The 68,774-nt window shown below is 45.5% G+C and overlaps 8 protein-coding genes, 1 long non-coding RNA gene and 2 pseudogenes across 13 annotated transcripts in view; 5 read left to right on the top strand and 6 right to left on the bottom strand.

Annotated features, from left to right (window-relative positions):
- Window positions 1-1,114, top strand: part of LOC136932922 (metal transporter CNNM4) — a 16,883-nt gene extending 15,769 nt beyond the window's left edge. For both annotated transcript variants that reach the window (XM_067228236.1, XM_067228235.1), the window contains one exon: window positions 1-1,114. This exon is cut by the window's left edge and continues 386 nt beyond it. The gene's annotated coding sequence lies outside the window, so the exon portion shown is untranslated.
- Window positions 1,115-4,760: 3,646 nt separating this feature from the next.
- Window positions 4,761-6,901, top strand: LOC136932557 (interleukin-1 beta-like). The gene is made up of 6 exons (XM_067227693.1): window positions 4,761-4,874; window positions 5,051-5,102; window positions 5,224-5,422; window positions 5,733-5,954; window positions 6,236-6,372; window positions 6,545-6,901. Exons 2-6 carry the CDS (start codon window positions 5,070-5,072, stop codon window positions 6,761-6,763), a joined length of 810 nt encoding a protein of 269 aa, XP_067083794.1. The 5' UTR covers window positions 4,761-4,874; window positions 5,051-5,069; the 3' UTR covers window positions 6,764-6,901.
- A 1,266-nt stretch (window positions 6,902-8,167) lies between these two features.
- ckap2l (cytoskeleton associated protein 2-like) lies at window positions 8,168-16,557 on the top strand. Of its 4 annotated transcripts, none has more exons than XR_010874760.1 (9): window positions 8,168-8,318; window positions 8,881-8,947; window positions 9,269-9,329; window positions 9,639-11,218; window positions 11,964-12,159; window positions 13,684-13,842; window positions 14,453-14,594; window positions 14,771-15,074; window positions 15,360-15,476. XR_010874760.1 is itself a non-coding variant. In XM_067227938.1 (9 exons), exons 1-9 carry the CDS (start codon window positions 8,279-8,281, stop codon window positions 15,991-15,993), a joined length of 2,646 nt encoding a protein of 881 aa, XP_067084039.1. In that variant the 5' UTR covers window positions 8,168-8,278; the 3' UTR covers window positions 15,994-16,557. The 4 variants fall into 4 exon arrangements, 2 of the variants coding, with proteins under 2 accessions (XP_067084039.1, XP_067084040.1); XM_067227938.1 differs by lacking the exon at window positions 14,771-15,074 and adding an exon at window positions 15,681-16,557 and having other exon boundaries at window positions 14,453-14,513; window positions 15,360-15,528; XR_010874761.1 differs by lacking the exons at window positions 14,453-14,594; window positions 14,771-15,074 and adding an exon at window positions 15,681-15,819 and having other exon boundaries at window positions 15,360-15,528.
- Window positions 16,558-26,018: 9,461 nt separating this feature from the next.
- Window positions 26,019-29,092, bottom strand: purba (purine-rich element binding protein Ba). The gene has a single exon (XM_067228221.1). The coding sequence runs from the start codon at window positions 29,072-29,074 to the stop codon at window positions 28,127-28,129; it is 948 nt and encodes a 315-aa protein (XP_067084322.1). The 5' UTR covers window positions 29,075-29,092; the 3' UTR covers window positions 26,019-28,126.
- A 588-nt stretch (window positions 29,093-29,680) lies between these two features.
- h2az2a (H2A.Z variant histone 2a) lies at window positions 29,681-32,128 on the top strand. Its single transcript, XM_067227848.1, has 5 exons — window positions 29,681-29,816; window positions 30,953-31,030; window positions 31,117-31,230; window positions 31,384-31,513; window positions 31,705-32,128. The coding sequence occupies exons 1-5, from the start codon at window positions 29,814-29,816 to the stop codon at window positions 31,764-31,766; spliced, it is 387 nt and encodes a 128-aa protein (XP_067083949.1). The 5' UTR covers window positions 29,681-29,813; the 3' UTR covers window positions 31,767-32,128.
- An 822-nt stretch (window positions 32,129-32,950) lies between these two features.
- On the bottom strand, window positions 32,951-34,480 carry LOC136932938 (uncharacterized). The gene is made up of 3 exons (XR_010874785.1): window positions 34,095-34,480; window positions 33,755-33,897; window positions 32,951-33,568 (listed from the first exon to the last, which is right to left on the bottom strand). It is a non-coding gene; the product is annotated as an uncharacterized lncRNA (long non-coding RNA).
- Window positions 34,339-34,517, bottom strand: LOC136933153 (U2 spliceosomal RNA; annotated as a pseudogene).
- A 611-nt stretch (window positions 34,518-35,128) lies between these two features.
- LOC136933155 (U2 spliceosomal RNA) lies at window positions 35,129-35,264 on the bottom strand (annotated as a pseudogene).
- A 3,456-nt stretch (window positions 35,265-38,720) lies between these two features.
- On the bottom strand, window positions 38,721-41,169 carry LOC136933092 (mucin-5AC-like; the record flags this gene model as incomplete). The annotated part of the gene is made up of 9 exons (XM_067228473.1): window positions 38,721-38,844; window positions 39,132-39,300; window positions 39,422-39,540; window positions 39,771-39,939; window positions 40,249-40,275; window positions 40,370-40,675; window positions 40,828-40,848; window positions 41,006-41,045; window positions 41,143-41,169. Coding segments are annotated over 9 exons (1,002 nt in total), but the record flags the coding sequence as incomplete, so codon positions are not given.
- A 1,055-nt stretch (window positions 41,170-42,224) lies between these two features.
- Window positions 42,225-45,655, top strand: LOC136933091 (mucin-5AC-like). The gene is made up of 6 exons (XM_067228472.1): window positions 42,225-42,237; window positions 44,278-44,304; window positions 44,413-44,581; window positions 44,812-44,930; window positions 45,052-45,220; window positions 45,500-45,655. The coding sequence occupies exons 1-6, from the start codon at window positions 42,225-42,227 to the stop codon at window positions 45,597-45,599; spliced, it is 597 nt and encodes a 198-aa protein (XP_067084573.1). The 3' UTR covers window positions 45,600-45,655.
- A 2,903-nt stretch (window positions 45,656-48,558) lies between these two features.
- Window positions 48,559-49,787, bottom strand: hs3st1l2 (heparan sulfate (glucosamine) 3-O-sulfotransferase 1-like 2). The gene is made up of 2 exons (XM_067228277.1): window positions 49,482-49,787; window positions 48,559-49,230 (listed from the first exon to the last, which is right to left on the bottom strand). The coding sequence occupies exons 1-2, from the start codon at window positions 49,785-49,787 to the stop codon at window positions 48,559-48,561; spliced, it is 978 nt and encodes a 325-aa protein (XP_067084378.1).
- Between the last annotated feature and the right edge of the window lie 18,987 nt (window positions 49,788-68,774).

Here is a 68,774-nt window from a genome sequence, read left to right as displayed (position 1 = left end):
TATATGTGCAAGATGAACGCAAATACACACACTCGTGCCATTGGCCACCCTTAACAAAACAATCAAACAGACAATTTAGCCTTACATGACACAGAGACTTGTGGAATCTCCTTCTACATCCATCAAGAGGTGTGTGTGTGTGCGCGCGTGAGCTATACAAAGGCTTTCCCTGAGGGAGAAGGGGTGTGTGTGATGGTGGTAGCGGTGGGACGGGAGGTAGACTTGCATTTTACATGATTTAGATGGTGTTTATTTTGTCATTTTTATATTAAAAGGGGCCTTGATACGTTTGTAAGATGCCTGCACACACCTCCCAAGATCTGTCGCTTGTTCAGCTCATCACTCGGGACAAACCTGGTGTGTTCTATGGGCTGTGTGTATGCATCCATACCTGTGTGTGTGTGTGTGTTTGCGCTACACCCTCTTTGCTGTCAGCCTCCTGCCTTGTCCCTTTCGTTAGGCCACCAACTCTTTCCTTCCAATTGGCCTTCAGTAGAAGGAGCACCTGAGCGAAAGGACTGGTGTCTGCTGGGTAATGTAGTATCCATCCTTCTGCGCGTGTGGCCCGGCCCAGCCCCATCTCCTCATCCGACCGTAACCCCCTCAGACGAGTACCAACATGAGACAGAATGACACCATGTGAGATTGTATTTTAGTCATATTTTAATATATATATGGATTCTGAGGGGGGGTGAAACCTTATTTATTCGTTCCGCGTGTGCTGGAAAACGACGCTCGCTCTCGAGTCCCTCTTGTTGGTTTTGCGCGTCACTTTCGTCCCGTCAGCGCGTTAGAGAGGGAGCCGTACCGACGTCCCTCAGATTCCTGTTCTGAATCCCTATTGGATGCAGCCGGTCATGGAGCGTTTCCTGTTTTCCCAGGAAGTTGAGGAGGATTCAATCGAGATGGACGAGCGGTCAGTCGTTATTAAGACAATCGACATGATGTGTTGGGTGCTTTGACTATGACCAGGTTCCAGTAGTCTCATATATATCTGCCTCTCCTTGCCATCTGTTCTCCTTCCTCTCAGAAGCCCCTACCTGACCTCCTAGGAGTGAAGAAAAGAGGGGCGTGTTTGAGAGGGTTGGAACCAGGCCTTAGGGGGACTGGATTAGCCCTGTAGAGGGGGGGGGGGGTGATGGTGAGAGGTTGGGGGAAAGGTTGAGGGTCAAGTGGGAGTCGGGGAGGGGGGAACAGAAGGGGTGAGTGTAATCTGGGTTCTGACGGTACCCGAACACGGAAACAGAAACCAAAAGATAAAGAGACCTCCACTAAAGAGAATCTATTCTCTTATATGATTGATTGCATTTATTTTGCATATAACTGAAGTTGTGTATATTCCCCTTTACAAAAAAGGAAGTAGATCTTTTATTGGAGCTGTTATAAAGTTTGGTAACAGAAACGGTGGGAGCGGGCAGTCTAGGACAGACTCACGGATCTCCAAGATGATCACACAGGCAGTCCTTTTCATATCGCTATGGTAACAAAGCATCATTCAACCCCCTGATTTGGGTTTTCTCTGTGCTGTTGTGCCTGACAGCTTTCACATATCTGCTGCAAGTGTTTATATAGATATGGAAACGGATCCGGACTTGTGCTTGTTGGAGAAGGAACAAGGTTTTTAATAGTGGGATAATAGAGGCACAGTTATGAGTCCAAAGAATGGGAAATATGTTTGTGTGTATGTATGTGGGGGAGGGTAAATTAAATTCGCTGGAAACAAATCTATGGAAAATGTTTACTGTGCAGGTTTGGAGTCATGCAGGCAAATTAAGGTAATGGATTGTAAAGGATTTTTTAATCAAATTCAGAATTTATTATATGATGCTGTTCAATATGTTAACTAGGACATTACAGGTTGACATTGTAAGATGATTTGGAATAAGCCAAAAGATAATGTTTATATAGGTTTTCAGATGTTGTATTTCTTGTGTTTAATTCAAAAAACGGCAAATGGTCTTGCAGTGAATCGAATGCTACTCAGTTATCAGAGATAATCTAGAAAACAACAGGAAGTCTTATGCTACCGAACCAAATATAGTCACAGAGGCAGTTTACACAGTCATTATCTTAGTACTACTAGAAGGGACCCGGCCCAAGGGTTTAAGCGGCCTTAAGGCACAGCTATTGTATTCCCTCACCTGGCCCTCTGACACCCCATTGTTATTGTGGTGAGACCAATACTTATTATTAATTGCTTAGGGTTTACCCAGGAGAAACCAGAAAGGGTGTGTTCATCTCTTTCCGTTCTGGATGGATCCCAATTGGTTACTCATCTTTACCTCACAGCGGAGCGTCCATTGTCGAGCTTTCTTCACTTCCTGTTCCTATGAGCATGGTAGGCTTTGTGTTACAACTTTTGGCCTCAACCCAACACAGCCAAACCGTACCACAGAAGCAATCGGTACTGGTCTTGTAGAATGCTGGGGTCCTCTCATCTCCATGGTGTGGACATCACTTTGTACTCTACTAACTCTGCTGGTCAGCAATACCTTGTAGTAGCACTCCTGGTCCCTCAATACTCCATTGTAGCCCTCCCTGAAACAGGTTAGGATTTGCCTGGGTTTTATTTGATTGGATAGTTTCTTGCTGGTTTCGTAGATGTGGATGTATGTTTTGAGTCCAGAAGTCTGTGTTTCCTGGTCGGTACCAAGTCATGACCCCTCCATCCCCTCCGCCCATACACACCCTTAAAGGGTACATGGTTTTCATCCAGTTTCTTGCTCTGTGTTTTTTTATTTTTTTACCTCAGAACACTGTCAGTAATTGTGATGAACAATTATTATTATTATTTTTTATTGCTTTTATTTACTTTGTTTTGTGAGAGTAGGAGTTTATTCTGACTGGGTGAAAAGAAATCAGTTTTTGTTCTCTGGCATGCATTAACTTAAAATTGAAATGTGTACATACCGTTTTATAATTACTATCGGAATATGTTTTGAAGATGAAGAAAATTCTTAATAAACTGGAGATATTATTCTCTACTACTCTGTAAATGTTTCATATTGTTTCTGTGAGGTTTGGGCTTGCTTGTTCATTTGTGTCTGGACTGAACTAGTTGAAACTAGCTCTGCATACTTAAGGAAATCGTTCTGAGTTTTAATGCATGAATGGTATTTTAACACTAAAACGATATGCACTTTGTATATGCACTGTGTATGTTGCTTTGGATAAAAGCGTCTGCTAAATTAATAAAATATGTAGGAATGCACTTTAATAACATTTCTGTTTTTGAATGTAATGCCAAGGAATGTGAAAACGGTAACGGTATGTTCCATATTTATGAGGAATGTTCCCAAAAGTAGACAAATGAAGCCTGCGTGAGTATCACCGCTGAAATCTGGGCCATATCGGTTTCTGATTGGGAGATTCGCCAGAGGACATGGGTGAACCAACGCTTTAACAGGGAAGTGAAATTTGAAGCAGAGGAAGGCAGCGGTGTGTCAAAGTTTGTCTTGAGTAATACTAAACTGCTTTTTAACAACACTGATTACGTCTGTGGGAATTTCTCCATCCAGTCCAACCCTGCCTAATCAACACGGGGAAACGTCAGGAAATTCTCAAATTCCCGTCCTAGATTAACAGATCAAAAGGGTTGGCCACAACATTTTCCAACATTGGTATAATAACTATACATTAAAGATATGCATGTGGATTAAAAAAATATTTTTATTGAAATAATTATGAGGAAAGTCAACAAGGAATAACAGTTCAACTAGATCAGCTAGTTTGTGCAACACCAACACCTCATGGCGGTCAATATATTGACTGCTTTCCATATTAATATGACTGATCTAAAAGAAAGTGGAACTGTTCACAAACAACCACATTTCAACAATCATTTGACATGACAAAAACATGTCATTAAAACTGTCCAATACCAGGACTGCTGGCAGAAGGATGTTTTATCACTAACATCTCAAACTAAACAGCGATGCATTCATGTAACATGCTCCTTGAAAAAAATTCCACTGGTTTGTAGCAGTCACAACTGGACCCAACCAATTGTAACTTTACAGACTTTAAACCTCCGTGACACCTAGAGAGCACAGGACGTGATGCGGTGTGAGATGATGAGCCATTGGAATTTTTTTTATCTTAAAACCCGCAACATTTTGAGATGGCCTGAATTAGTACATTTGTCAAGTGTATGAATGCGTAGAACACACATACTTGAGTCATTTTGGTAAACTGTTCAGCTTTGATATAATAATCTTCTGGAATTTATACAATACATATATACGTTTGTGTTTAAAGATTAGTATGAAAGCTGATCATAAAAACAAGTTGTAGTTTTGTTTTATGAATTTTTGATTATAATAAAATACATTTTCTATACATAATATGTATATCTTTTTATTCATTTAGTCATTTAGCAGACGCTCTTATCCAGAGCGACCTATTATTCAGATGAACAATCTGACTTGTCCAATGATTTTGAGTTTTTGTAGACCAAGAAGAGAAGCATTTAATGATCACACAGTGTTCCACATTATACTGTGATTCAACAGCACAGGAAAAGTGTCATACAGTTTAACACTTGTTAAACTGGTTTACCTTCTTAGCCAACTCCATAATAACCACAAAAACCAATGTGCGTGTTACAACAAAAAGTTGATCTAAACAGAAGCTTCCACTCTTGTGTGTCCGGTGTGTCATCACCCATACCACAAACCGTGTCTGGTGTGGCTGTGATGGTGAGAGAGATCCATCCCACTTCCTCTGCAGGGAAATCCCAGACAAGCAGACAGTGGGTATATAAACCTGCATGTCCGCACCTGTACTCATCAACCAACTGCTTCAAGGACAACTTGGAAGAGAACACAGCAAAGAAAACCTATTGACTACCATTTATAGAGTATAATCTCTCACAGGTAAATATCCTTTCTGTATATTTTTCAATTACTGCTACATTAATGTAGTATGTCTTTTAGAGAATGGGGTTTTGACAGTTAATCTTGAATTATTGTTGAGTTATATCCAGATTATGTGAATGGTGTTACAGAAATGAGTTAGATAACATTTTAAATTCAATGTTTATCTGTTGCAGATCTAACTTTAAACACAACATGGAGTTTCTAATGAATCAGTGTCCAACAATGGTGAGTACCGTAGCAGGCCAACCACAACCACAAAGCCACAGATGTACAAAACAAGTGAAACAAATAGTGTCATTAAAAACATCAAGTAAAAAAAAGGTTCTCCTCCAAACCTTGTTCACAGACAACATCTGAGAGTCACACCTGGAGCTCCAAGATGCCCCATGGCGTGGGCCTGGAGATCTCCCATCATCCCCTCTCCATGAGGCGGGTGGCGAACCTCATCATCGCTCTGGAGCGTCTGAGGGACCACCAGAGGACCATGAGCCCCGGGTTCAGAGATGAAGACCTGCTCAGCTTGATGCTGGAGAGCGTGGTGGAAGGTAAGCCAATCAGGATGCATCAGACTAGCGTCGAAAGAGCCATATTAGGCTTTTTCTTGTGTTAGTATATTGAACCATGAGTATTTTAAAACGTGTTGGGATTGGTCGGAAAAGTATCTTGGGATTTCCAACAGTATGCTGCGGTTTGTAGTGCCATGTCATAGGCATCTCCTCTTGGCTGTTAGTGATCGAACAAAGTCGTTTACAATAGATAACCCTTAAGCAACACCTTGACTGAATCTTTCCCAAGCAAGATGGAACCGAGAAACGCTCACAGATCACTAAACGTAGTTGCTCTTAACCCTTGTAGAAAAAATGGTGCATCATACGGAGGAGGCCGACCAGTGTGAGGAAGGCGCCAGAATAAGTGGTTTCAGAAATCTGGGTGAGGAGGAAAGCGCCCGGATAAGTGGTTTCGAAAAAGGCCAGGGGGTGGAGTGCAGTGTGGTGGACTGTGACAAGAAGCACTGGGTCCTGATGGCCATGGAGCTGCAAGCTGTGAGGCTGCAGAATGGCAATGACCACCGCAAAGGTGAGAATCTCAACCAATTATATCAATCAATCAATGTATTATTTATAGAGCACTATTAAAAACAACAGTCTTTGACCAATTTGCTGTACAAAAACATGGGATGTCATCCAGTACAGACAGGCACAAAACAAACATGAAACAAACATGAAACAAAGACAGACAATAGACATGTCCTCATCAACATCAAATCACAGTTCAATGGCATGGTCAATGCTAAATGTATGTTGAGGTTTGGTGGGTGATACATGTAAAAACTAATTTCCCCCTGGTTTTCTCCACAGTGCGTCTGAACCTGTCTACCTACAGGCCTCCCTCATCTAGTCTGGCGGGAGCCAGACCTGTGACCCTAGCCATCAAGGGCACTCAACTCTACCTGTCCTGCTCCAAAAACTTAGGAAAACCCACCCTGGGGTTGGAGGTATAAGCAACATTTTAACTGAACACAATTTAAGAGCAACATTTTATAATGGTGAGGTCGGCATTCTCATCATTGACATTGTTCGTCACAATTAAGATGAAATTCACTCAGAGGTGAATGAAAAGTGTGACTTGACATTTAGTGAAATTGACCTCTACCCTTGTTCCCTTAGGAGGTGAAGGGCGACTTAACGAGGATCCCTACGGACAGCGACAACGTGCGCTTCCTCTTTTACCGACGGGATACGGGCGTGGACAGCAGCACGCTCATGTCCGCCCTATACACCGGTTGGTATATCAGCACCGGAGTCCAGGATGGTGTGGATCGGCAGGTGGATATGTGCGAGTTGCCACCCAAGCAGCGTTGCACCAACTTTACCGTCACGAACTAAAGACAACAGTCAAGACTGTCACAGTGTTAGAAATAGAACATCGTATATTTCGTAGGGATTATGTATGTACTAAGTACAGGAAGTTTGCACGAGTGTATTGACTTTACAGTCAAAGTTCACCACAAGATGGTGCCATTTGAGCTTTGATGTTTTGGTGAGCACTCGACTTTTAATTTATCATTCTGGAACGTTTTCTGTTTGCTTCCATCATCACGGTCTTGTAATTTATTGATGCGCCATCATTACCTTAATGATGTTGCAAACCTACTAAATGAAATGTTGCTGATTGTAGAAAAACATAATTTAATTCCATCTATAATAAGGTTATATATTTTATTTATTGATTTATTTATGTATTATTTACACCTATTTATCATTGTAAGTAATTGGTCATTTGCACTGATAACGAATGTCCCTTGCTGTTGTATAACAATGCAGTTATTCTGAAATAAATAGACCATTCTAATAATCCTTAATTAAGAGTCTGGCAGTTGATATCCCGTCAAACATCACATAAAAGGGCGCTGATTTGTTACATTTACATTTAGCAGACGCTCTTATCCAGAGCAAGAATTACAGCTGCGCTGCAACGCCATTTAAGTTCACTATTGCTAATGAAATAAAAAATAGGTGGATAGATTTTGTGAAGAGACACGCTCATGGAAAGCTTCGGATAAACTCCAACAGCCGCCTTTGCACTGACCATTTCACAGCGGACAGTTTTAACATGGACCAGAGACAGACGGGGTTCACCAACACACGGCTTCTCTTGCAGCGCGGAGCCGTACCGAGCATCGCCCCTCCGGCCGTTCATCCTCCGGTCGCACCTGGACCATCTACCGCCGCCAGCAGTTCATCACTCAGTTCTGTGTGCTTGTTATAATTATACTAGATAACTTTTCCAGAGGTATCTCTGCTATGAGTTAGTGCAAACCGCTAAATTGATATTAGACTACTCGGTGTAGAATGATGGTATTTTGGTGAAATGGTAGCTAATGTGTTAGAAGTAGCCTAGTTGGAGCCCCCCCCAGTCTCAAGGTGAGAAGACTGCTGATTTTTTCACGATTTAAAAGCCTAATTTAACATACTTGTCGGTGTTATTTTTTCATTCGAATTTGGATGGGTAGTTAATAACACATTATTCTGTGATGTGGAGAACTTAAAACTCGTTTCCAGGTCCACTTTACAGGATCTTTAAGATAGCTAGAGCTATAATTGTAGACCTAAAGAAATCTCGTCTACAAATGACGAAGCCTAAAATGAACCAACCCAGAACCCGCCCTCTCCTTCGCTACACATCCAATCAAACAGCATTGATGTGTTCTGGGTTTTAAAAAAATAATTCAAACGGTCCAATGGAATACGAAGGTCTGCCTTGTCCAAAAGAAGCCAATCAAACCCGGGTGTTTTGAAAATACCACTGCGGATGATAAGTTGTAACTGGACCGGACTTATCTAAACGCACTAAAAGAACATTTGAATAATAATAATAAGGGGGTTTTATAGTAATCAGTCATGGACCAAGGGGAAACCGTTTCCAAACCCGATAGAAAAGGTATGAAATTCCGTGTACAGGTGCTGCCGCTAGCGTAGTGTAGTTGTTGACTAGCTAGACTAGCTAGCTAGCTAATAAACAGTTGGAAACTCTACAGTACTGTAGCTTATCTAGTTGCTAATTGTGCTGTGAGATGGATAGCTAGTTAGCTAGCTAGGCTAACAATAATATCCGTCTCAAAATACTGTTGACTGTACAGTGGTTTACTAGGCTAGAGCTAGCTAGATAACCAACTATGAGTTGGTGCTACTGTATCTGAAAGATTGTTGAGAGATGTATTCAACTGTAACGTTAGCACCAGTAGTTAGCTTGCCAGAGTAGCTAGTCTAATAAACAACAATAGTTGTAAAGGCAAATTCGCCATTCTAGCTCGCATGCCAGCTAACCTAACGCTATTCCCGTAGCAGATGTTGGCTGTGGGAAGAATTCAGATGGAATGGTTGCTGATAAGCTATCATATAAATCGCAAACCTGCATGCATTGGTTATGAACCGTAAATATACGTTAATGTTATGCAATATGCCTTACTGTAAAGTTTCTTCACTGCAACCTTTCTTTCCAGAGTTACGCAAGCAGAAGTTGATGGAATATTTGGCTGCAAAGGGAAAACTTAAACCCATCAATCCAAAGTAAGAAACCCAGTTACCGAAACTGAAGTTATGCTCTTAGGTCATTGGCGAAAGTCTGCTATCAATTTTGGACACACACAATTATATGACATTTTCTCAAGAGCAATCCCTGAGGGGGACACCAAAGTTACTGCTGTAACACATAGCCTACATTGTAATATGTTAAATGTATATTATTAATATTATTTAAATGTTCGTATGTTTACAGTGATTTCTTGGGGGGGGCAAATCATATTTATCGCGGAAATCCCCCCGCCTTGGGTAGAACAATCGTGGCCTACTGTGTTGTCTCATGTTAAGTACATTTTTTCCTTTCCTCAGACCCTATCTACGCGATGTTGCTCATGTGAAAAAATCGTCCACGTCTGTTGTGACGGTATATGTAAGTATAGCATCTGTTTCAGAGTTTCTCAGTTTCAGGGAGGGGTAGTATCACAATCCATTAATCTAATATGGAGACATGAAATTAAATGCAAACGTATATGCATTGTTATGCCATGCACAGTCGCAACTCTTCAAAATGGCTAATAAAATGTTGAGAATATGTTGAAGACTCAAAAGGGCTTTTGGAAAACTCCCATGTTGCACTCCCAAGAGCAGAATGCATTGTGTATTACACTGGACATAAGAACAGAAGCCAATGTAATGCCATGTGATTGTTCATAGTCCATTTTTGATTCTGCATCAACAGACGTACACAGGGAAAGAGAACCAGGGTCCAAATGCTCTGAAAGTGAAGAAGGAAGGAGGGAAGGTTCCGCCATTAAGTGGCAAGGCTGGTTCTCAAGCCACCAGCGTGCCACGTCGCAGCACCACACAGAAAGCCACAATAACAAACAACAACAATAAACAAGAGGCCAATAAAGCCACTCGCACACAGACATTCACCACAGCCTCCTTAACTGCACGAATCAATGCCCTCAAATCCATCACACAGTCAGTTGGCCCAAGGCGACCTGCAGACCAAAAGCAGGCCCCAAATGGAAAGAAAACCACTGCTGTGATCAGGCCACACACACAAGCAGCCAGCCAGCCCAGAGCGCAGTTAAATCAATCTGTAGCAGTCTTGGCTCACCCCAGCCAAGAACAACCCCTAGCAAAAGTAAAATCCAAAAAATCTCATCTAACCAGTGGAATGCAACCTAGCACTCTCCTCAGTGCATGCACACGGCCAAGCACTGCTAACAGTACGAGAATGAGCATTGGTACGGTGGCTAAGACCAAAACAGGTCTCAATCCCACAGTTATTCAGCCCAGGAACACTAATCCACAAGCTTCTGGGTCTGTTCCAAATGCATCCACCAGTACCAGGGTCCCCAGTAGAGCCCACTCAGACAGTTCCTCATCTGCCGCCATCTCCCAGGAGGCATCTGTGATGCAGAGGAAAGCACTTCCTGTCAGGGCTGTAGACCAGAGTGTTGATGGGAAGGAACGTCCGAGTCACGTTTTTCGCAGGACGGAGTCCAGATCCGTCACAGCTAGACCTCCTCAACTAGGGTGGAGACCCCCAGTTACTGCTTCTAGGACCACTCAGCGGACCACTGTGCGGCCCAACACAGCTCCAGGGAAACCTGGAGGGAGGGTGCAGCCCAACACAGCTCCAGAGAAACCTGGAGGGAGGGTGCACCCCAACCCAGCTCCAGAGAAACCTGGAGGGAGGGTGCACCCCAACCCAGCTCCAGAGAAACCTGGAGGGAGGGTGCACCCCAACCCAGCTCCAGAGAAACCTGGATGGAGGGTGCGGCCCAACACAGCTCCAGAGAAACCTGGAGGGAGGTTGCGGCCCAACACAGCTCCAGGGAGGCCTGGAGGGAGGGTGCTGGAGACTCGCTCCACCAGACCACCAATACTTCCTGTTCAGAAGACAAAAAGGGTTCTACATCTGGGAGTGAGGGTTCCAGCTGAGGCAGGAAGCACTGCCTCCAAGAAGCCTGCCCGTCCAGTGTCAACAGGGAGTAACCAATGGCAGGCGACGGCATTGAGCCGGGCGATGCAGGCGGCTGTGGCCGAGCGCGTCCAGAAAGACAGCGTCCCGTCGGCTGACAGGCAGAACGCGGGTTCTGAAACGGCCCGCTCCAAGGCCATTCCGTGCAAGAGAGACACAGCGGCTGGTGCCAGGGGGCCGGTGATGCCGCAGACCGTGCCGCGAGCTGCCAGGCCCGCCAGCCAGGGGTGGTGGCCGGGGGGCGTGAAGACGCCGGTCGGGCAGGGTAGAGCCGCGCCCCAGACGGAGGGCAAGAAGAACATGACAGCGGCTCAGGAGGACAGAATGTGAGTCAGAACATGCTTTCTTGTTAGATTTTTTTTAAATATAGATAGTTATATATAGATACACTGTATTTGGAAATATGGGTGTAAAGATATTTTACTTTTATAAAATTTATAGAATAAATTGATCATTAATACAAATTTGGTTGCATTGGTGTCAACATTAACTACCTTCTATTTCCAAAATATTTAGAATCACCCCAATAGTAAAATAGTCCCTTATCCGTAGTATTCCTACTAATATGTTTACATGGCTCATGAAAACTAATATCCCCCTAATATTCCTGTTTACATGCAGCCGTTTGTACTCCGAATACCCAGTGGTTTGTGTGCAGTGCATAGATCTGACTGTAAACAGGCAACAGAACGTGGGTCACATGTCTTGATTGGAAAATGCTACATCCGGAATATGGCCTAATTCAGAATACAATGCTGTACAAATATTAACAGAAAATGCTGTTTACTTGCCTGTTAAAATGTAGAATATTATCATATTTTGGAATTGGTGGAATATTAGCGTGCATGCAAACATACTCATCGCTCCGGCCTACTATGTTTATTAACCCTGACTACTTTGAATAACGGGGCAACATACATTTGTGATCCTACACTGCACAGCCCTTGTTATTCGACCACAATCTACCACAAACCCTCAGTTCAGTTGGATATGCTAGTTTGATCTGGTGTTTTCCTGCTTGGCTGGAACCCCTTGTGGGCGTTTCCCCCTGGTGACGGTGTTCTCTTGCAGGAGGAGGCTCCAGGAGTGGCGAGAGGCCCGGGGCATCTCCTACAAGCGCCCCCCCATGCCTGTGAAGCCCCGCACCAGACGCACCACGGGCCCACCCCAGCCCTACTGGGCCTGCATGGAGCAGGAGGAGGAGACCCAGGCCCTGGTCCACGCTGTGGACCGCTCCCTGGACGACTGCATCACACTCCTGCTGGAGGTACGGATGGCTGCTTGGCCCATGTGCCACTCTCCAGTCAAAATGTTTCTATTTTATAAGATTTTTTTAATACATTTTTATTCTTAGATTAGTTCTACTGACCCACAACATAGCTGAACTCCTATTGGATGAAGTAATGTTTGTTTGTATAATGGGCTGGTAAACAGTCACCAGACATTGCGATTATTTCTGTTGAAATGAACACATAATTTAAATATGACTTGATGAATATGAATACTGACTTTGATGTAAAAAAAATAATAAAAAAAATTCATACAGCATTTTGTTGATGCACATGACCAGTGCAGGGACTTTTTAAAGCTGCTGTAGATGGGATTCACGCAGCAGATCAGGATGGTTTATGATCCTTGAGATGTAGTGATATAGTGTGCGTCTTCTACTACATCAGGGGATGTAAGCTTTAAGCCAAAGCCTTTTATAGACCAGGCTCAACATAACTCATTGACGTGTGTGTGTGTGTGGGGGGGGGTTGATGTCTTCTGGGAAGCCAAATGATGTAATCTTTGACATAATTTCCCGTTCAGGGATCAACAATAACGTCGGGACAGTTAAACTAGCAACTCACTGGCCCGATCGGGCCACTGCAAATTATTGATTGAAAAAAGATTTGCACTGTAAAAGTTAACATCCTTCATATGTTTTGCTAAATGCATAAATAACTTAAGTTCGTAGGGCGCACAGTTGGCAAATCAAGAGTTGAGTAGTGAGTGATGAGTGGTTGTCAAATTGTAATTCTCTAATCTTGATACATTTTTTAACAACTGGCGCGAGACAATAAAGTGAAGATGGCAGCAAAGTAGAGCTACGAGCTCAAACGGAAGCAATTTTTTTATGGAACAAAGATGCAGTGTAGTCTGTCGTATGTTTACCGACAGCCTGTGTGTGTGTGTGTCCTGTGTGTGTGTCCTGTGTGTGTGTCCTGTGTGTGTGTCCTGTGTGTGTGTCCTGTGTGTGTCCTGTGTGTGTGTCCTGTGTGTATTGATGAAGAAAGTGTTTTGTCCGTCTCTTCATAAACGGAGTGACTAAGTTCAGTTAAGTTCTGGATTTTAATACGTATTTATCAATCTGCAGATTGGGAGAGAAAACCAGTCTTCTGACCATAAATGACAACACAACACCAAGCTTAGGTCTCAACCAGGTCTCTCTCCGCTCCGAAAGCCGGAGGACCATCTTTTATAGGGCACAAGAATGTAAACATAGATTGTGACAGTCAGGCAGGAATGACGTTACAACAGTCTCAGAGAAAAAGATTCACTGCTCCCAACACATAACAACTCTCACACTAGAGAGTTCATAGTTGGAGCTCTCCTTGTAGTCATGACAAGGAACATCTATTAACCTGACACATAGACACAATATACTGTTATTAATAGCAAGCTTACATGATAAACGTACTAATTAGTATCCAATGACTAGTTCTAATGATTAGTGATTAATGTAAGCACACAGGAAATCCCTTCCAAATTTCTTCCACAGTATGTCCTGTGTTTGTGTGTTCTACAGGGTTGCCCTGTCTCCCAGGTCCAGGGTGTCCTATCCCGGCTGCCAGCAGTGGCCCAGAAGTTTGCCAAGTTCTGGATCTGTCAGGCTCGCCTGATGGAGCGCGAGGGGCGCCTGGACGTCCTGCCCATGTTTGAGGAGGCCGTGAGAGTGGTGCTCGAGGTCAACCTCTCTCTCACCTCTCTGTGTCATGTCACTCCTTTTCTCTCTCATTCCTTTCCATGTGTCACTCTGCCACTCCTACGTCCCAGCCACTCCTACATCCTGCCTTCTATCTGACCTGTTAGATGTGGCCCGAGAGGCAAAATAGTTTCCCCCCACTCCCCATTCTGTGTTTCTCTTATCATCCGATCAATGCAGGCATGCGGGCGTTCATGTTTATGCCTTTTCGAAACTGAGGTGCATTTTCAGAGAGCCTCTCCTCCTCAAGAGTTCTATTGTCCTGGCGTCTCTTCCCTTTCAACAACAAAAACCTGATCAACAAACGTTTTATTGCTCAAGGTCATCAAGTTATCGCAGCTGTTATTAATTAACGGCGGTATCTGGCGGCGGCATCTGTCTGCTGCTAAATGACTAAATGTCTTTCCAGACAACACTTACAAAACAGTCGACGACAAGCGTGTAATGAGCCGTCTGGGCTTACGTGGTACCATTTCTGGGAATGTCCAGACATGTTGTCTGGGCTTACTTGGTACCATTTCTGGGAATGTCCAGACATGTTGTCTGGCTGGCGCACTGACATCCTGACCTCGCTGTGCCTTCTCTCCCCCAGCCCGTGGACGAGCTGCGCGCTGTGGTGTTCGACATCCTGAAGAAGAAGGACGACGTCCAAGGTGACTGTCCAGCCCACCTGGGCCTTCCTACAGATGGAACCCCCCAAACGTGATGCTTCAACTCTGTCCTTGGACGGACAAGTCCTGATGTCTGTGTAGAAGTCACCGTGTGGTTTGCCGGACAGGTCCTGATGTCTGTGTAGAAGTCACTGTGGGGTTTGCCGGACAGGTCCTGATGTCTGTGTAGAAGTCACTGTGGGGTTTGCCGGACAGGTCCTGATGTCTGTGTAGAAGTCACTGTGGGGTTTGCCGGACAGGTCCTGATCTCTGTGTAGAAGTCACCGTGTGGTTTGACGGAGAACCAGTAGGGAGTTGTGTGTTTTCGGGAGTGAACGTTTTCTTTTCTGTAGCAGACGCTTTAGTCCAAAGCGATACACAAATGTTGCATATGGAAATGCAGCAAAAGGTCAAGAGTCAAAAGGGCCTCATTTAGACTGTATTTCAGAGGTCAGGTACGGTCACAAAGTGTGGACGTGCCTTGTTGCCAGACCCATGCAACTCCTGATGGATCTAAAGAAGTATGACCAACGCCATCTTCCGTCAGTTTTTCTTAACCTTGTTGTGAGTGATGTCAATCTACTCATATGTCAAGTTCTGGCAACACTTTCAAATTGAAGGTGTTGCTCATAGGATTCAATCATCTGCTTTACACAGGAATTAATGTATACATTGTAGTAAGATACCTGGGAGACACTTTGTCCTGGGCTTGACTAAGAATTCTCCGCTGCAATACGAAATATGTTTCCAAACAGGAAATCCAAGACTACCTTCTTTGTGCAGAAGTCATCAGATCTGCTGCTTGGCATCACGTCGGCTTGATATATTTTTTTTTTCAATCTTTCCCAGCTCCCCCCCCTGAGAGGGATGTGGAGGACGCCGGGACCCCAGGGCAGGAACTCAGCCCCTCCAAGAGTTCTGTGGACCCCATCAGCACCCCCAAACCAGTCAGAGCCCTGATCCACGGAGACCAGGGAAGCTCCTCAGTGGTCAAGTACAAGATTACTGCCACTCCAGGGTACGTAGGGCGCTCTCCTTTGCCAGTTGGCAAAAATGGCCTAAGCCCCCCCCCCCCCCCCCCAACTGTTGTTCAAGGGTTGGGCTCTCACCACAACTATATTAGGCTGTTGTCCTGTCGAGTGACCGTGTTCTCTGCTGGTTTGTCTGCAGTGGCTTCCGCAGCCAACAGAGGGAGCCGGCGCGCGTCAACGGCCATGAGCTCCGCTTCTTCACGCCCGTGCGGCGCTCAGTGAGGATCGAGAGGTCTTCACTACGCTACCCAGCAGCCCTTCAGGACCACGACCTCTGTGTGACCTCCTACCAAGACTTGGTGGTCAAGGAGGAGAAGGAAAGAATGGGGGAGGGGGAGGAGGGTGAAGGTGATGGCAGCTCCCCTCAGATGACCCCCACCGTGTATGTCTACAGGGAGAACGACGCCCTGCGAGATCAGGTTCACATGCAGCTTGTCTATGAAGAAGACTGATAGGGGGAGGAGGGGGGGGGGGGGAGGGTTCCTCTTCTCTGTGTGAGGATTTGTGATTTGAAAACTGTATATCCGACCATCTGACCATAATCTGTCTTTGTGGCAAAATATGAATTTGTACGATTGTTTTCTTCTTCGTAAGAACATGTCATTGCAAACACCGTTTATCAACTGGATAAGGCCTGTTAAAAGAAAAGAAAAATGGTGTTATGTACATTAAATGTTGTTTTGATGTGTAATTCTAGTTGTTTCTATAGTTACTAGGCTACTATAGTTAATGCCATCCTAAATCTGTCTTGTTTAGATGGAATTGTGGCGCGGGGGTGTGCCGATTTACTATGAAGACTGGGGTCTAACTTGCTTTCGAGTAGGCCAATAACTTTCATTGAATCTAATTGGGTGTGCTCACGCCTTCGGCGAGCACAACCATTGTTCTCTCACATTATATATAATTATTATTCTCTTTGCCCCCCTAAGGATCTGTCAATATTTACGTTTACGCATTTAGCAGACGCTTTTATCCAAAGCGACTTCCAAGAGAGAGCTTTACAAAAGAGCATAGGTCACTGATCATAACGAGATAGCCCCAAACATTGCGAGCAGCCAAACCATGAAGCATACTTTGTGAAAAACCAAATAAGTGCCAAAGGGAAGAACCATAAGAGCATGCAGTTAAACAAGTTACAATTAAACAACATGAAACTCAAAAAGTGCAAGAGTGCACCTGTAGAAAAACAATCAACAGTAAAATAGTTCACAGCGACTACAATAATTTAAAACCGTTACAACTAACCAACAAGAGCAACAAGTCTCTCAATAAGAGTCATTGTGATCCTGGAGGAAACTAACATCAGGTCCAGACAAGCATTCCTAACTGCCGTTGTACTCCCGGAACAAGTGCGTCTTGAGCAACTTGAATTTGCTTGCACAGACAAGCAAATTCCTTGTTTGTGCAAACTTTCATGGTGAATAAATCCCATTCTGATTCTGATTCTGATTGAGCCTTATCTTGAAGGTGGGGAGAAAGTCAGTGTCCCTGATGGAGGTGGGGAGTTGATTCCACCATTGGGGGGCCAGAGAGGAGAAGAGCTTGTGTTGGGACCGGGTGCTCCTGAGCGGTGGGGCCACCAGATGGTTGTCAGAAGAAGACCGTAGGTGGCGGGGGGGGGGGGGGGCGGGGGGCGGGCTTCCCAGTGGAGGGAGATGAGGAGGGGGTTAACATGGGAGCGTCTGGGTAGATTGAAGACCAGACGGGCCGCCGCGTTCTGAATCCTCTGGAGAGGGCGGGTTGCGCATGCTGGGAGACCGGCGAGTTGCAGTAGTCCAACTTTTCTTTCCAATCTTTCCCAGCTCCCCCCCCTGAGAGGGGTGTGGAGGACGCTGTGACCCCGGGGCAGGGCCTCAGCCCCTCCAAGAGCCCTTTGGACCCCATCAGCACCCCCAAACCAGTCAGAGCCCTGATCCACGGAGACCAGGGAAGCTCCTCAGTGGTCAAGTACAAGATTACTGCCACTCCAGGGTACGTAGGGCGCTCTCCTTTGCCAGTTGGCAAAAATGTCCTAAGCCCCTCCCCCCCCAACTGTTGTTCAAGGGTTGGGCTCTCACCACAACTATATTAGGCTGTTGTCCTGTCGAGTGACCGTGTTCTCTGCTGGTTTGTCTGCAGTGGCTTCCGCAGCCAACAGAGGGAGCCGGCGCGCGTCAACGGCCATGAGCTCCGCTTCTTTACGTCACAACGTCAGCACACGTTAGCAATGACGCATGGATACGACGTGCATAGATGTGCTAGGCTGGATAGACTGTTGCACAGTATGTACAGTACTATCGTATCGTGCCGTGGTGTACTATTGAGGACTGAAAGTGCCAAAATGAATTAAATAAATGTGTCATTAATTAATTAAAATATTAATTAAATACATAAATGTGTTCTTAAATGTGTCATGAATTCATTAAAATATCAATATGTTTTATGTAAAATACATATATAATTATCAATAATATTATATAATTAGTCCATTAAACAGCGCCCCCAACATAGTGGCGAAAATCTGCTATCAATTTTGGGGGGGACAGTTATATGACATTTTCTAGAGAGCAATTCCTGAGGGGACACCAAAATTACTGCTGTAACATTGTATTATGTTAAATGTATATTATTAAAATGTCCTTATGTTTACAGTGATTTATTGAGGGGGACAAATCCTATTCTTCTCAGGATGGTGGGGTCGTGCCCCCCCTGATTTCCGCCTATGCCCAAACAACGTCGTTAGAATAGCTTTCAAAGGGGGTTTGGCTTGTTTCATAATAAACGGACCCATCTGCAACCGACGCAAGCAAGCACGTAGGGTGCGTTTACGATTTCCTTTACAATTTCCCCAGAAATTGTACCCTCTAATTTGGTTGTGTGGGTTGGCTTGCTAAAAGGGTGGAGCCACGGGATGCATGAAATTGTTCTGCAACAGCAAACAGTTGCGACAGACATCAGAGTACCTGGAGAAGATAACGAACAGGGCGAAGAACCATGGGTCAACAGAAGTAAGTAGCAGCCAAGTACATTTTAAAGCACACTAACAGAAAGTAGGCTAACCTTTAGGCTACTCTCCTTTTATAGTCGAGATTATAAACCATCCATGAAATGCTGTCAATTATTATGTGTCTGATTGCAGACTATCTTTTATGTGCTGATAAATTTAAAATGTACTGTCATACAAGCCATGATTGAAGCGTAGGCATAATTCAGGTATGTGTTGAAACTTGTAAATTATGCACTATAGAACATATTTTTTCTTGTGTTCCTTTATACAGAAAAGGCATTGCCTGTATAACCTATCAACTTTTCAATGCATTCGTATAGGTAAATGTTTAATCTCTATAGATTTTAAGGTAATTAATTTACGTATCGATATCGTGTGTTTTATAATTGCTCTTTCGTTTCTGCAATCATATTTCATTGCACATTTTTACGTCAAAAATACATTGATTGTTGTGAATACATTGTCATGTCGGTCTTGCAATACGAAGTCAGAGTGCTTTATTCTAAACTAATTTAAGGCAGAGCGCCGAATCTATTGGTAGGCTAATTATTTTCTCTTAACAGATGGTACATATCTTCTACTTTTTCATCCCACATGATATCGATCATATTGTATACGTTTTAAATGTCTAATGAACGTATTAGTCTATAAAAAGTAGGGTATTTTACAAGAGTACAAAAGTAAGTGCTTTGTTTTTGCAGTTCAAAGCCATTGGAAAGAGTGCCAATAGAGCTGAAGCAAATGCACCTGGAGGCCAAACAAGGGAGGTTTGCTGAGGTCAGACCAGGGAGATTTGCTGACGTCAAAGGTCCCAGCATATTTTTCAAACAAGTCCAAGTGGCCGACACTCTCAAGAAAGGTAATGAGGATGATGTATGCTTTTAAAGTGTTCCTTGAAATTCAAAAATGCTGTTGACATTCTTAAACATTCTATATGTTTTCCAGTGACCGTCCACACAAAAACGATGGGTACCTCTGTCCAGATGGCCTTCTCTTTCCTACATAAAAACAGAACGTATTTTCTCGCTGTGGAGGGCAACACTGTTAAGGTAAAAAAAATAGCCTACCACCAACATAATCCACTACATGATTATGATGATCATTTTGATAAGCTATTATGCAAATTCTTGAATGCTATATATCATTTTTCTAAATTGTTATCAAAATGTTGGTCAATGCCAGCTGTAATCTCTCACAGGAAGCTGAGAATGTGAATAATTCCCTATAAGTAAAAACAAAAAGCGTCCTTAATAGCCTACTTTACGACTGACAAACCAGTAGAACCAGAGGCAGCGTGTAGGCCTATCGTCTTCTGATCAGACTTCTTGTTGTGCTGCCTCCTAGTTGAAGGAGAAGGAAACGATCCCCCCAGAATGCTTCCTGCAGTGGAAGCCAAAGAGAGAGAAGTGGGGCATCCTGGAGTCCGTGGCTCAGCGCAACAACTTCCTGTACATTCAGGATGACAAGGTCACCATCAGCAGCACAGTGTCTACAGACCACTGCCTCTTCAGATTGTCCTCTTTAAACCGCAGACAGTCCTTTCAGGTTTAGTGCCAGACCTTTGGTGATTCTGAGATTCCTTAATTTGAATTAGGAGAAACTGTGATGACTCGTAAGTCATCACAATATTGCACACGTGGACAATCTTTTTTTTTTTAAGCACAAATCATGATTCCACAAATCCACTGTGAACCCACTGTGAATGTCTGTGAAGGGTGGGAAGACAAGGTAGGCTACACTTGCATACATATAGGCTACAGGACCGTGATGTTAGCACAGTGCAACTGACTGTTCATAGGTAGCCTTTTTTTGAAAGAAAAACAAAAAAGCAGCAACAAAAAAGCTAAATTAAAACAGTAAGTTACAGTAGACTTGATATTTTATGCCAAAATGGAGTTTACTTTCTCAATGAACAACTACTACTACAATTTGTATCCATCATGTGCACTAAGGCTTGTTACTTTCAAACTGTGGGCCAATTACATATTTTAAGAGCATTGCTTCCCTCTGGTCATGAGAAGTACTGCAGGTAAACTTGAAACTATTACTGTTTTGTACCAAGATACTGTCAACAATCAAACTCGCTAAAAAGATGTTTAAATTGGAAATTACATTTTAGTATCTGTTCCGCTGGTTAAAAAGGCCTTGTAATATAATTGTTGGCTGGGAATCTACTGTATCTGTTGGTTGGTTCACAAAAGTGCATGCATGTAGTTGGTTGTAGCTTTTGAGAATTTGCGCTTGTTTTAAACTAATGCAAGCTATCAGACATGACAGTGAAATGTAAATGCCATTAACCAAACAGATATTTCTATTATAGTGAAATGTTTTTATTATAAAAAGTTAAATGTGGCTGTGAGTGTTTCTATCAGTTTGTCTTGTCTTATTGACAGCTACAGTATAGCTATGTTCTTTATCTTACAGTTTTTTTCAACTGCTTACACACAAAATCCTTCTCACACAATTTCTGAAACCTGACACTCAAACACCAGAACCACAAATCAAATCTGCAAAATCATACGCACATTTTTGGCCTTTGACTCCGTTTTCAATTTCATAAAACACTTTTTGCAAAACACCACTCAACGTAACACACAAAATTCTAACAGGAAGCAATCTTGATTTCCTTTTTCAAACACAACCAATCAAAATGCCACACTAAATTATCAGTGCCTCAGACAAATCCTCACATCTGCAAACACTCATTGCTTTACTCAATACGAACCAATCATTGCTTTAGAATAGGCCTATACATAGCCCAATTTGAGTTGATTTACAGTGGTAGATATAATTTGAACCTTTACTGTAGAAATGATAACAGGTATCATACCTGTTATCATTTCTACAGTAAAGGTTCATACCTGAGGTATGTAACAATCTACTGTAATGTACACATGTTTCTAATGTACACATAATAGCTGTTTTAGCACAACACGCGGTATACTATACACAAACATATGTTAGCACCACCTCCAGCTGAACCTCGCCAAAACAGAACTTCTCATCATCCCGGCTAAACCCTCCATCTCCCACGATCTCTCAATCACCCTGGGATCTGCGACGGTGACCCCTTCATCCTCTGCCAGGAACCTTGGGGTTACCATGGACGACGAGCTCTCCCTCACGGCCCACATTGCTGCGGTCTCCCGGTCGTGTAGATTCACCCTCTACAACATCCGGAAGATCAGGAGATACCTGTCTGAGCACTCCACCCAGCTGCTAGTCCAAGCACTCGTCCTCTCCAAGTTGGACTATTGCAACTCGCTGCTCGCTGGTCTCCCAGCATGTGCAACCCGCCCTCTTCAGAGGATTCAGAACGCGGCGGCCCGCCTGGTCTACAATCTACCCAGACGCTCCCATGTTACCCCGCTCCTCATCTCTCTCCACTGGCTACCTATCATGGCCCGTATCAGATTCAAGACCCTGGTACTGACCTTCCGAGCAGTGAACGGGAATGCACCCGCCTACATCAAGTCTCTCCTGCAGCCTTACACCCCCACCCGTCACCTAAGGTCTTCTTCAGACAACCGCCTGGTGGTCCCACCGCTCAAGACCGCCCGGTCCCAACACAAGCTCTTCTCCTGTCTGGCCCCCCAGTGGTGGAATCAACTCCCCACCTCCATCAGAGACACTGACTGTCTCTCCACCTTCAAGAAAAGGCTCAAGACGCACTTGTTCCGGGAGTACAACGGTACTTAGGAACGGTTCGCTTGACCCGATGTTAGTTTCCTCAAGGATCACAATGACTCTTGCTTAGAGACTTGTTGCTCTTGTGGTTAGTGGTAACTGATTTAAATTTTTGTTCTCGCTGTGATATATTGTTTTATTACTGTTGCTTGCTTTTTTCCACAGGTACACTTGCACTTATAGCTGTTCATGTTGTTTAATTGTAACTACATGCTCTTATGGTTCTTCCCTTTGGCACTTACTTTGGTTGTTCACAATGTGTGCTTCATACTTTGGCTACTCGCGATGTTTTTTGGCTATCTTGTTGTTATGATCAGTGACCTATGCACTTTGTAAAGCTCTCTCTTGGAAGTCGCTTTGGATAAAAGCGTCTGCTAAATGAATAAATGTAAATGTAAATGTTAGCACCCATGCATCCATTGACCGCAGTGCACTGCATGATTGGTCACAGTCTGGTGGATTACTGTATCATACTGTGCAACAGTACAGTGACTGTAGGAAGACATTCTGACAATATTGTAGAAAATAGTATATTACTGTATGCTACAGTTTATGGCTCACACACACAGACCATTCTGTAATCACCTTTTTCAAAATTAAGTTTGGTTTCTGTCCTACTACACTCTTTCTTTCGTACTGTGTAATACTATATTCACAACCACAAATGCTTACAGTAAAAAAGTTTGGTTTGAATCTTGTTTTCGTGTTTACCATGATTTTTTCAACATCTCTGCCATTTACTTTCAATCTTGTACAGAAATGTACATAGGAGCTCATGAAAGAAGAGTTTTAGTTTTTGAATAACTGTGTATATGATATATCCAAAAATGTAATATTATGGCAAAGGTGTTTGCAAGACAAATGTTTGCTTTTGAAACGTGTTTGTGATATTTTGAATGCAGTGCTTCATTTTGCAAGAGATGCGAGGCATTTTGCATTTTGTGTGTGCAATTCTTGGATTTGTCTGTAAAGTTTTGAAAAAAAGAGGAAAAGTAAAAAAAAAAAGGTGTAAGCAGTTGAAAGAAAACTGTAAATGCGATTGGTGTGAGTCTAAGAGAAAGGGGCGGGGATTAGGTGCTGTTCATGTCAGTGGACATTGGATAGAAATTCATCTGATCATGCCCTTCATTTATGCGTGGGATTAGGGTGTGTGTGTGTGTGTGTTAACACGTCTGTGCACTCAAACGTACAGTGCATATATGCAGACATATCGGCTCTGCTGTGCACTTTCTCAGCACATAGTAACACTGGCCAAATATAGCTCAGAAGATCCCCCATCCAATAACCTTTGGTTTCACCCCTCTCAAGCAAGGAGACAGACACAGGATTTATTTTCCTCCTCACCAACCTGTCCTCGCCCTCCTCTCTACCTCACCCTCCTCTCTACCTCACCCTCCTCTCTTCTTCCTCCTCCGCACTCTCCTTCCTGCTAACTCTTCTCCCCCTAGCCTGTCTCTCCATTTCTCATTCTCATACACCTCTCCATCTCTACCTAATATATCTGTGTATTGATTCTTCCTCTTTCTCCCTTTTCCTGTGCACCCTCTGAGAGTAGTTTGGGACCTTTTCAGCATCCAGTGTTGATTGGTAGGCTTGTTGCCATGGGCAGTGGGCAGTTTAAAGGGGGCTGAATAGGAATATCCGGCATGTGAGTGAATGAGAGAGACAGAGAAATAAGCGATTCCTCGCTGGTTAATGGTATCATATTTACTTTGTTGTTCATTGTTCATTGTTCGACAATCCTCTACCGAGGAATATTTGTTGAAAGTGTGACTGAGAGATGATTTACTCTGCTCACTGAGAGTGGAATGTCCTCTTGGTTTATGGGGTGTGCACTGAGTATGAGAAGACTGTTTTCCTGGTGACCTGAATCGTTCCTTAGCTGCAGCGTAAACAAAGGGATACACTCAGTCGGGTTGGTGCTGTGTCATGTCCCTAACCCTTTCCAGTCACGGGGAGCTACGACGACAAAACCAAGTTGAATTGAGAGCACACAATGTGTGTCCCTGCATCGTACTCGGCTCTCTGCTTGTCTTCAAGCCGCGGTGTTCAGCCTGACAGTGTCAGACTCCTGTTCCTCCACACTGACAACACAGTTAGTGTTCAGCCCTGATGACAAGACAACATGCATGGATCATGGTGTGTTATGGATTTGTGTGTCTGTGTGTGCGTCACAGGTCACCTGTGAAGCCACCTTAACCCTTGTGTTATCTTCGGGTCATTCTGACCCATCAGTCATTGTGACCCACCGTCGTATTGCGACAAATTTACCTCATACAAAAACAAAGTGAAGCATTTTCTTTTAACTGTCGGGCTGTCTCAGACCCCCCACATTGGAATGGTTAAAAGAAAATTATTTTAATTTGTTTTTGTATTGGGTAAAATTGGGTAAACACAACGATGGTTCGTTATGAACCTTTGGGTCATGTGACCCGAAGGCAGCACGAGGTTTAATGCTACTCTTCTCAAACCACCCTGACTCCCCCCCCACACACGCACCCTTCCTGTCCACTCCCCTGGGCCGGGTTTCCGGTGTGACAGTGGATTATCAGCACTCTTATCTCAGCACCAGTCCGGTGTGACTTGGAACCCGCTCAAAATAATCCCTTCTGTCACTGGCAGGATGCCCAGTGTGGCATTAGATGCCCTTGAGCTGTCTTCTCTCGTTTTTTCCCCCTCTCACTCACTCTCTCACTATTTGTCACACACCACTGAGAGGTCATTGGTGGGTTGCCTGTCATGGGGTAAAGGGAGGGTGTGTGTGTGTGCCGGGGGGGGGGGGGGGGAGCATGGAAAGTGGAGGGATCCAGGGAACACGAGACCAGCTGAGAGATCTCCCCACAGGGCACCAGTGCTGGACGGCACATCCAGACACCAGGATGAGGGAGTGGTGGAGATCAGGCAGAGATCCTTGTTGCGTGGTCGATCCCTACAATGTCACACCAGGTTTGGCAGAAACACCATCTATGGTTATGTGGATGGTTATGTGAAAGAAAACACAAGACATTAACGTGCTTGGCTGTATTGAATGGATAGTTCGCAAAAGATGCATGACAGTTGTTGTGAAACTGTGTGGTAAAGACGCATGAAGTGGGTGCACATGTGCATATGGCAATCACGTGTGTGAGGGTAGCAGAGCAGAAAAAACATGTCCAATATGTAGTGGATGAATCCGAGAAAAGTGAAGCTAGAGAAAGTTCCATGCGTCTGTAAGATCTGTTCGTTCACCATCATAACAAATTTGACTGTTCTTTGCAGTCAAACCATTATCTTAGTACAACAGTTACACAGTTCAGGATTTTTATGAAGTTACCGATTTCCACTTCTCAGTAAATCATTATTCTTGAGATATATTTGCTTATTTCTTACCACATGTACGGACACGAAAACAAGGATTCACATTTTTGGAAACAATAAGTTAAATATACTGCTTGTGAACGCCTGTATTTCATCCAGTCTCTTCCATCAATTCTGAACAGAATGCCACAGCTGGTCCCCACCCTATACAAACATTTCGTCACAAGAGAATATATATAGTAATTGGGGTAAAGACGGTCTTTAACCTCCTTAGGTCATTTCAAGTTCACAACAGGTCATATCGAGTCATTTGTCTTCTCTCTTCTCGGTTCTAACATCACATGAGAAATGCATGGCATCAACCACATATCCCTTACACTATCTAGACTATAAAAGGTTCCTAGTCTGTGGAATACATTTGATCTGTGCTCCAGGTCTGTTCCGCTAGTCCCCTCACCCTGCACCCTGACAGACTGTCATCGGCTGACACATTTGTAAGCAATCGTGATAGAGACTGACAAAAAAGGTTTTTCCTCAGCAAATAATTTTTATTTCTCATTGAAAGATACTTGGTAGAATATTACAGCAGAACACATGACGGAAACAGCTGCCATTTCACGTAACACAGAACAGGAACAAGGATGTCGTTCAAACGTGTGTATGTGTATAGCATATTCATATCAGTAGAAAATAACTATTGCTCCCAAATCATATTTTTTAGATTGTGTGAATGGCAAATACTCCTGTGTGCTGAGATGGTGGGAATTCTACAGGGTCGTACAGCAGGGTAAGGAGGGCTGGGACGTTTACGGAAGTGTTTCAAGCCATGACACGTTGCATGTCGGTAAGTAAACTTCTGGATCATTTTTTTCCTTGTCCGTTGCAAATTATGAAGGAAACTAAAAATAGGCGTACAACTGATAAATACCAACATACAGCAACCAAAAAAACACAAAATAAAGATAGCACAAGGCAGCCCCCAGAGAAGGAGCAGGCATGCAAACTTCATAATACTTAAAAATATGTTTCTGTGTGGTCAGTTTTGCGTCTCTACGGCAACTGGAAAAGTGGCCTGCCAGCTCGTGATGGAAACAGGAATCGGACAAGGGTGAAGCTATTCTGTCAAATGAGGAAGCATAATGATGATGACGGTGGTGGCTGCACAGGTGTTGAGTGACACTGGATCTAAACATACAATCAAAATACATGGTCACTTGTTCTTGCAAAGAAGGAAATAAATGTTAGGAAGAAAGAAAACATAAGAGAAAAAAAAAGGTGATTTATCACCCCCAAAGGATTGCATCTTAGTTTAGTGTTTAAATAAGCCTGTTTGTTTTTTTTAGGCATATTTATGTCATAAATGTATTATAGATATATCTTAACATATTTGAATAGATTTCTTTTTGCAAAATAATTCTATCTATACTTTATATTTAGTAAGTAATATATCTTCCAGTAGATTTAGTACAGCACCCTGCTTTGTGGGGTTATCTAAAAGCACCAATATTTTTTACAATCTGACTGAGTCTCAGTCTTGAGATGGTCTGAGTTCACTGAGAACTGAATGGCACGTCCAAAGCTTGACGTTTAAGGACAGTCCTTTTTTGACTTGATCCAAGCCCATTATCACGAGTGAAGCTTTTCAGCAATAAAATCCCCAAACTAAAGCCTGGTGCAGGTCCTGGCTGTGGCAGCGCCCTCTCGAGGTAGACACTAGTCCCTGTGTGTGGCCTGTGTCCCTGCAGGTGAAACGTCTCCCTCTGTTCCCACAGGGAGTGAAAACAGGCTCAGGTCTCACTGTTGGACCCATAGATGGACCCGGATCAGCCCAGGGGGACCAGAGTATCTGACGTGTGGCGTTCCAGTTCTGACAACTGCTGGAGCAGTGATGGAGACTGAGGAGAACACAGAACCAGACAGGAGGCCAGGCTGGTGGAGGCCTGGCTGGTGGAGGCCAGGCTGGTGGAAGCCAGGCTGGTGGAGGCCAGGCTGTGGTGTTTCTTTAGAGGCTGCCCCAGGACTACTGCCTTGCCCAATAACGTGCCCTGGTGGATGGGCTGGAATTTATGATGCTTCGCAGAACAAAACTAAATACAGTGGGCATCAACACAACCATTGGAGTCACTAGTAGGCAGAATAACCCAGAGCAACATCAGGGATGTGGAGCTGCACATCTCTTAGCTTTATACACACACATTTTCACACTTTCTTATCAAAGACAAATACATGGGTCAGGTCCAAATGTATTTCTAAAGACTTTAAAATAGATAGCTCTATAAACGGGACCAGTATTCTACTGCTATTTTTAGAATATATATAAAGCATCGTTTGCTCGGTTAGATGAGTGAAATGGACAATATTTCACCAATGGGGAAATATCAGACAGCTTTTCCTGACCACTAAATAATGCAGTTTTCAATTGTTAAACTAAAATACCCTAATCTTTTTATATCACAATTCTCTTTGACAGACAGTATTTCTCAGTCGAATGTAGGCCTACTTTACTTAGGCTACTCCGTTGTTTTGTCGTAGGTTCGATTCGTCATGCACATTGTAGTCGCTCCACTCTTTAAGCTTTGCGTCACGGTTTCATCTCGATTTTGTAGCCGGCTTGATCAATCGTCGTCCACCTCTTCTCCCTCAGATTCCTCTCCTCCTCTGCGTTCGAACATTTTATCCCTGTGTCTATCTTGAATCTCCTTCATCTCCTCGGCATAGCGGGAGAAGGCGCCTCCAAACTTGCCCCATGCTTTGAAGGGAATAGTAATGGAGTTTCTGTAGCTGGGCTTTACTTCGCTCACCCTCAAGAAAACTCCGTACTTGTTAGATCCGACGTCAAAGAAGAACCGTTTAGAGTCCACCATGATGGATGTTCCCTCCGGAAGCTCGCTGTAGCCCCCAGCACCCCCGCCGCCGGCCAGCTCCTCGTCATCACCGCCGTAATCATCTATCAACTTGGCCAAGGCATCGCGGAACTCTATTAAACCTTGTGCGGGAAGGGCGATGGTTTGTCCTGACTGCATGCCACCAGGGATGCCACCTCCCCCGACTCCAAAACCAGGCCCACGGTTGACGGTTTGTCGGATCCGGAGAAACCTCCCCCGCTGGTTCTCCTTGAGATCGAGGTAGTATTTTCTGTTCTCTCTGACCAGGAACTCGCTCTTCAAGGCTCGCCTAGGCCCACTGTCATCCCCACCGGATGACTGAGCAATCTGCTCCGGGCTGCTAGGCCCAAGTTGGGCGTAGTGCTCTATGAAATCTCCAAGGTAGTCACGGAATTCCGCCGCAACCGACATGGAAAGGGTCAGTCGACTTTTCGAACCCCCGGCGCCGACCTCGGCGATTTTGATGAACCTGCCTTTTGCGTTCTGCTTTACATCCAGATAGAAGCGTTTGTTCTGAATGTCCAGCCGCTTCGATGCCAACTCCTGCGTCTCTTGCTCTCGCTGGTAGTGCTGAAATCCACTGCCTCCACCCCCTCCACTTCCACCACCACCACCACCACCACCACCACCACCACCACTGCTGCCACCGCGCTCACTCCCACTGTCCCCATCCGCCATCTTCTCCACCAGCAGCCAGCTTCTCCGTCCTGCGTATCTGTGACCCTCCTGTGCTTACTCTACTCGCGGAGCTTCCGAGCGTTGGATACTGCACTCTGATAGGCCACACCTAATGTCAATTACAACAGCAGATGGAAATGCTATCTTTTTACTGGTGTTTTTCTCTTGCCATTCAAGTTAAACATGCCCTGCTGATTCGATGCTTAGTCTCCCTTGACGCTCTCTCAATAACTTTCCCCCGTATCTGTAACTACTGCACTTGAAACAGTGTCTACATGTATTTAATACGGTACCGGGGGTTATTGGGTCGACATGTTTCGAACATTAACCACGTATAACTACCACACCTTTAATGGGAATAAACTCACCTTTATTAACACTTTCAGAAATCACAGATTACACAATTACATGGCTCTTTAATAGCATCAATCTTAATTTCTAAATACAAGTACACGTTTTAGACCCCTGAATCTTGAAATCCCGCCTACTTGTTGGTCTCGTGCGCAAAAAAAGGACAAGCCAGTTTTGAGGTGGGGGATGGGCATATATTGTAGAAGAGGACAAACGATTGGCTAGCCAAAATATTCGAAGTAACAACAGTCATTTCTATTGGTTAATGTCCACTCGCGAGGGGTCGCAATGAGCAAAGATTTGCCAAAGGGTTTATTGTTACTCTCCGTTGGGAGCCGAAATTATTTGAGATCTCATCAGTTCCACAGTCGAGTAACAGGACGCTGAAATGGTAAGATAATCTTGTGTGTTCTATAATAGCTATTTCAGTTTAAATGTTTGTGTTCTGTGCGCGAATGTCTCACATTTTCAGCTTGCTTTTGGCACCAAAAAAATGTAGCTTGCTAGATGCTACCTAGCTTGCTAAATCGGCTGGCTAACATTAGCTAACTAGCAAGTTTTGCCATAAGGCCTACTTACTATTTTAAAGAAATGTTGCTTAACAGTAATGCTCATGTTTGAGAAATGACTAAGTATGCGTTTAATATCATGGTGGGTGTGAATGGAAATGTCTTGCGCTCAGGGAACGATAACTAGCTATCTTTACCGTGTCTCAAATTTAGCGGGTAAACGGAATAGCTTGTTTGGTACACTGTTTTAAAGGCGGGCTAACTAGCTTACGGTGTTCAATTTATTTGTAAACTATGGTAACTAGTCTAGTTGAGTTCTGCCGCGACGCTCGAATATCCGACCTAACCAACAATGAGTGATACGCTAGATTTAAATTAAAAGTATGTCCAACACATGCGTTTTCTGTAGGTAAGAATCCCAACAGGACATCTTATTTAATTGATGTGCTTGTGCGGTTAACTCTGACTCAACAAAATGAACATGCATTTGTCCATAATAGAAATAGCAGGAAGGTTTTCAGAGTTCACCGATAACCAACCTAAACCCCCTGAAAACGTACTTGATTAGCTTCACTAACTAAGCCACGATGGTCAAATAGTATTGTACTTGGCTTCCAAAGCCAAGAAAATCGTCATTGTGCCAGAACTTTTTGCCTTGCGTTTCAGTGGATAATACTGTCCAAACACGCAGGTGAAGATGGTATCCTTAGTTTGGATCACACCAGTATGATTGCCATCAATTTGTTGTTTTCGAGTCCATGGCGTGATAAAATCAGCTGCTGCAGTAAGCAGTGACTGCAGATTGGCGGGAAAGGTGAACAGAAACGTTTGAATGCTTTTGTGCTTTTGAAATGACGGGTTTAAGCCAATGGAAACTAGCGCGTCTTTCTCTAATGTGCGCAACTCGGGTGTATTTGATTATTTTACCCTTGTAAATGTGATACAAGTGGGTCCATGCAATGATGAACAAGTTGGTCCAGTCCCTTGTTTACTAAATGTTTACATGCTCTACTTTCAGGCTGGAGGTAAAGCAGGTAAGGACAGTGGCAAAGCCAAGGCAAAAGCTGTCTCACGTTCCCAGAGGGCTGGACTGCAGGTGAGAATAAAGGATCAGGGGCAGACAATTATTCCACTCGAAAACCGCCCACCCCTCCCTAACCCAGTCCTGTGTTTCCCCTCCAGTTCCCAGTGGGCCGTATCCACAGGCACCTGAAGACCCGCACCACCAGCCACGGCCGTGTGGGAGCCACAGCAGCAGTGTACAGCGCTGCCATCCTCGAGTACCTCACCGCTGAGGTGAGGCTGAGCTCTGACTCTAATACATTCATACAGACCATGGTGGCACCATGCTGTTTATACATGTACACTTATGCGTGATGTTACATAATCGCAATGAATTGAAATCCAGTGAAACAAAAATGTTGATCGTGTTGCTCTGCTGGTTGCCAGGTGCTGGAGTTGGCAGGCAATGCCTCCAAAGATCTCAAGGTGAAACGTATCACACCCCGTCACTTGCAACTCGCCATCCGCGGTGACGAGGAGTTGGACTCTCTCATCAAGGCCACCATTGCAGGAGGCGGTGAGTTCACACACTATCCCTTATGACGCTTATGTGCTTACCAGTTCAGAGCTCGGGATTACATGTTAAACATCCTTGTCTTTGAGTCTTCTCAGAAGACCCCCCCCCCCCCATTTTTTTTATTTTTATATCACTCGTGTGAAACTTGATGAAATTACATTCTCGTCTTAACCGTTTACTGTTGTCTGCAGGTGTAATCCCACATATTCACAAGTCCCTGATCGGGAAGAAGGGGCAGCAGAAGACTGCGTAGTTACCACGTTCAGCAGGACCATGAAGGCTTGTTGAGTCTTGGACCAGACCAGGAGTTTTTTTCTTTTTCTTTAGTTTTTTTTTCCTTTTTTTTTTTTATTGTTATTAATATTATAGCTAACAGAGCGAATGCTAGGTTTTGTGTTATTGTAATATTTCCCCTAACTAGAGAAAAAATGTCCTAGACAGGACACCAAAAACTACTAAAAACATTTGTATGTTATTTTAGATTGTATGTCAGGGAAATCATAATTTGTCAAATTGTGATGGTGGATTTGTTTGATTGGCTGGGGAATCAGAAATGTTTTATACTGATAAAAATGGAATTGTTAAACCATTTTTTTTATAAAAATCTGAAGTGTTTGTGGTCTTTTTCATGCATAATCTCCACTTTCTGGTGACACAATGTGAGTTCCTTTTCCAGATCTTATGGATAGAGATATATACTGTCTTACAAGTCAGTACTACTACTCAGGACAGCCTAATAAACTGCTTTTGTGTGCTATTAGTATTTTTGTCAAGAGTAATTAAATCCCCCACATGAAGCAGGCGCTGTGGTATTGTTCTGATAAAGGAAGACTCGGTAACATTACATGTGCAAGTTTATGCCCCTCCAGCACCACATGGAGAGTTCTGCTAAGGACAACTGCCATCAATGAGCTTTCAAGGGAGAGAAGAGAATGGAGCATGATGCAAAATGGTGCAGGCAATATGTGGTTTGTGTCTTCATAGACAACTCATTTTTGGCCATATGTATTTTGAGTAGATACATTTCATGAGATTAAAGTATTGTAACTTTTGTTTGGATATCAAGTTTCATTTTTAGTTACATGGAGATGGTGTCTGGCTACATAATTGATACTTCACCAGCAGGGGGCACTTGTATTATGCGTTTGGGAAGTGCAACCTGTTCTACCGAAAGGGTCCTTTGGTGAAATGTATTTGGAGACTGACAATTCTGTTAAGAATCATGGGAGACTGAGTTAGCAATTTCTTTTTATTCAGCTGATAAAGCAATTTTGAGATCAGCAAGCACAAAATACACATCCAGATATGGCATACTATGTAGTAACAATGCACATACCAAGGTTGAAACAATCCAAATCCAATGTGAGAAAATGCCACACCACTCCAACAACTGCATCACCCACAATAACTTAAAAAAGTTAATATTTTACTGCAGGTAGAAGCTGCTGACCATAAGTAATGTGTATTACAACATTCTCAGCTGTTTAATTGATTTATATTTGATTGCATAGCTTCCCATCAAGAGTACACTCATATCTTGCTTTATAGACATCCAAAAGTGTCCTCAGTCTCTCGCATATTCATCTTGAGATTTACATTTAGTCATTTAGCAGACGCTTATATCCAGAGCGACTTACAGTAAGTACAGGGACATTCCCCCGAGGCAAGTAGGGTGAAGTGCCTTGCCCACAACGTCATTTGGCACGGCCGGGAATCAAACTGGCAACCTTAAGATTACTAGCCATATTCCCTAACCGCTCAGCCACCTGGAACCCAGAGATAAGGTGGGTTTCCAGTCTCAGGTCTCTTTGAAAACATTAGCAGCTTACACCAGACTTGGGGTGTGTTTCCACTCTAAAACAATGAGAACATTGCAAAACGATACTTTTCCACCAATTTCCACACACTGATGAAACATTACCAGTCACAGTTTTATGATGGATTTACACTGCTGTGTATACAAACCAGTAAATCATAAAGCATTATGACTTGTCAGCTGTCAAACTGGAACTGGCTGATGGTTCTGTTCCTGCTCTTTTACCGGTCTTGGCTGATCTGGTGGTTTAAATTGGACTTACATTTTCACATTGTTGGTTGTAAAGTGAATAAGATAAATTACATATAAATAGAATCTAACAGAGGGGATCACAGTAAGCAAACATTACATGTTTTCAGTGGTGAAAAAGCCGCCAGGGGAGGCTTGGAAAAAAGCACTCCCAAATATGTTTCATTTGTGCTGACCTGTGAGGAGTTCAGTGGGAACAAGAGAATGTGCCATGGAGACATGGCAAGGTTCTGGCTGGCCGAACAACCCGTCCTTAAAATCCTGTACGTGGGTGCTGTCGTGTGCAGGGCCCAACAGCGTTACAGACTTTGATCCAGCCCTGGGTGGACAATGGGATACTTGTGTTGGTTTAACTTGTGAGGATGAAACACAGATGCACAAAGTATGTGTTGTTAGAAACAATACTATACATTTGAGCATTGTGGTGCTCATAATCCAATTATTAGTAACTTGCTCTGGTTAATAGCATTAGAAAGATATGCTCATTCAAATGCCAATGTTTATTTTTTAGAATACCTTAAATACCAGTTTGTTTAACTTCTTTCCCCAGACACTGGAAGCCCAATCAGTCACCCTGCATTTCCCCCTGGATAGTGACAAACACTCCATCACATGTTGCAGCTGTACACAAACAGATACACGTTTTTGCTATCTAATGGATTAAATAACAAAGGTAAAATGATATAACATTTCAGCACGTTAGCAAGTGCTCATGACAAGATGAGAAATTATTTCTTTCGACACCTTTGTTTCCCCGGGTGGGGAGTGCACCGTTACTGGATGTACTGCAATACCAGGTCGATGCGTGGAGTGGACGGAGCAAGCCCCTATTCCATCTCCCTGTTCCAAAAATCAATTTAATATATAGTCCCCGGGTAGGGGACGTATCAGATATTAAACTGATAAGAACAGATTTTTCTTTTGAAAGAATTTATTTATCATTTGCAGCCAGACAGAGCGTTAAAAACACATTTCAAGTATAAATTTCAATTTGCAATTTGCATGTCTTAAAAACACTTTAAAAAGGCATAAAATTGGATAAAAAACACATGTGCTCGATCAAATTTAAAAGTATGCATGTTAAAAGACAATACTTAAAACAAAACAATACTTTAAAACACAGTGTAATAAAAGCCATTAAAAGTGTTACATCAATACAGGGTTAAGACATGTTAAGAAATGTGTGTAAAAGTTTTAAAAGTCTCTGTTGTGCAAAGAAGGGGGAGCTTGGAGTCCATGAACGGGGCCGATTCCTCCCGCTCCACCGAACCGGTCACCGCTCCGGTCTTCCTCTGGGGCCCAGCGGAGATCCTCGACCACGGCAGCCATTCCGGCGCAGTCAGGCCGCGGCCGCCCGGACCACTTCACGTGGGTGGGGGCCCCTTCCGAATGGCGCGTGGGACGTACCACCCTAGGGTCCCTGTAGCCAGCATCGCCACTGCCTGGGTGGCCGTCTCCACGCGCTTCCCCACCAGCAGGTTTCTGGAGGTCCACAGTGCCTCTTTGTAGCATGTCAGGGTGAGCCAGAGCTGGCGGAATTGTCCCGATGGTATGGGTCTCTGGCTCACCCCGTAGAGCACCAGCTGTGCTGTTAGGACCTCCCCTGCTGGCAGGCTCGGGGTTATCAGGGCCCCCTGATAAGAACAGATACTACACTTGATCTTAGCCAAAAGGCCGAGAAGCGATACTGTTCTGCTGAAAACTGGATGGTGTCGTTCTCGTCCATGTCAAACCAGCTCACAGTTGGAACAGTATTTGATTAAAAAAAACAAATTTCACAAAATAAAAAGCATTACATTTAAACACGAGTATCATTGATAATGGCGTATGCAAATGTTTCAAACTAACAATTTAGTAGCCTACGTTAGTTTCCAACTAGTAGGATCAACTTCCTGGTCACATGACAACCCCCTTCCAATGGAAAATAAAATAAACGAAAACATTAGTACGTCGTCTTATCACGTATATTAAAAAACACACCATATGAATAACAAAAACGTCAAAGTGTTAAGTTTCTTCACATTCTGAAATAGCAATTAGGCCACATTTGTAAAAGTCAACAAAGTCCAATGAACCTACAATTACATCGCCTAAAGAGCAAAATATGCATCAATGTCGTCATCTAGTGGTACAACTTTTCTCCGTCTGCATGAAATTGACCTCTGGTCTCTAACATCTTAAACTGCCCGTGCAGGCCTAAGCGCTAGCAGGAGTAGCGCATAGCAATGGAAATGACCTGTGCTTTCACAATAACCACACTTCATGGCATGTACTGTGGACTACTAACAATCATAAGAACCTGGGCTGGTTCAACTCGTAATTCGTTCTCGCATCTTGGCTAGGTCACAACTACACAGGCTAGCAAACTAGTGTTGGCCTGCTGAAATTCCAACATGTTAAGCCCTAGCCCAGTGTGGTCTTCAACCCTCTTAGTTCTCACGCCCCACTGTCCTGCATGTTTCCCTGGTCCAACACACCTGATCAAATTTACTGATCGACTCGTTACCAGGTTTCTGCTCAGCTAGATAACAACTTATTAATTTGAATTAGAGCTAGGTGTTTTGGAGCAGAGAAACGTCTAAAACATGCAGGGCCTGAGGACCAGGGTTGAGAGCCACTGCCCTAAACACGACCTAATGCGACGAACAAACTTTTTGAAAAGTAAATGCAAATGTAACCAAACAGTCGTTTTACACAGTATTCAAATTAAATCGTAGGCTACTCACCAGTGTTTAAAACTTTCGAAAACAAACTTGCCAAAGTCGTTCTTACGAAATACCAGTTACAGTACTGTAACAAGCCTAGAGCTATCTACAAGCCAACTTTTGTTCAGTATCCATCGCTTCGCCTTCGCATCTGATGGAGGCGATCCTTCGAAACTTTTGTCTCCACAATATAATTATGTTACAAGGTGCTGCCACATATGCTACAAAATACAATCTTGTCCTTGTGGAAGCTTCATTCAACTTGAAGACGGCACCATTGTGAACGAAGGATAAACTCGAGAAGCTGGTGCAAAAAGGATCCATATCGACCGTGCAAACTTGCCAACGTTCCAGACCTCGTTATGGGTCAAGACCATTTCTTCCGTTAACTTGTTAAAGGAGATTTGCTGCAGCAACTAAATAAAGTAACTCTCCAATATGTATACACCTTATATTCCATGTATACCAAATTTCTACCGCTTACTATGAAATAAAAAGCTCTCATTCAAACCGCGTAGTCAAGTGCAGAGCGTCAAACTGGAAGTGTTCCCTTGGCCTCAGACTGGGGCACTTCGGTATGCAAATCACAACACTTCTCGAGTGGGGGAGGGAGGGTTGCACACGTCACTTGGACATAGACAGCTGAACATGACCCCTTCATAAAAAAAAAGCTTTTTATGTAATAGTATTGAGGAGTCTCTATGCCATGTTGCTATAATTTTTGCACTCATCCAGTTTAGCGTAAGATGGGCTATATGAAATCAAAACCTGGCTGGTTTTGTCTGTGTGTGTGTGCGTTTTATCACCCATGGAAATGTGAATGAAAAACAGGGACGGCTTTGTTTGCCTGTCATAACCTCTCAACTACCCTGCTGGGTGTTGTTTAAATCAGCTTCAAATGTTGACAATTGTATAGGCCTGTGAGTTGTGATATTTCGTTCAGGCATTAATGTTATTGGGTTAGCTTTTTTGTGATTAAACGTACTAAAGTCAGACTTGAAGTTGGTATTTTTTCTTAAATTAACCTTTTTGTGTAACCTTACCCATAGTTACGCATGGGGTTTATTCTGAACATTAAAGCTCTATGTAACTCTAAAGTTATGAGTGCTATGTATCTACAGTATATAATCCCATGACAGTTTTCACTTCCACATTCCAGTTTAAACACATTTTCAAACTGTTCAACTTTATTACCCAAAGGATGTGTAGACCTTCAAAGCAAATATGGTGTGATGAGTTCATCCCAGCTCAGAGTCCATTCACTCAGCTATCCAAAGGGACAACATGAAAGATATGGCTGCCTTGCATCTTCAAAGGTAAGGAATCATTTGTTTTTCTCATGTCTGTCTCTTACTGTACATCTCTCCCTTTCTCATCTCTCTCTTGCCCTCCTCCTCTCTCTCTGCCTCCCTCCCTCCCTCTCTCTCTCTCTCTCTCTCTCTCTCTCTCTCTCTCTCTCTCTCTCTCTCTCTCTCTCTCTCTCTCTCTCTCTCTCTCTCTCTCTCTCTATCTCCCCCCTTTCCTCTCTCCCTGTCTATCCCCCCTCTCTGCCTGTCTTTCTTACTTCCTAACTAAGATCATCTCGCTGTCAAGTAAGTTCTTTAAGTTAATAACTTAAGCCCTACTGCTAAAAAAATAATGGCTAGGATGGAGATCAAGCAGATCCCAGTTTTATTAAAAGCATACAAATAAGTAAAACTGTATATTTTACAATGTAAGTATCAAATCAAAATGTACACTATCTGTAGATCTGCCATTCCCTTCGTCTTCTAGATTCTGAAGATCAAGTTACCATAGTGTTTGGCCGTGTGTTTTATGTCTGAGGCCAGCTGTGAGTCTGTTTCTTGCATTAAGAGTGCCACCATGGATAATCAGTCCACAAACCATTTAAGAATTAGGAGAGCAAGAGAAGATCAAATTTTACAGATCAAAATATAGAAAAGTGATAGTACTCATCTTTATTGCCTTAAACTGTGTTTAGAGTATGTATGAGGGGGAAATATATGCCGATGGTAGCACAATGTGACTGTACAGGGATATTGCCCATACGCAGGCATGCACACTGTGGCCACATACTCCTACACAGCCACACAGTGGACTGGATGGAGGGGTAGAGGAGAGGAGATGGATGAATCGATCAGTGTTTGTTGTCTGCGCCAGGATACAGCACTTTACCTCTCAATACCTTCATTCCACAAGTGAATCTCAATACCTTCATTCCACAAGTGAAAGCAATTCTTTCAGATGCTAAGGCAGTCCAACTGGTCACAATTGCCACGATTTAAAACGACAGCACTGCTCTGACGCACATTACAAGGTCAGATGATTTGAAGATGGAACAAAGGAAACATTGTCAAAGAGTTTGAACTAAAAAGCCTGTTTATTAAGTCCAGATTTCCATTTATCAACTTTGAGACCCATATAGCTTCACAGTGAATTAGCAACCAGATGAGCAACCACATGGGCAACCACATGGGCACCCAAATCTCACTTTGTAATCAAGACAAGGTTTGCCTTTCTGATCCTGATTGCGGCAGACGAAGCCATCGGTTGGATTGTAGCTGGAGAATAACGCATAGGATCAATACAGTACAGTCCATGACATGACATCCCCAGACAGCATTTGAGAACGATTGTTAGTAAAAACCTTGGTTAAATGAGAATCTTTGATCTCCATTCTGTAACATTATGATAAGGAAACTTCTGGCCAGAGCGCTTTCTTTTTTCTCAAAGAAATCCAAAATACAGGAATAAATCAACCAAATGTAATGAGTCTTCCAGAATAAAAAGATAAACTTGGCACTTAAGGAATACATTTTAAAGTGTAATAAGGAACGGTTGTACATACTAGAGGAATATCTGCCCCCAGGCAGGGGTGTTGGTTCCCACGACGACGCTCTCTATGTAGAGGGGTTGAGCACAGATGACTCCAGGGTTCTCTTGACGGAGGATACTAAGGGTTTCCCAGTCCCCTGTCCCACTAGGGTCGTCACGATCAAACCACTTGGTCCAGCACACTGGTGAAGACCAACATAGTTGATGAAAACATTTGGAAAACAACCCAAATAATCGTCTTGTCTGAACAGACCCCAAACCCAATCCTGTGTTCATTTTCTAGCGGAAATGCAAGACGGTTACCTCCTGATGATGCACAAAATGGTGGGTGACAGCTGAACCGGACACGGTAGTCGAAACAGCGTGGTTTGTGCGGAAGCTGGTCTGCATTTTTACAGACAAAGCCTGTTATTGTGTCCATTCTGAACAAATCAAAACCACAGAAGGCATACATTAGAGGGAGTGACTACAATAATATCTAGGTGTAATGACCAAAGTAAATCCAAAGCTTAGACTCTAACCCAGCTAGCTAGGATACAGTGCCATCTTCACCAGCTCAGGACTATGGTTTAATGTGATGGTGAGAAAAAAAGTATGAAATCTAAACACATGTATCTCATTCGCTAGGCAAATTAAAACCTGCTAGACTCACGTCGCAATAATATTCCCAGTAGGGAGACTCCCTCCACTGGTAGTGGTGACCTCTATCTGTACAGGGTTGTGACAGATCTTTCCAGGGTTCTCTGAGCGGAGCTTCACGAGGGTCTCATAGTCTCCAGACCCAGTGGGGTTGTCCCTGTCAAACCACTCTGTCCAGCACTCTGCGTTTCCACATTTACATTTAGTCATTTAGCAGACGCTCTTATCCAGAGCGACTTACAGTAAGTACAGGGACATTCCCCCGAGGCAAGTAGGGTGAAGTGCCTTGCCCAAGGACACAACGTCAGTTGGCATGACCGGGAATCGAACTGGCAACCTTCGGATTACTAGCCCGACTCACTCACCGCTCAGCCAACTGACTCCCTTGTTTCCACACAGAAAAGATGGGAGGATCGAAGAGAATGAGTTTCCTAGTATTCAACACCATGGCATTTCCACAGCGGTTATGAAAAGAAACAAGACGTACTCACTGATGTTTGTAAAATCAGGCAAGGGAACTGCCGAGCAAAAGAAAAGCCAATTAAAGTTGATGTACCAGACACACGTTAACATTATCAGTGTACCATGTAAGTGTGCTGAAGTAAGTGTTACTTGGTTTTATGGGTTCGATAGGATGGTCTTGAGGTTCTGGATGGTCTGGATGATGTGGCTGGCATGGATGGGGTGGATGTTTTGCATGGGGTGGATGGTCTGGATGATGTGGATGGTGTGGATGGTCTGGATGGTGTGGATGGTGGGGATGGGGTGGATGGTGTGGATGGTGTGGATGGGGTGGATGGGGTGGATGGTGTGGATGGGGTGGATGGTGTGGATGGGGTGGATGTTGTGGATGGGGTGGATGGTGTGGATGGGGTGGATGGTGTGGATGGGGTGGATGGTGTGGATGGTCCGGACGGTCTGAACGGTCTGGATCGTCTGGATCGTCTGGAACGTCGGAATCCGTTAAGATCCGAAAAAAATAATAATAATCTTTACCTCACCATCAATCTTGCTAAAACATATGTTGTATATAGAGGGTATGATATGAGAGGATGGAGAATCTTACTTACGCTTAAGGTCTTTAGGGGTCACTGATAACAAAATGCAGAAAAAGCATAACATTACGGGATGTGCATCAGTCATGACTGGATTGTGATTATCTGGAGTTTCTTCTCGTTACATGTTTTTAGTGTATTCAAACAACTGATAATGCTAACATTCATGATTATTCCCAAAAAAAAGACTCACCAGAGCTCACAAGCAGTCCTGAGACCAAAGCAAAGACCAGCTGAAAGAGAAATAACAAAACCTGTAGCTCGTGCACAAGTCAACTATTTGGTTCAGGGTTATCAAAGGGTTAAAAAAACAATGACATCATACTGTACCATATGGATCATGTTGGCCAGCAGCAAGATTTAGCTGCACCTCTTAATTGAGTTGAAAAACTCTGAAAGAAACTCTGAAAGAAAATAATTTCCACACATGCCATTAAACTAATTATTATCACAATATCAAGATCATTTACATGATTTAAAAGCATTTTGGACACGTTCAAGCTGTTACAAATATGGTCAAAACCGCTCACCAAACAAGGGGAAGAGAGCCTGCTGTTCTATCTGTGTTTGAATTGTCAGTAGATGCCCTTTTATATTGCACCTGTGAATGTCATGGTGTGGAATGGAGAGGGTCACAAGCTTCTGATTACTCAAACATTACTAGAGCACAGGGGAGTTTTTAGTCCATTTCAACTTGTGGGACCAAGCTGGGGCCAGTTGTACTGTTAGAGGGGCCAGTTACATTATTGTTGGAATATAGTTTTCTTGACTGCATTGCAGGCATTAACATGGAAAAGATAATAATGTTAACAATGATTCAGAATCGACATTTATAGGAACCACACGGGGGTCCAAGCTTGTTGTGACAGGGGCACTGGCCCCCCCTTCACCCCCCGTGGTTACTCTGTGATGTGGCTCGTAAAAACAGTCAGTTCCTTGAGTGACGACCAAAATACCCTAGAACTACACACTTGTGACAGACTGATATGCTTTGAATTGGAAATGTGCTACATTTGCTTTAATTACAGTGTAAATGTTCTAGGCCCAGCTATTGAGGGGTAAAAGGGTAAGATCTGGCATGGTGGTTGGAAACTGTTAGGATAATTTCTTTATTAAGTAATGCACACCGTCATCGGATTCAAAGAAAGTACAATGGTTTAATGCTTGCCAGCAAGGAGACAAAATCTGATCGTAATACAAAGTTTGTCTGGTTCCCAAGTCGTCATGTAAGACCATTTCAACATATTGGTGAGAAGCTTCCTCCCCTGCATATCAGCTGTCAAGGTGATCGATCCCAGAGGTAGAGTGCGCGTGCACGTGGAAACTTACAAAGTTCTCCGACCCTAGGCTTGACCACATGATTCACTCAACACAGATAAGGTTAACACATTTTTTGCCCCTGTAGTATGATAATGGTCAGCCTAGGTCAGTTTGTTTACGTCAGCCTAGTGTCATCTATAGGTCATATGAGGAGAGGGCTCTCTACTGACAAGGAATGCTAAACACCAGTATTTTCAGAATATAATGTTACATCCTAAATTTCTCAGACAGAAACGAATTGAGGAAAACAACTTGTTGCTTCATAACAAAGTCAAGGCCACTAAAGGTTACCCTGACCATGTTCCACTTCGACCTGCACGATGTGTTCCAACTGCATGCACCCTCTAATACTAATGTTACTGCTGGAAATGACTAGTTAAATATAGGACAGAACACACACTGGGTTAATCTAACCCAGCAAGATGGGTTAATCATTTAACACAGCAAATTGTGTTGATCCTTCAAGCCAAATATTGGTTAATGTTGACCAGGAGAAATGCTGGGTAATGTGACCTCATAGGCCTAAATGGGTTATAAAACATGGGTAAATGGCCTAAATGGGTCCCTTGTTTTTACCTACCATTGCACCTGCACCATCAGTACATACACCAACACAGTTATCCCAGGAAAGTTGCATCTTTTTTAGTCTGGTGTCCAGCTAGTTGAAAATGTCACTGCCGGTACAAGTCCCCTCCAGCACTGAGCAGAACAACATTTCCTTGTGCAGTTTTCCATCAAATGTGTATCTGATGAATGCCAGCAACTGTGCAGAATTTATGGAGAGGAGTATCCAGCCATTGCGCTAGGTACTTTTGGGGAAGGGAATTCCGGTTTATACCATGTTTCCACTACTCACTAGAATGGTCATAACCTTTAATCAAAACATGATATTTGTAATCTGTCTTCTGTTCTACATTGCCCACAGATGTGTGTATATTTCATATTCTCAAAGGTTTCCTCTATCTTGTAATTAAAGTGGTTGAAAATTAAGTTGTCTGATGAAGTATGACGGACGGATAAGATTTTTGTAAAAAATGGAAAAGGGTTAAGGAAAGATTTTCAAGATTATTACTTAACTGCTATTCCTGTGGCTGCCAGTAAATGTCACTGTTGAGTAAATCTTTTGAGTGTTTCGTAAAGCCTCAGCTTCGAATTTTAATAGTTCTGATGTATGGAATTACCCGTGCCAAAAGGCACCTCACCTTCTGAAATCACCACTCGTTATATATGGAGGGGGAGGGGGCCAGTGCCCCTGTGAGAACAAGCTTGGACCCCCTAGTGGTCCCTATAAATGTCGATTCTGAGTCATTGTTAACATTATTATCTTTTCCATGTTAATGCCTGCAATGCAGTCAAGAAAACTATATTCCAACAATAATGTAACTGGCCCCTCTAACAGTACAACTGGCCCCAGCTTGGTCCCACAAGTTGAAATGGACTAAAAGCTCCCCTGTGCTCTAGTAATGTTTGAGTAATCAGAAGCTTGTGACCCTCTCCATTCCACACCATGACATTCACAGGTGCAATATAAAAGGGCATCAACTGACACTTCTTCTTCACAAAATCTAAATCTTGCTGCTGGCCAACATGATCCATTTGGTACAGTATGATGTCATTGGTTTTTTTAACCCTTTGATAACCCTGAACCAAATAGTTGACTTGTGCATGAGCTACAGGTTTTGTTATTTCTCTTTCAGCTGGTCTTTGCTTTGGTCTCAGGACTGCTTGTAAGCTCTGGTGAGTCTTTTTTATTGGAATAATCATGAATGTTAGCATTATCAGTTGTTTGATTTACACTAAAAGCATGTAACGAGAAGAAACTCCAGATAATCACAATCGAGTCATGACGGATACACATCCCGTAATGTTATGCTTTTTTCTGCATTTTGTTATCAGTAACCCCTGAAGACCTTGAAAGTAAGTAAGATTCTTCATCCTCTCACATCATACCCTATACAACATATGTTTGTTTTAGCAAGATTGATGGTGAGGTAAAGAAATGTTTTTTTTCTTAACAGGAGCAGTCAATCCTGTCGACCCCTTAAAACCAAGTAACACTTACTTCAGCACACTTACATGGTACACTGATAATGTTAACGTGTGTCTGGTACATCAACTTTAATTGTCTTTTCTTTTGCTTGGCAGTTCCCTTGCCTGATCTTACGAACATCAGTGAGTACGTCTTGTTTCTTTTCATATCCGCTGTGGAAATGCCATGGTGTTGAATACTAGGAAACTCATTCTCTTCGATCCTCCCATCTTTTCTGTGTGGAAACGCAGAGTGCTGGACAGAGTGGTTTGACAGGGACGACCCCTCTGGGTATGGAGACTTTGAGACCCTTGCACAGCTCCGCTCAGAGAACCCTGGAAAGATCTGTCCCAACCCTGGACAGATAGAGGTCACCACTACCAGTGGAGGGAGTCTCCCTACTGGGAATATTATTGCGATGTGAGTCTAGCAGGTTTTCATTTGCCTAGCAAATGAGATACATGTGTTTAGATTTCATAATTGTTTTCTCACCATCACATTAAACCATAGTCCTGAGCTGGTGAAGATGGTACTGTATCCTAGCTAGCTGGGTTAGAGTCTAAGCTTTGGATTTACTTTGGTCATTTCACCTTGATGTTATTGTAGTCACTCCCTCTAATGTATGCCTTCTGTGGTTTTGATTTGTTCAGAATGGACACAATCACAGGCTTTGTCTGTAAAAATGCAGACCAGCTTCCGTACAAACCACGCTGTTTCGACTACCGTGTCCGGTTCAGCTGTCACCCACCATTTTGTGCCTCATCAGGAGGTAACCGTCTTGCATTTCCACTAGAAAATGAACACAGGATTGGGTTTGGGGTCTGTTCAGACGAGACGATTATTTGGGTTGTTTTCCAAATGTTTTCATCAACTGTGTTGCTCTTCACCAGTGTGCTGGACCAAGTGGTTTGATCGTGACGACCCTAGTGGGACAGGGGACTGGGAAACCCTTAGTAACCTCCGTCAAGAGAACCCTGGAGTCATCTGTGCTCAACCCCTCTACATAGAGAGCGTCGTCGTGGGAACCAACGCCCCTGCCTGGGGGCAGAATTTCCTCTAGTATGTACAACCGTTCCTTATTACACTTTAAAATATTCCTTAGGTCAGAAGTTTAGCTTTTTATTTCATCACCTTTAACTCATTACATTTGGTTGATTTATTCCTGTATTTTGGATTTCTTTGAGAAAAAAGAAAGCGCTCAGGCTTATCATAATGTTACAGAATGGAGATCAAAGATTCTCATTTAACCAAGGTTTTTACTAACAATCGTTCTCAAATGCTGTCTGAGGATGTCATGTCATGGACTGTACTGTACTGATCCTTTGCGTTATTTTCCAGCAACAATCCAACCCAGGGCTTCGTCTGCCGCAATCAGGATCAGAAAGGCAAACCTTGTCTTGATTACCAAGTGAGATTTGGGTGCCCATGTGGTTGCTAATTCACTGTGAAGCTATATGGGTCTCAAAGTTGATCAATGGAAATCTGGGTTTAATAAACGGGCTTTTTAGTTCAAACTCTTTGACCATGTTTCCGTTATTCCATCTTCAAATCATCTGACCTTGTAATGTGCATCAGAGCAGTGCTGTGGTTTTATATTGTGGCAATTGTGACCAGTTGGACTGCCTTATCATCTGAAAGAATTGCTTTCACTTGTGGAATGAAGGTATTGAGAGGTAAAGTGCTGTATCCTGGCGCAGACAACAAACACTGATCGATTCATCCATCTCCTCTCCTCTACCCCTCCATCCAGTCCACTGTGTGGCTGTGTAGGAGTCTGTGGCCACAGTGTGCATGTCTGCGTATGGGCAATATCCCTGTACAGTCACATTGTGCTACCATCGGCATATATTTCCCCCTCATACATACTCTAAACACAGTTTAAGGCAATAAAGATGAGTATGATCACTTTTCTATATTTTGATCTGTAAAATTTGATCTTCTCTTGCTCTCCTAATTCTTAAATGGTTTGTGGACTGATTATCCATGGTGGCACTCTTAATGCAAGAAACAGACTCACAGCTGGTCTCAGACATAAAACACACGGCCAAACACTATGGTAACTTGATCTTCAGAGTCTAGAAGACAAAGGGAATGGCAGATCTACAGATAGGGTACATTTTGATTAAGATACTTACATTGTAAAATATACAGTTTTACAGTAGTTGTATATCCTTTAATAAAACTGGGACCTACTTGTTCTCCATCATAGCCATTGTTTTTCAGCAGTAGGGCTTAAGTTATTCACTTAGAGAACTTACATAACAGAGAGATGATCTTCTTAGTTAGGAAGTAGAGAGAAGACAGGGAGAGGGAAAGACAGGCAAAGAGGGGTAGATAGACAGGGAGAGAGGAAAGGAGGGGATATAGAGAGAGAAAGAGAGAGGGAAGGCGGAGAGAGAGGAGGACGGCAAAAGAGAGATGAGAAAAGGAGAGATGTACAGTAAGTAAGTAAACATTAAGGGGTGTCTGTGGCTGAGCTGTAAGGTGGTGTTCCTGTTGTCAGGGTTTGAGTCACACATACTGCATGTTTTTAGTGAATGTGGAGATGGTATTCCGCAGAACAAAAGGTCTGAATAAAATGGTGGCTGAGATGTGGTTACTCTGCGATGTGGCTTGAGTGACGACCAAAATACTATAGAACTACAGACTTGTGACAGAAAGACTGATATGATTTGAATTAGAAATGTGCTACATTGCTATGGCAATGTAGTGAGCTTTGCTTTAATTACTGTGTAAATGTTCTAGGCCCAGCTATTGAGGGGTTAAAGGGTAAGATCTGGCATGGTGGTTGGAAACGGATTGAGCAAACAACTGTTGGCTTCATAACAAAGTCAAGGCCACTAAAGATTGCCCTGACCATGTTCCCTGTTGCCTTGACCAAAACCTGGCTTTCCATTGGCGTAGCTGGTAAGTAGTTGCGCTTGCGAGTCAGAGGTCCAGGGATCGAGTACTACCCAGAGGATGTGAAGACTTTCCAACCAAATATGGTGTGATGAGTTCATCCCAGCTCTGAGTCCGTCTGCTCAGATATCCACAGGGACAACATGAAATAAATGGCTGCCTTGCATCTTCAAAGGTAGGGAATCTTTTGTTTTTCTCATGTCAGCCTTTACTGTATGTCTTTCTCTCATCTCTCTCTCTCTCTCTCTCTCTCTCTCTCTCTCTCTCTCTCTCTCTCTCTCTCTCTCTCTCTCTCTCTCTCTCTCATTTTCATGCTGTTGCTCTACAGAGAAATCCTTCTCATTGAAGAGTTGCTTATAGGAGGGATAAATAGACGAAGGGAGGAAGGAGGGAGAGAAGATAGTGAGGAAAGAAGGAGGAGACAGAGAGAGTGAAAGAGAAAGTAAGAAAGATAGAGAGGGGGGTAAGCATCGAGTTGTAGATCTGTCCGGAGGCATAAGAGATTTATCACGTTTTGATTTATCACGCGAATTGACTGTCTCTGATCAAACAGCCTTTAATCGAGGCGGCCATGGCGCTTGCTTTGAGGGATAGCTCAACATGACTGTCATAATGTAAGTGATTTGATGAATCCAAAAAAGCAGATTGTGGTCCTTGTGGGTGCAGGGCGATGTCCATAAAACAAAAACTGAGGCGATATGAATCAGGGATCTATAAGTTAGGACACGTGTGGACGTTTATTGAAGAAGGGTTTAGAAAATGAAGCTTACAACACATTGCAACTAAAACTCCTTGAAGTAGCTAAATTCAAGAGACCAAAAATAGAGATTTCTATTAAACCTTTAAAAGGGGAACTGTTAGTCCAGCATAAAAATCTAAATGGGTGAACATTCAAACATAACTACTTCAACAAGAACGTTTCTTTTCACAGTCATTCTTTGTAGTCTGAGCATCTTCACGTTTTAGCTGACTAGCTGGTACAGTGAATCTGCAAATTCATATAGTTTTGACCAGTTCATAGTGCAACAATACGCACCTCTCAGATCCCACATTTAGCTTCCTGCTATTTTAATCACACATTTTGTCAAGTCTGTGTGTCGCCCTGTGTTGTCCTGCTCACAAGGTTTCCCTCATTCTTCTTTCATTATCCCGATTGTTTATTTTTCACAAACTAACTGCACTGTTACTATGGCCTTAAAAACAACATTTTGCCCTCTAAGACATCATCTAGTCTGCCATGTTCAGACTGAGCCTAACATGAGCCCTGCCAGTAGAGGGTAGTGCAGCACTGGAATAAGACTTGCTGGTCTCTCTCAGCTCTCAGTCTGGTCGCTCGACCCAAGCACACCAAGGTTCTCCACCAGGCATCCCAACCAGGTGACCCGACAGATCCCTCCATCAACCCAGCTGCCGGTCTGAAAAAATCCTTATCGCCGATAGGCTGAAAGTAACATGATCCCTCGGGACCCCCCCCCCCCCCCCCCCAGCTGACCTGGTCAGCACCAGGAGAAGGAGCGGCCCACCATGTCGAAGAAAATCCTGTTGGCCTCCCTGAAGTATCGACACAGCTTCCCGAAGGCCTGGGCGCTGAGCGGAGCGTGTGGGCGCCCCTTGGACTCGTCCAGGCACTTGTCATGGCCGCCGGCCGCCACCAGGCAGTAGAAGCCCTTGGTGGTGTTGAAGTAGAAGTTGGAGGGTGAGATGCGCGGCGGGAGCTCCAGGAACTTCTCGGCCCTCTGCAGCTCCGGGAAGGGGTCCTGAACCAAGGCCTCCCCGTCCACCACGTGGACCTGCTTTCTGGGGAAGACCTCAAGCCAGCGGGCCAGGTGCTGGTGGTACAGGCTGCGCTGCAGGGCCTTGTAGGCAGGGTCGATGCGTCCCTCCGGTCCCAGTAGCAGCTCCTCCAGGGTCTGGTAGGGCTTGTTGCGGGCCAGGCGGTTGTGGAGGACCTGGGTGTAGTCGGAAACCAGGCGCTCAGCCGGGTCTCGGACAATGAGGAGGAGGCGGACTGCCGGGTTCATGTCCCAGACGCGTGCCGGCACTTCAGGCGAGGAGAAGTACCCAGGGGTCTTCTCCACGGTCAGCTGCCTGGGGAGGGTGAAGGGCATCTGGGCACGGTACCAGGCCAGGCCCCGGCGGTAATGCTCCTCCACATTGAAGTAGTGGACCTGAGAGAGAGGGAAGGAGGGGGGGAGGAGAAGGGAGGTCACAAAGGGTGAGGAGAGGAGACACATCATTTGATCTGTATGTGGTCTCTGTGATACCACACAGTGCCATTTTATTGTCATATTGTTTTATATGATCATCACATCAACTACCGAAAATGACTCCTTCGTGTTTTGAATGGGACTGTTCGAATGATAAGGTCTGAAAGTAGTCACTAGGAAGTCGACCCCTGCCGATCCATCACAATGATCACCTCGGCCTTGGCCACTTCCACGTCCGGGTGCAGGTTGAGCATCTCCAGAAGGGCCCTGGTGCCCCCCTTCCTCACGCCGATGATGATGGCGCCGGGCAGGCGCTGCTGGGTGGCGTTGCGGAGGGGAGGGGAGGAGGAGGAGGAGGAGGAGGAGGAGGAGGAGGAGGAGGAGGAGGAGGAGGAGGAGGAGGAGGAGGAGGAGGAGGAGGAGGAGGAGCTGGCTGTGCGTAACTCCCGTAGGCAGATGCACAGCTGGGTTTGCAGAAGGAGCAGAACCAGCAGAGCTAGCAACACTGTCCACAGCATGGTGGGGAGAGAGGATACACACACACTCACTCACTCACACACACACACAGTCACACTGAGAGGTGGAGGCGAGGTCAGGTGGACGCCACTCATGTAGCTTCAAGGCGTCCAGAGACGGAGCCGTTCACTGCAGGGTTCCTCAGGATTCCTCCTTTACACTGGAGAACCTGCAAGAGACACACACACTTACAAGATACAGATATACACTCTCCACCCGGCCCAGTCACAACACCTCCACCCAGCCCTGTTTATCCTCTCCACCCGGCCCAGTCACAACACCTCCACCCAGCCCTGTCTATCCTCTCCACCCGGCCCTGTCACAACACCTCCACCCAGCCCTGTCTATCCTCTCCACCCGGCCCTGTCACAACACCTCCACCCAGCCCTGTCTATCCTCTCCACCCGGCCCTGTCACAACACCTCCACCCAGCCCTGTCTATCCTCTCCACCCGGCCCAGTCACAACACCTCCACCCAGCCCTGTCTATCCTCTCCACCCGGCCCTGTCACAACACCTCCACCCAGCCCTGTCTATCCTCTCCACCCGGCCCAGTCACAACACCTCCACCCAGCCCTGTCTATCCTCTCCACCCGGCCCAGTCACAACACCTCCACCCAGCCCTGTCTATCCTCTCCACCCGGCCCTGTCACAACACCTCCACCCAGCCCTGTCTATCCTCTCCACCCGGCCCTGTCACAACACCTCCACCCAGCCCTGTCTATCCTCTCCACCCGGCCCTGTCACGACACCTCCACCCAGCCCTGTTTATCCTCTCCACCCGGCCCAGTCACAACACCTCCACCCAGCCCTGTCTATCCTCTCCACCCGGCCCTGTCACAACACCTCCACCAAGCCCTGTCTATCCTCTCCACCCGGCCCTGTCACGACACCTCCACCCAGCCCTGTTTATCCTCTCCACCCGGCCCAGTCACAACACCTCCACCCAGCCCTGTCTATCCTCTCCACCCGGCCCTGTCACAACACCTCCACCCAGCCCTGTCTATCCTCTCCACCCGGCCCAGTCACAACACCTCCACCCAGCCCTGTCTATCCTCTCCACCCGGCCCTGTCACAACACCTCCACCCAGCCCTGTCTATCCTCTCCACCCGGCCCAGTCACAACACCTCCACCCAGCCCTGTCTATCCTCTCCACCCGGCCCTGTCACAACACCTCCACCCAGCCCTGTCTATCCTCTCCACCCGGCCCTGTCACAACACCTCCACCCAGCCCTGTCTATCCTCTCCACCCAGCCCTGTCACAACACCTCCACCCAGCCCTGTCTATCCTCTCCACCCGGCCCTGTCACAACACCTCCACCTCTCTCTGCTGTTAGCGATCACCACGCTGCTGTTGTTGTCGAGGACGACATCTTATTAATTAGCTTGTCTCGTGTTCCTGCCGATCCCTGTTCCTGTGTGAGCGTGCTAATTGCGCCCGGTGGGAACGATGTCGCGCCCTCGACCTCTTGCCCGGCACCCCCTGCGGAGGGGATGTCGTCATTTCTCCTGCTCCCTTCATCGTCCTCCTCGCCTAGATCCTGTGTTTGTGTTCCTCTGCCGTGTGGTTTCACTCTGCCTCAGTGTGTGTGTGTGTGTGTGTGTTTGTGTGTGTGGAAAGACAGATGCCTCATGTTAAGTGGGTGGATAACCTCCGCTGTGACTGATACACTAGAGTATCTCCCTCCTGTCGCGTCGAGCATTCTGCTTCATTCCCCCCCCACCCCCCCGTTCTCCTCGTCTCTCTCGCTCTCTTTGTCTCAAGCTTTTCCGATCCCGCTTTCTATCCCTCTCTCTCTCTTTCTCTCTCTCTCTCTCTCTCTCTCTCTCTCTCTCTCTCTCTCTCTCTTCGCGCACATTGCTCTCTTTTCCATCCCTCTCTTTTCCCCACGTTTTTCCACCTGTAACAACTATTTCTCTCTCCGTGTGTCACAATCTTTATTTCTTCTCTTTCTCTTGTATCCCCCCCCCCCCCCACCCCACCCATTCCTTCCAAACCTTAGCTCTCTCTTGTGTTCAAACAATGTTTGGGAAACATTTAAAGAGAAACGCTTTACGGTCATAAATAGTTTGCCAGAGCCTCATCTTCTCAGAACTGACGTGTGATCCATCAACTGAAGCAAGCCTCGCACCATGCTCCAATTCAACAAAATGGCTGACTGGATTAGCAGTTTGTGATGGGTGAGTGGGGAGACTATGTTCCCCATTAATAACATACGAGGCTCCAGACGGCCTCTTTAGATCTGTTCAATGAGGCTCACGCTGCCGTCACTGTGAGCCCTGGTCCCTGACAGACTGGCTCTCATGACTCACATCAGTGACCAAACAGCAGCCGCTGAGGAGAACAATGCCAGGACTGTCAGTGGTGCGTTAGCTTCCCATATTGACAACAGGAGCAGCAGCATGCCACGAGAGGAAGACGACCTGAAGTCAATTATCTGTGAAAAAAGCAATGTACTCATCTGTGCGTCTTAGGGGGGGAATCTCTCTCCTTTCTCTCGCTCTCTCTCTTTTTTCTCCCTCCTTATCTCTCTTTCCTTCCCTCACTTTCTCACTTTCTTTCACTTTCTCCCTCTCAATCTCCCTCCCCCGCCCTCTCTCTCTCTCTCTCTCTCTCTCTCTCTCTCTCTCTCTCTCTCTCTCTATCTATCTCTCATTCTTTCCCTCCCTCTTTCTCTCTCTCCCTTGTTTCTTTCTTTGTCTTGCCTCTCTCTCTCAACCCTCCCTCCCCTCCCTCCCTCCCTCCCTCCCTCCCTCCCTCCCTCCCTCCCTCCCTCCCTCCCCTCCCTCCCTCCCTCCCTCCCTCCCTCCCTCCCTCCCCCCTCTCCTAGTTTGTGTAGTTGTGGGGGTTTGCCAGTTGTTTGTAACTGTGCCAGGCTCTTTGTATGTATTTTGGTATGTATCTTCTGTTGTGTTGGCTTTCTCTCTCTCTCTCTCTCTCTCTCTCTCTCTCTCTCTCTCTCTTTCTCTCTCTCTCTCCCCCCCTCTCTCTCTCTCTCTCTCTCACATACATACACACACACGCCCAGCCTTAGAAACATGGTTCCTGGGAGCGCTGGTATTTAAGGCGGGGGGGGGGGCAGGATTAGCCTACATGCAGGGAGAGAGGGAGAGAGGGAGGTACTGTGTGTGTGTGTGTGTGCTCTCAGCAGGAGGGTGTGTGTGTAACTTAGTGAGAGAGATTGGCCCTGTAGGGGGTGGTGTGGTGAAAAGCCTGAGAAGTGCCAGTCTGGCCATATCACCAGGGCTGGTGGACCTAGATAAACTCTCTCTCTCTCTCTCTCTCTCTCTCTCTCTCTCTCTCCTCTCTCTCTCTCTCTCCTCTCTCTCTCTCTCTCCCTCTCTCTCTCCCCCCTTTCTCTCTCTCTGTCCCCTCTCCTCTTTCTTTGTTATTAGCTCGATTTCTCTTGTCTTTTGTCTCTCAGTTTCTCTCTCCCTCTCTTGTCAGTTGCACTTTCCGCTGTTCTCTCCAGTCTTTTTTCTCCGTTCTCTCCAAAACTCCGAAACACCTGCGGGTTGCTCTGCTGGTTTCAAAACCAAAGAAAATTGTTTTTTGGGGAGAAGCTTCGCCACTATATATCATCACAATAACAGGAACCTGTACAAGTGCCTAGATATTAGTGGCGACCTTTCATTAAAAAAAACATTTTAAAAAAATCCATGTTCTCATTAAAATAGATCAAATATTATTATTAGTATTTTGCTTATCTGTCAACTTTGCATATACACACATTTTTAAGTATGCCAACCCAGTCTATTTGACTCATTGTTGAGCGTATGAAGAGAGGGAGACGGGGAGGAAGAGAAGGTGAGAAATAATAATAATAAATCAGAAGCTAGTCTGGAAATATGGCCGGCCTGCCTGCCTGCCTGCCTATCTGTCTGTCTGTCTGCCCTATCTATCTATCTATCTATCTATCTATCTATCTATCTATCTATCTATCTATCTATCTATCTGTCTGTCTGTCTGTCTGTCTGTCTGTCTGTCTGTCTGCCCTATCTATCTGTCTGTCTGTCTGTCTGTCTGTCTTTTGACCTTCATTGAAATCTGACCTTCTTCTGCCCAGCGACCCCCTGCTAGGTTTCAAATTAGACTCTTAGAACAACTCTCCCCCTTCCACCCCCTTACCCCTCACACACACACACACACACACACACAAACACACTTCTGCCGTCGAATACACACCCAACGGACCCCCCCCCCCCCCCCCTCCCCAGTTGTTCGCGCTTGAAGATCTGGGTCAATCGTATCAAATACTGAAAAGAGTTCCATCTTCCCGTCTCTCTCTCTCCCCCCCTCTCTCCCCCTCTCTCTTTCTCTCTCACTTTCTCTCTCTCTCGTGTGTGGACTTTATGTGGTTCATTGTGAATGATAGGGGTGTGTATGCACACAATGGGGGCTGAGGGGGGGGGGTGTTATGTGTGTATCAAGAAGAGATAAGCGGGGGCGAGAGGGAGGGGTTCGAGATAAGAAGAGTGTGTGTGTGAGAGAAAGAGGGAGAGAGAGAGAGGGATCAGAATGGAGAGGGGCGGGTCTATGGTTCTAATTAAAAGAGCCTTTGCATGGGTGTCTGGGGACAATGTGGTAGGCATGCTCAAGTCTGTGTGTCTAGTGTGTGTGTGTTTGTGTGTGTGGCATGTGTGTATGTGTGTGTCTTCGTGTTTTGTCTGGCACAGTGCCGCGGATGACATTTGGAACGAGAGAGAGAGAGAGAGAGAGAGAGAGAGAGAGAGAGAGAGAGAGAGAGAGAGAGAGAGAGAGAGAGAGAAGAGAGAGAGAGAGAGAGAGAGAGAAGGGAGAGAAGGGAGAGGAGAGAAAGGAGAAGTGAAGAGACAGGTTGTTTGTGTTCACCAGGGGGACTGATGGGTCAGGTCACTTTAAATCAACACACACACACAGAATAGACACACACACACCTACACACACACAGACACACACGCAAACTCTTCAACCGACCCACATACTTGTTTACGTGCCATCAAATGGGCATATGTATGTGTTCCCACGGTAACAGCCTGCAGGCCTTCTCTGAGCCATCACAGTGGATTTTGGTGACCAGGTCAGACACCCCTCATAAATCTCTCTCTCCTCCCTCTCACTCTACCCTCCTCTCTCTCCCTGTCTTTCTCTCCCCCTTTCTCTCTCCCTCTCTCTCTGTCTCTCTCCACCCTTTATTTCTGCCTCTCTCTCTCTCCCTCTTTCTCTCTCTATTTCTCTGGTGTGCTCTGCAGGTTGGGTCCCCAGGAACTAAACTCCAGCTGTAAACTCACTGGTGTGGTTGTCAGGAGGTTGTCAGGAGGTTGTCAGGACAGTTCTGTGTGTGGGAAGAGGGGCCTGCCCAGAGCCTGTGTTAGGGTTGATGGAAGTGTGGAATCCATAATGTAAGTGTGTGTTTCACGTATATGTGCTTGTTTGTGTTCAAATAGATGTTTGTTCAAGTCTGGGGGTGAAAATGTGCTCAACATTTGAGTGAATGTGTACATGTGTGTGTGTGTGTGTGTACATATGGGTGTGTAACGGAGGTTAGTTGACAGATGGGGTTAGGTTCATTATGTTTGGTCAATATTGTTATGGGCCAGTGAACCGAATATGGTCTGGGTCTTCAACTGGGTATCTGGGTTAAACACAGTCAGGAAGGGATCAAGAGAGGGAGGAGGAAGGGAGGGGGGGGGGGGAAACAAGAATTGTTTTTAATTATGAGCGTTGCGGGGTTTGGAATGAGAAAGGGACGGAAGAGCGAGGGATGGTAAAAAAAAGTAAGAGAGGTGTTGAAGAGAGGGAGAGGTGAGAGAGAGACCCTTGGGGATGCTCATGGAGAGAGGTTGCCATACCGACACCCCACGCCAGGTGGATTTCAACACCTACTGCCCTCGCTATGGCAACCGGTATTGAGAAACAACCTCTCCTGAAGCCTCCTCCCCAAAGAGAGAGAGAGAGGGAGAGAGAGAGAGAGAGAGGGAGACAGAGAGCGAGAGAGAGAGAGAGAGAGAGAGAGAGAGAGAGAGAGAGAGAGAGAGAGAGAGAGAGAGAGAGAGAGAGAGAGAGAGAGAGAGAGAGAAGGAGAAACTGGAAGATGGAGAGACTGAGCAGCACCAAGAAGAAGTAGAGAGATGGGAGGATGACGGGGGCTGAAGGAGGAGTAGAGAGATGTTAGCGGTCACAGATGATGTCACAGTCGGTGCCATATTACAGCCAAAGGAGACCCGTGATGACAGTAATAAAACCAGATCTGGATCCGGTTAGCCTCATCCCGGGATCATCCCAGACTCATCCTGGACTCCCAGTCCAGGATGAGTCCCAGTCTCTGTCCAGACTCGCTGACCCAGATAGTTATACTGAAATCATTGTGAAGTAGCAGTCTGTTCCACAGAGACTCCCCATCCTCACCCACCCCCACCCCAAACAACACACACACACACGGCCTGCTCTGACCACCCGTAGGCTCTGTCATTGGTACGCCTTTATATATAAGGCCATTCTTGGTCTGCTCCCATACTACCTTTGTGTCCTTATAAAGCAGAAAAGTGCCGGGAAATACTCTTTGCGTTCTCAGGACTGCGTCGTGCTATCTGTCCCTTATGCCCGTACGGAAATTGGAAAGAGGGCTTCTGTGTACTCTGCACCCTCAGCATGGAATATGTTGCAAAATGTCTTGAAACGAAAGGAATTAATCTCGCCTAATGCTTTTAAATTAAAAATGAAATAGCTAGAGACAGATTCCTTAAGATGTAAATGTTTTTAAGGTACCTGGCTACGACACTAACTCCTAAATGTTGTCTCCTTTTGTGTTTCTGTCTGTAACTATGTTTGTATGTATGCTGCTGCCTGTTTTGGCCAGGTCTCCCTTGAAAAAGAGATTCTTAATCTCAATGGGTCTCTCCTGGTTACATAAAGGTTATAATAATAAAACACACAAACACACACAGACTCCCACATGAACATATACGTGCATGCTCACCTTTCTCATGTGACTATTAGGCAAATCGCTTTTACTAACAGGCAAATTACTGTTTGCAACTCTCCACAGAGTAAACACTTCATCCGTCTCTGTCTCTCGCTCAGTCTCTCTCTCTCCTCCACTGTGCTTCTCAGTGACATGTGTAATAGCCTGTGTGCCTCTGTGTCGAATGCCTCAGTGGCTCTCCAGACACACACACACACACACACTCTCACTATGGGAGATGAAGTGACAGGCTGGAGGACATGAGGCCCTTAGCAGGGGGGTTTTGATTGACCAAGCACTTTATGACTCTTAAATGGCTTTACTACCCCCCCTTCTTTCTTCCCCTCATCCCTCTCTCCATCTCGTCGCCCCATCGCACCCCCCCCCCCCCCCCCCCCCCGCAGGTCTGCAGACTCTCACTGGGAGTGGAGGTTAATGAGAGCAGACACAAACAGCTACTAACGCACAGCCACCCAGACCCACACACACGTGCACTCACACACGTGCACTCACACTCCACCATGCCCTCACACACACTCACGCACACCCATGCACACCCACACGCACAACCACATGACACAGATACATACATTAACACACACACAAAAACGCACACACGCACGCTGCAGCTTGCACTCTGACTAGCGCTCAAGCACCAAGGTCACCCCCATGATCCTACACTGCAGCCCCCCACTGGGGTGCTTCACGACAATCGCCCTTGGTCCACACACAGGGGGTGTGTGTGTGTGTGTGTGTGTGTGTGGGGCTGGGGGGGAGGGTCAAATGAGTTTGTTAAAAACAACTCAATAAGAGGAAGATTGGGTTGATTGATTTCAGCAGTCTGAACAGCAGGAGGGGCGGGCCATTCAAACGTTCTTCTATTAATGCGGTTTTTAGTGTGCTTGCTATCAGCAAGGCACTGCTATCTCACATATTTATGATTATTAGTATGCTTGCTATCAGCAAGACATGATGATAGAGATGGCATCATCCACCAAGGAGAACCAATAGTAGAGCCAGCAACTGAATCACCACCAGAACCTGAACCAGAAGCGTCTGAATTAGCACCAGAACCACCATGTGAATGACAAGAACCACCATATAAATGAGCACCAGAACCATAGCAGCTACACCACCTCAAGAAGACAACCTGAGGACCCTGACTGACAAGAACCACAGACCCATCAGGAGCTTCCGCCTGGGAGTGTATGAGTGTGTGTTTGTGTGTGTGTGTGTGTGTGTCAGTGTGTCTGTGTGTGTTCATGGATAAAGGTGGGATCTCTCCAGCTCCCTCCATCTGGCTGTCAGCAGGGGGTCCTGTCACCTTCGTTTAGAGCCACTGGAGTGTGATGGCCCTGCCCAGACCGCTTCTCTTCCTGGTCTGACTGTGTGTGTGTCTGTCTGTGTGTGTGTGTGTGAGTGGTTGTTAACGCAACCCACTCTGCATTTGCTTTGTGTGTTTGTGTGCGTGTGTATCTGTGTGTGTGCACCTGTGTTGTGGTCTACCGTGAGGACCTTAACCCTGATGGTGGTGGATGGTTGCCAGGTTGATGAACTTTATCCCTCTCGAGGTCCTGTAAACACAGTCTTAGTCAACCCAGAACCAGCAGAGGTTAACAGGATAGACAGATGGCCTCTCTTTTAAAGTGGATTAAAAGCATGGTGCCGCTGATGTGGAACTTAGGGTCTTAGACAGGTGGTCCAAACTAAAACAACGGCTGAGCCTTGACTGAAACATTGTTTACGACAAGACGACAAGACAACAAGACGGCATTGTCGGCTTTGAGATTCAAAACCGTTTCGAGTGATGAAAATGTTCAAATCAAAAGTGATACATTTCTCTGTATTTCAAATTCCACTTCTGGATGTGACGGCCACAGGTGTGATAGACTTGTGATGTGCTGAGAAGTCACTTAGAAGTCCTACAACTCCCAGAACTCTCGATGAGGGGTTCTAACCTGCTCATTGGCCAGGCAACAGGGTTAATTGGCCGTTCTGTAAAGTGGGCAGTGTGTGTCCAACTCTCATCTGTCATGTTGTGACAGAAGTGGAACAAGCTGGGGATATTCGAAGAAGATGGACAGTTCCTGATCGTGTCTGGTATGGTGACTCACACACACACACACACACACACACACACACACACACACACACACACACACACACACACACACACACACACACACACACACACACACACACACACACACACACACACACACACACACACACACACCTACCTTCTCCCACACCACTCATCCTTGATGACTTGAAGACTGGATGCATCTCTGTGCGCTCCAGAGGACTCCGGAGAGCTCATAAATAGCGTTCATGTATTATTCAAACTGCTCGTCGAGCTAATGCTGTTTAATGTGCGCAAACAGACAGAATACCCACAATGCACCTCTGTACCAAGGTGACAGAGCAGTTGCACTCACCCCGCGCAACTACAGACTGCTGAGAGGGAGAGACACGCAGAGAGACCACTGGCTGAGATAGGGAGAGCTGACAGTGAGTGACAGCACTGACTGGGAGAGACAAGGAGAGTGACCACTGATAGAGACAGGGAGAGAGATAGGGAGACAGAGAGAGAGATAGGTAGAGAAACAGGGAGACATACGGGGCGAGAGACAGGGAGACAGACAGGGAGAGACACTACTGATAGAGACTGATCACCTTGCTCACAGACTTCTCACTTTAAGTGAATCTCGCTCTCTCAATTATTCTTGCTCTCCCTTGACTTTCTTTTGGCCTCCCACGCTCCCACGCTCCCACGCTCCCACTCTCTCTAACTTTCCTGTTCCATTTTCAAATTTTTATATTCCTAATACCACCTTCTCCCTTTCTTTACTAGTTATTTGCCTTCTCTTCGGCCTCCTCTTCAACCACATTAAGATGACTGGGAGAGAGTGGAGCTCATTGGGTGGAGCAGTTGACTGCAGATCAAAAGGCTGCAGGTTCGAAATCCCCTGTGCTGCGTGTCGCCTTGGATTCAAGCGTTTGTTAAATGATGAAATACGTTATGTAATTATGACTTAAAAAATATATATACACATTTACTACGTATAAAATAGAACTAAAGTAAAGTGACTGGGCTGAGGAGAACAGAACAGAATTGTCCCACTGGAAGATGAATGGTTGGATGTCAGATGGCTGAGCGGTTAGGGAGTCGGGCTATTAATCAGAAGGTTGTTGGTTCAATTCCCGGCTGTGCAAAAAAACATTGGGCAAGGCACTTCACCCTACTTGCCTCAGGGAGAATGTCCCTGTACTAACTGCAAGTCGCTCTGGATAGGAGCGTCTGCTAAATGACTAAATGTCTGTGTGTATGATACCCACTACGACTCACATGATACCACAGTTCCACAATGGATCTATTCACTGTCTCTCAATCTGTCTCTTCTAGACGTCTCTGTCTCTCTATCTTTCCACGCATGCTCTCTATCTCAATCTCTCGTTCTGCCTGTGTCACGCTCTATCCCTTTCTCTCTCACCTTGTGCGTCTCTCGGTGTCTCACTCTCTTTGGGTATCTCCAAGTCTGTTCCTCTTCAAACAACACAGAAGGACATGTGGACAGACTGTGTGTTCACCTCTGGCCCACATGTGTCTCATTTGACCTGAGCCGGGGCGTCTACCTCGAGAGGACCACTTCTCTTCCCGCGCGTTAATAATTTAGACACGACAAATATGAAATTACCCACAATATTTCACTTTCATCATCAAAATGTTTTCTTGTAGGTGAAGGTTCAGATACAGTTTGTTGCCTGGCTTGTGTCTGTACATCCTGAATAGCAAGAGCTGGTTTGGTTTTCACACACACACAATCACACACACAAACACCTCCAGACCTTGATCATACTCTGAAGCTGACCCTGACTTTGATCCGTGACCCCGACCCCGACCTCGACCTCGACCCCAACACAGACCCGGCCAGCTCCAGACCCAGGTCCCGACCCAGATGTTTATCGTATGCACCTTCCTGCCACAGAAAAATCCTTGTTTGTGTGAACTTACATGGTGAATAAAACCCATCTGATCTGATCTGAGATCCAGACCCAGACCTGTTTATATGGTCTTGAGAAAGACTGACAATTTAAGACTCATTTAATAGGATTACAGTCACAAGGCTGAACATACCCTGGATCTACAAAACACAGGAACCCACAGGAGCCAGGATCGAGGGGAAAGAAAGGGAGGAGAGGAACGAGAAGCGATAATAAGCGAGAGATAATGAGTGAGAGAAAACAAGTGCTCTTACCTGAGTGATGAGTCTTCCTCTGGTCTTGTGTCTTTCCCTGATGTCTATCTCCTCTTGTCTTGTCTTCTCTTCCACAGACAACCTCAGAGTGGATGGCTCTGAATCACTTTTCTACCTCCTTTCCTTCCTTCCTTCGACTTCCTTCTGTTCTTTCACTCTTCTTCGCTGGTGAGGCTAGTCTCTGTGTGTGTGTGTGTATGTATGTGTGTGTGCTTGTGTGTGTTTGTCTGTGTGTGTGTGTGTTTGGAGCGTACGTCTCTGGCCCCTTGTCAGACACTGTGTGAGAGAAAGAGAGTGTCTTTGAGCGACTGCTTTGTGTCGACCCTGTTGAGCGTGTGAGAGCGAGTGAGTGGCTGAGAGTGAGTGAGAGATAGAGAGAGAGAGAGAGAGAGAGAGAGAGAGAGAGGGAGAGAGACAGAGAGAGACAGAGAGAGAGAGAGAGAGAGAGAGCGAGAGCTTCGCTAGCACAAACACATCGCCCCCTAAGGGAACCCCCCCCCATCTCTCCCACACAGACCCGCCCCCTCCCCACAACTCCCTTTCATTTTTCTTCTATTAAATCCTTCCATTCTTTCAACGGAACACCTTGCCTGGACTGAACAGAGAATTTCACTCTCACAAGTTTACATTATACAGAATATATATATATATATATATATATGTTCATGTATACATAGAATTCTTCAGTCGTTTCTCTAACTTTTGTTCTCCTTAGGTTTAGCTTTTTTTTCTATCTTTTGGCTTAGGAGAGCCCCTTAATCATGAATAAGTTACAACCAGACAGCTGCATACGCTTACATAAAGCAAAACAACGCAAACATTGCTCTCTGTGTTCTGACAGTGACAGTCTCTGCTAACAACTGATAAAAAAAATATTTCATCCCATCCATTCTCTCATCCCATTTAAGAGATTTGTTAAATATTTAGCACACAAAAAAGAATTCTGAGTAATTCCGTCTCTGGATAACATTGAATATTTTATGAGAATTTGGAATTAATAGCACTAAGTATTCTTGACAGAGCAACAACATTTTAACTATTCCATAGATGATAGTCTACAAGGCTATAGCTGTAAAATGTGGCCCTACCAATACTTGCACACAGTAAAAGTATATGCAACACAACAACAACAATCTTATTATTCATAGAAATGATGACGATAGACTCTTTCCCAGTAATTTTGGGTGAAATTGATGTATGTGTTTTCTATCTTGAGAGCAAACACACACACACACACCAGACTCCAAAGGAGTGTGAATGACAGGTCAGCTGTAAAAATCAGGAGTTAATAATTCAGGACGGTAAGTAGGTGTGTGTGTGTGTGTGTGTATAATCCTACATTTCTTAAACAAGGCCCACTACATATCCTGTCTCATACAATACTCCAGAAAGCATCCTGAAAGGTATACTACATCCTGTCGTATTGAGAAGCCAGCACGACAATTCTTCTGAACCCCTCGACCCCAGGAGGATGTGTGTGAACAGCGACAGAGACGAGGGAACCGTCTTAACCTGCATGAGAGAGAGAGACAGAGTGAGAGAGAGAGAGAGAGAGAGAGTGAGAGAGAGCAAGCATGGCTGCTGTGCCAGTCGACAGGAAGTTGCGAAGGTCTAAAGGTGTGTGGTCGCGAGCGACGCGGCGAGAACGAATCTCTCGGTCGCCCCCCGGCCTTGAAACGACCTCCGGTGGGGTTCACTCGGAGCACGATGGTGAGGCAGCCAAACAACTCCACACAGATGAGCAGCGCTGGGGGCCAGCGTAAGAGGTGTGTGTGGAGTGTGTGTGTGTGTGTGTGTGTGTGTGTGAGGAGTGTGGGGGTTGGAGCTGAAGAGACCCCCTGCTATCTTAACATCTCCAGAACCCCCACCTTCAAGCTTCCCTCCTCTGCTGTCAGGGTTTCTCTGTGCATGTTTCGCGGTACGAAGGTGGGGACGTATTGCTTTCGCAAACCAAAAAGCCGCCCCCCTGTTGGGGGGTCTCCGTGGGGGGTACGCTTGGCAAGCCACCCCCCTCTCCCTGCTGGCCCAGAGACACACTCGGGCCCTCCCCTTCCCTCCCCTCTCTCTCTCATCCCCACTTATCATCCCTGTCTCATCCCCCTCTCACTCATTGTCTTCCATCATCCCCCTTTCTCTCTCACTCTTCCCACTGTCTCTTTTCCACTCTTCTTCTCATTGTTCTCTCTCTCCCTCACTCCCCCCCCCCCACCACCACCACCACCTCCACTACCATCCCCTTCTCTCCCATGCTCAGTCAACCACCCTCACATCCCAGCAGCAAACCAGGAACACCTAACTTTCCTTTTCGTCTTTGTGCAGACTGAGAGATTGGGTGTCTGGGTCTCGGTTTAATGCTCCGTCTCTGAACGTCTCCCCTCCTTCCCTCCCCCCCTCTCCCTCTATCATTCTCGACCTCCTCCCGGAGCTTAGTTTATCTCCCTCCACTCTCTTTCCTGCCGCCGTTCCATTTTCTCTCCATTCACACGCGGTTCTTTATTTTTGTCTTTCAACCTCCGTCTGTGATTTGGCGCGCAGTCGGTTGGTCCATGAGAAGCGCCTAGAGGGTGGCCGCGCAACGGGGCCGCGACATCTCTGAATAAATAAGCATGGGTAATTTGCTCCGTGTCTGCCCTTCGCTCTTTTTTTCCGGGCGCTCCCGTCGTTTCGTGGTTCAGGCAGAGGAAGATAAAAAACCACAATAAGATGGTGGGCGATCTTCACAGAGACTCATTATATGGTTGTCACTGAAGTTTTCTCTCAGCTCTTTGTGTCGGCTGGCAGAGCCTCTCTCAAACCTCGCTTCTCCGGCAAAATAATCTCCGCATTGGCTCAGTAATGATGGGGTGTTGGGAAGAAAAGCTCGCTTCAGCGAAGCCAGCCAGCCAATCCACTCAAGTCATTAACTCAGAGCACTTGTAGCCAACAATACAAAATCCATGCAGCCTAAAGATGTTAGGTAAATAATTTGACTGACATTTAGACCATGCCGTATTTATTATAGGGATATATACCGAATATCTGGCTGAATGAGGTTTGTTATTTTATTTTCACCTGCACACACAAGATTATGGCCCAGACTATCAATTGGAGTGTGAAGGAAAGGTCAACTGTAAAATCTGTAGTTAGTCTACTAATGCAGGAATGTGTGCGTGTGTTTGTAAGACTATCTTCCCTTTAGCGACATTAGAAGAGAGGAACTATGTCCAGCCTGGCCCATAATACGTTCCAAGAAACATCCCCGGAATCCCCCCCCCCCTCCCCTCCCCCCATTTTAGAACTGGCGAGCCTGATAGAGACTCATTAAGAGACTTCCATTCAGCAACCAACAGAATAGTCTGTCCTTCTCTGGGAACATTTGGTCATAGCTGGCATCTCTGCGTATCTCCTCGCCGAGTCTCCCATCCCATGGCGCACGGTTCTCTGAAGAATTAGGAGACATAAGGAGTTAACTGGCCATTGAGGCGTCGTGTAACTGCGCGAGACAAACTTTGAACTGAGCGTAATTAGCAAAGTCCAACCAGCTGGGCTTGTTGGACCCTCCCTGGTGCATCAATGAGCGTTGTGACCTTACAGGTTTTTTTTTAATTCACGGAATCGAGTCGACGTTAACTCCCATGCCTTGCTGTTCGTGGAGGCGCCCGAGGTTGAGAACGGGGGACGGTCGTTATGGAGATTGTCCACACCTTTAACACTTGTTTAGGCGACCGACTGGAGTTCTGGCTAAGTTAATGAGCTATATAGTAGAGCGCGCAAGTTCAGGACAGGTTTTTGTCCTTCAGGGGCGTATAGGTTTGTTTTCAAATGTAGGTGGGCTAACTTTCTAACTGAGGAGGCAGCTGTTAAATAGATTTGCCGAATAGATTTAGACAAATTTGCCGTGTTCCACCCATGTCTATTAAAACCCACGCCCCTGTCCTTTCTTCGCTGATGTCAGGGACTATTGGGTCGGTGTTGGGATCAGAGACACATACAGACTTGCTGGATCTACACAGAGCAAACACTGACAACATGTGTGTGTGTATTTGCGTGCTGGTATAGTTGCGTGTGAGGATGTAAAGACGCATAGGCCTATTGGCAGAGGAGTCACATGTTTGGGTCCTGTACGCGCTCTGAGTCCCTGGAGAAGGATGTAGGCTGCAGGGGTGGTTTCACGCCAGCAGACTCCCTCTCCACTTAGAGGAAACGTGAGATGGTTCCCGACCCCCCCCCCCCCTCCCCCACCCCCTCCACCTGGTACTTCAACAGACAACAAGAAACAAGAGGATGAACTAAAAAAGAGAGTTGGGAGAGTCAGCTGAAGTTTTGGGTGAAAAACAGTTAGTTTCTGCTTTTCTAAGGGTGAGCTCTTCAGCTGAATAAAGCCAGAATTTCATCATGAAGGAAACAAATGTCACATTTCTGAGGTGTCTGAAGGTTCTTTCCCTGACAGGAGTAAAAGGTTTTCGTGGAAAAAGCTCATTGATGCAAACAGAACCCATGTCCTTTATCTGTCACATTCACACTCTCTCACTCTTTTCTGATTTGTTTTCTTTCCTATTTACTGTCTAACTCTGGCACCGTCTGACACCTGCGTGCACACTTTCTTTCTTCCTATCTCTCTCTCTTTCTCTCTCTTTCTCTCCCTACGTCTCAAATCCCATCGTTTTTCTTTTGCTTCCTCTTTATTCTTTATACGTTTTTTTTTCCGTTTAGAACGCACTACAGCTGACCTTACAAAGTATGCACTGCTGCATGCGGTATGCAAACACTTGGGACATGCTTCCCTGGCATAGCGTCAAACCTTGAACTTTGACCCCCTTGCTCAAACATCCATCACAGTTCGACTCTTTGTCTCTTCCTCTCTCCCTCTCTTTCTGCAGTATCCCCCCCCCCCCCACCCCCCCCTCCACACCCAGAGAAGCTGTGGTGTGTATTGGGTGTGTTGTGGCTGGATCCTTGCTCCTGTGGGTGTTCCACTATGACGCTCATAGGAGACCTCCTGGCCCAGAGAAGGGAGGAGAGGGAAGAGTAAGACAGGAGAAAAGAGGTAAAGGGGAGGGTGGGGGGGATTGAGGAAAGGAGAATAGGGGGCAGGAGAGGAGGGGGGGGGAGGGAGAGAACAGGCTTTTTCTGCTGCAGCGATTTGACCCTGAGGGTGTTTGAGCTGTCCTGACACGCTGGTCCACCCAGGGGTCAACAGGTCAGCTGGTCAGTTGTTCATACATCCTAAGGCTACGCTACGCAACGTAGATGAAATGGTGTGTGTGTGTGTGTGAGGAGTCCCTCAGTTCATGTCAGGGTGATGATGATGGTGATGACGAGGCTGGTTAGTCTGGGCTCTGAGAGGAGTTGGTTAACAACCAATGCAGTACAGGCTGTCTTCCTAAACGTGCTGATGGCAGCAAGCTTACTTTAATCCCACTCTTCCTCCTACTCTCCCTCTCTCTTCCTTCCTTCCTTCCTCCTCTGCTCCATCCATCCATCCAACCATCCATCCAACCATTTTTATGTGGAGGTGCATAATCAACAAGAAGGAAGAATCTCTAAGGTTGGTGTGTGTTGGTATGCTTTTTTGTACTGTACTATGCTGTTCTGTACTTTGTATGTGTGTGTGTGTGTGTGTGTGAGAGAGAGAGACGTAAGGTATCTTGTTCAGTACATACACATGGCCTCAAAGGGCCAAAAGTCCTTTTCCAATTCCTTTGTCTCCATGGTGAAACAAATTTAAAACAATGTTGGGGGAGTGCCATTAACGACTGAGTGTGTGAGTGTGTGAGTGTGTGTGTGTGTGTACACCAAGTGTCTCTTCCGGATCACAGCGTTGTCAGGTACGACTCCTGCTCCCAGATGACCCTGGAGTGTGTTGTTTGTTTTAACTGTTCTCTCCGAGACACTTCCCATTTGCGAAGGAGTCCTCATGCAACCCTCAAAACCCCATGTACTGCAGAATCCTCTCCTCTCTGACAGACAGTGTAATCCTCTCTGTTCCCCGCTGGTCTCCGAAGAATTTCTTCCTGGCATTATTAGTTTGGTCCAAACCTGCAGTTCCACTGATCCTGGATGATGTATTCCCGATGTACAGCACTCAATTCGCTGTAGGAATGTCGATTGTTGCGTACTTGTGTGTGTTTCTTTGCAGGGTTACCTCTCCTAACCCTTGCAGCCCTGACAGCCCCTGGCCTCAGCATAGACCTCCCAGCGCTCCTCTGAAAACGCCTCTCCAGCGAAAGTCCCTGAATAATTCAACAGTGCTGTAAAAGAATGAGCTATGATCCTCCGTGAACATGAGCCGACTCTCGACAGCCATCCAGCCACGTCTCTCCGCCTTCCTCCCTCTCGCTCAGCCCTCTCTTCCCTCTGAGAGAGGGAGGGAAAAAAAGGGGAGCTAGGGACAGAGGGAAATAAAGAGAGAGGGAGAGAGAGAGGGGGAGAGAGAGGAAGAGTAAAACAGATTAGACTGATAGTGAAATCAGTTCATCATTTTTCATTAGACATTATCCCCCCCAGAGCCAAACCTTTGTATCTCTGGGTTCAGGCTGGTTGTTGCTGGTTGGTTGGTTGCATGATTTGCGGGGATGTAGAGATGTTGATGTATGTAACACATCAACCAGTTATCCAGCTGATTTATCTATCCAATATACTGGAGCACAACTGGGTTTCTAAATGGCACAAAGTAAAGAAAAGATATCTCAGAAAGTAGGAATTGAACCGACAAGCAAAACGAGGAACAGAAGGAGAAGAGGTGTTCGAATACAACTTGTGTGCGTGTGCGCGAGAGGGAAAGAGAGAGATTAAGATGGAAGCGTGCATCGCGCCTTCTTTTGTGCGTTTGTCCCTCCTCCTCTCATTTTGCCCGCTCTGAAGTGTTAGACAGGGTAGACACAACACCTCTCCTCTTTCCCTCTCTCGCTCTCCCTCTGTCCTGCTCTATCCCTCTTTGCTGCTCCCTCCCTCCCTCCCTCCTGCTGTCTCCCTCTATCTCACCCCCTTCTTCCCCCTCTATCGCTCTCTCTGTCCCCCTCGACTGATGTCTCCCTCTCCTGCTATCTCCCTCTCTCTCTCTCTCTCTCTCTTTCTCTCTGTCTACCTCTTTCTTCCCCGTCCATCTCTCTCGCCCCCTCTCTTCTGCTCCCTTCCTCCATCTCTCCCTCTTTTCGTCCCCCTCTACCACTCCCTCTCCCTCCTCTACCCCCCCCCCCCCCCCCCCAAGTCCTGCGTGTCTGCAGGTGTTCTGCATCAGGACGCGTCCACATGCCAAAGTGCTTCCAGGTCGTGTACGTGTCACGGACAGGGGCGCCACGCGAATCGTCTCCTCTCGTCTCCGCGCCAACCGCCTCATATCATCACGCCGACACGCACCGGACCTCAAGGTTGTCCCTTTCCCCCGACGTGTTCAGGAGAGACGCCACAGATCACCCAGGGTCTCCATCACGTCTTGATGAGGTCCCATACGAGGTCCTTTTGTTCAGCCAGGGGTTAAGTGCTTTAGGAAACCAGTGTACGGGCTGCCAACCTACATCTGGGTGGAGAGACAGGTGTGTGCGTGTGGCTGTTTGATTGGGGCTATAATTGGGGCTATTGGGGAGTGGTAATGTCAGGGCTTGTGTGTGATTCTAAGTGCTTGTGTGCTGGTGCTTTTTCTTTGTGTATGTGTGTGTTTGTGTGTCAGAAAAGAGGTACCAGTGTAAATGCACCTGAAGCCTTCCAGGCCCCTGGCCCCCCATTAATATTATAACGCTGAGAGCTGGGGGCAGAGAGGAGGGCAGATCAAATATTTATTTCTAACCTCTCCTCCACTCGTTCACCT

Source organism: Osmerus mordax, chromosome 24, assembly GCF_038355195.1.
Source record: "Osmerus mordax isolate fOsmMor3 chromosome 24, fOsmMor3.pri, whole genome shotgun sequence".
NCBI lineage: Eukaryota > Metazoa > Chordata > Actinopteri > Osmeriformes > Osmeridae > Osmerus > Osmerus mordax.
This window is presented reverse-complemented; position numbering and strand designations above follow the sequence as displayed.

Bases quoted from the DNA above. Each gene is read 5' to 3' on its own strand.
- purba (XM_067228221.1), bottom strand. From the start codon at position 29,074: ATGGCGGATGGGGACAGTGGGAGTGAGCGCGGTGGCAGCAGTGGTGGT.
- hs3st1l2 (XM_067228277.1), bottom strand. From the start codon at position 49,787: ATGCTGTGGACAGTGTTGCTAGCTCTGCTGGTTCTGCTCCTTCTGCAA. The intron at 49,231-49,481 runs GTGATCATTGTG...CCTCTCTCTCAG, and splicing joins TGGAAGTGGCCAAGGCCGAG to GTCCACTACTTCAATGTGGA.
- LOC136932557 (XM_067227693.1), top strand. From the start codon at position 5,070: ATGGAGTTTCTAATGAATCAGTGTCCAACAATG. The intron at 5,103-5,223 runs GTGAGTACCGTA...CCTTGTTCACAG, and splicing joins TGAATCAGTGTCCAACAATG to ACAACATCTGAGAGTCACAC. The intron at 6,373-6,544 runs GTATAAGCAACA...TTGTTCCCTTAG, and splicing joins AACCCACCCTGGGGTTGGAG to GAGGTGAAGGGCGACTTAAC.
- h2az2a (XM_067227848.1), top strand. The intron at 31,031-31,116 runs GTGAGAATAAAG...TTTCCCCTCCAG, and splicing joins CCCAGAGGGCTGGACTGCAG to TTCCCAGTGGGCCGTATCCA. The intron at 31,514-31,704 runs GTGAGTTCACAC...TGTTGTCTGCAG, and splicing joins GGCCACCATTGCAGGAGGCG to GTGTAATCCCACATATTCAC.
- LOC136933091 (XM_067228472.1), top strand. The intron at 44,305-44,412 runs GTGAGTACGTCT...GTGGAAACGCAG, and splicing joins GCCTGATCTTACGAACATCA to AGTGCTGGACAGAGTGGTTT. The intron at 44,931-45,051 runs GTAACCGTCTTG...GCTCTTCACCAG, and splicing joins ATTTTGTGCCTCATCAGGAG to TGTGCTGGACCAAGTGGTTT.
- ckap2l (XM_067227938.1), top strand. From the start codon at position 8,279: ATGGACCAAGGGGAAACCGTTTCCAAACCCGATAGAAAAG. The intron at 12,160-13,683 runs GTACGGATGGCT...TGTGTTCTACAG, and splicing joins GCATCACACTCCTGCTGGAG to GGTTGCCCTGTCTCCCAGGT. The intron at 14,514-15,359 runs GTGACTGTCCAG...AATCTTTCCCAG, and splicing joins GAAGAAGGACGACGTCCAAG to CTCCCCCCCCTGAGAGGGAT.